The sequence below is a fragment of the Dendrobates tinctorius genome, unplaced genomic scaffold, assembly GCF_039654945.1.
Source record: "Dendrobates tinctorius isolate UK_male_01 unplaced genomic scaffold, ASM3965494v1 ptg000004l, whole genome shotgun sequence".
NCBI classification, from domain to species: Eukaryota; Metazoa; Chordata; class Amphibia; order Anura; family Dendrobatidae; genus Dendrobates; species Dendrobates tinctorius.
Window position 1 is genome coordinate 43,795,329 of NW_027361672.1, and position 72,089 is coordinate 43,867,417.

At 42.9% G+C, this 72,089-nt stretch overlaps 2 protein-coding genes across 2 annotated transcripts; one reads left to right on the plus strand and one right to left on the minus strand.

The window, feature by feature from the left end:
• Positions 1–4,440: 4,440 nt before the first annotated feature.
• On the plus strand, positions 4,441–23,252 carry LOC141081000 (mas-related G-protein coupled receptor member H-like). The gene is made up of 2 exons (XM_073566080.1): positions 4,441–4,551; positions 21,921–23,252. Exon 2 carries the CDS (start codon positions 21,959–21,961, stop codon positions 22,946–22,948), a length of 990 nt encoding a protein of 329 aa, XP_073422181.1. The 5' UTR covers positions 4,441–4,551; positions 21,921–21,958; the 3' UTR covers positions 22,949–23,252.
• A 40,491-nt stretch (positions 23,253–63,743) lies between these two features.
• LOC141081016 (mas-related G-protein coupled receptor member A6-like) lies at positions 63,744–65,992 on the minus strand. The gene has a single exon (XM_073566082.1). It carries the CDS (start codon positions 65,939–65,941, stop codon positions 64,988–64,990), a length of 954 nt encoding a protein of 317 aa, XP_073422183.1. The 5' UTR covers positions 65,942–65,992; the 3' UTR covers positions 63,744–64,987.
• Positions 65,993–72,089: the final 6,097 nt, after the last annotated feature.

Here is a 72,089-nt window from a genome sequence, read left to right on the forward strand (position 1 = left end):
ATATGGGACTGATATAGAAGAGTTAATGGTTTGCTTTTATACCCCTTTAAATGCCTTTAAGACTTCAAATGCCTTCTGCCTAATATTGCTAGAATTATTCTTATGTAGACTACTAGTCTCTGTCTTCAAGGAAACTATACTTGTTATCATATTTGTTCTCAACAACATGTTCTGGGTATATTGTAAACAAGGTACGACCCTGAGGTGATGGTGGGGGCCAAATGAGCTAATAGAGTCACATATTGTTGTAAATGGTATAAAACACCCCTTGCATTTCATTAGGTCAGATAAAGTGATTTGACCACGGCTTGTGTGTTGAAGTCTCTTTGTCTCCAAGCGCTTGCAACAGAAAGGGCGAAAAACCTCACAATTCGGACTCACTGGTGATCTGGACAGCTGACGCTTGGTCAGAACAGAAGCAGCTACGACAGTTTTGGCGCCCAACGTGGGCCACAAAGTAGTGGGAAAGTGGAAAGACTAAATGGGACACTTGAACTGAAAATTCAAAAGGCCATGACAGACACAGGAAAGCTGGGTAGAGTGCTTTCCTCTTGCACTCTTTTCAGTCAGACACACTCCAAATAGAAAGACAGGCTTGTCTCCCTTTGAAGTCCTGTTTGGTAGTGCACCAAAGACTGGTCTGTACTTCCCACAGGTGCTACAAATGCAACACGGTTGTATGTCCAGGCCTTGCACGAAAGACTTAATATGGTGCATAAACATGTGTTCTCATGCATTCCAGATCCTAATGCCAGTGCAGATGTGCATCAGCTGAATCCAGGTGATTGGGTGGTTATACACAGACACGTGAGAAGGATCCGGGACCCACGATTTGACGGCCCCTTCCAAGTCCAGCTGACCACATCCACCTCAGTAAAACTTGAGAGAAAACCCACCTGGATCCACGCCAGTCACTGCAAGAAAGTCCTTTCACCAGCAGAATGACGGTACTCCTCATCACCTTGCTGGCAGTGACAGGGTTACTGCGCACTGCAGAAACACAGGACAAACCCTTAAATGCTGACTGGGACAACAAACTTATTCGGCATCATGCTCTTCTTATAAAGGACATGGAAGGACAGAAACCGAAGGACTGTTGGATCTGTACACACAGCCCAGTATCTGCGAGGACCATGCCATACTTGGCCTTACCTCTGGAGCCATGGGAGGTATTAACCCCACACTGCATACACAATGAGACTTGGACTCAATCTAGGTTTGGGGGAAAAGATGAGCCCCGTGATATATCTGCCTCATTGGCTATAATCGGATGGGCCGCTAATCCCTGGTTTCAGTTTAATATAACGCGGTCTAAAGGTACAAATGTGGTGGCGGGAATATAACTCAGATGTCGGAAATATGGTCGCCAGGAGGAGGACTGAAATCCCTCACTCAGACCCTATTCCCAATGATGGACTGTGGTTCAGTCTTCAACACACTGGAGCAGACACCTGTGGTGAGGACAATAATTGCTTCCGCATATACACTCGCGATCAAACACAGGTTAATAAGACGGTGTACCAGGATGGTATTGAAGGCTGTAGAGCATCTATGGGTAAAATAATAAGGAAAGAAAGGGGTAAATGTACATCTGGTATAAGTGGAAAACAAATGAATAATACTTGGTGTGCCCATAAGCCTACAGTAGGTCAGGACTTTTGAGTTTATACCAATGTATACAGACCCCTGGTCACGTTTGTGTTCTCCCTGACGGAGTATTCTTGGTTTGCGGGCATCGTGCCTACAGGTGGGTGAGCCCGGACATAAGAGGGGTTTGCACTCTTGCTAAACTGACACCAGCCACTTTCATAGTTCCTCATAGTAAAATAGACACAGCAGCAGTCCCAATTCATACTTTGTATAGAAGGGCTGCAGACAATAAGCCCCAGCCAAATGGTAGGCCGCATCTAGTAGAAATGGGGATAACAAACAAAATATTCAGTAGTATGCTAGTATACCCCTTCATAACCCAAATGTGGGATAAATTAGTGGAAGCTACCGACTACCTGGACGATCAGATTTTCCAGATTCTTGAAGTTCTTAATGAAACTAATACAATACAGAGACAATTAATCGTAGTTACTAACCAACATACTATAGTACTAGATTACCTGACCGCAAAAGAAGGAGGAATGTGTCAAATAATTGGTCCCACCTGTTGTAATTATATCGACCCTGCTGGCAATCTCCAGATCACGGCCAGTATAGACCAAATAGGTGAACTTAGAGACCAATGGTTAAAACAACACAGTGCACACAGATACTCCTGGTGGGGTAACACATTCTCTTTTCTAAATCCAGCAAATTGGTTTAATGGCCTTGCAGGATGGATTTTTTTTTTGACATTATATAGACTTGTATGCAAAGTTTGTTGTTTTGCTTATTTTATGTAGCCGTAAAAGCGCTAATATATGTATTACTTAAGCTACTGAATAATGTATGCAGAAAAAAAGAATCTAAGGCTGAACCTTCTGTAGTGTATCATAGACCCCAGGTGGCCATTGCTGATGGGGAAAGTGAGTGTCCACACTGAGGGTGGATGGGCAAAGCAGGTAGGAAGCCCCCTTATGGGTACTAGACCCATGAGACAGTAGCTCCTTTGTGGACATCAGCTGACCCTGTGGCAAAGGTTATACCATTTACAAAAGGGGGAAATTGATATAGAAGAGTTAATGGTTTGCTTTTATATCCCTTTAAATGCCTTTAAGACTTCAATTGCCTTTTGCCTTATTATTGCTAGAATTATTCTTATGTAGACTAGTAGTCTCTGTCTTCAAGGAAACTATACTTGTTATCATATTTGTTCTCAACAACATGTTCTGGGTATATTGTAAACAAGGTACAACCCTGAGGTGATGGTGGGGGCCAAATGAGCTAATAGAGTCACATATTGTTGTAAATGGTATAAAACACCCCTTGCATTTCATTACGTCAGATAAAGTGATTTGACCACGGCTTGTGTGTTGAAGTCTCTTTGTCTCCAAGCGCTTGCAACAGAAAGGGCAAAAAACCTCACAATTCGGCTCACTGGTGATCTGGACAGTTGACGCTTAGTCAGAACAAAAGCAGCTACGACAGGACCAATGATTCTGTATGGAGAAATATATGGGCCTCATTACTCTGTATAGCGCACTATGTGGTGGCCATAATACCGTATGGAGTAATATACTGTCCATTTTTGGAGCTATTGGAGAATTTAAAATGGATATCAGTCATGAGATGTAAAAAGTGAAGTATTTTTCATTGTACTATACCGCTATTTCTCTGCCGTATAGGAGCATCATGAGTTGTGCTATGTGTTAAAGGGGCGCTCTTTGGCCCAGGGCACATGAAAACCTGGAGCCAGCCCTACCCCCCCCACAAATTTAGCCAAATAACCCCCATTTTTCAGTGCGTAACTAGTATTATAAAGTAAATTAAGGTTGAAATGCTTCAGTAATAAGAATTGATGTTTTTGGCATTCAATAGGGCACTGTAGGTGTGTTTCCTGTCCTCCACTCCCTGCCGACTTTGCTTCCCCATTGACTTGCATTGGATTTCGTGTTTCAGTCGGCCTTCGACTTTCCACAATAATCGGCCGATTTCGTTCGACCCGACTTTTGCGAAAGTCGGGTTTCATGAAACCCGACTCGACCCGAGAAAAGGCAAAGTCGCTCATGTCTACTGTTAACCCTTGCTCTGCCTTGCTTACAGAGTCCCAGAGAATGTAAAGTACAAATAAAAGTGCATATACTAACCAGTTTTTTTCCATTCATTGCCTTTGTAAATATTGGATGCAGTATAAAATCAGCATCATACAGAGCCAATAAAGCCATGGCACAGTCAAAATCAATGACCTATTTAATTTTCCTATGCACAATATATTTAGGGTGAGATAGACAGACTTGGTAAGGCGATAATATATATTTCTACTCAAGACAAACTTAATAAAAGGAGAACGATGTTTAGGATTTGGCATGGAAGCAAGGGAAATGAAGTTGTAGCCTATACGTTGCTAGCATATGGTGGCAGGTTACCGAGTACTGTATGCGATTTCAGGAGATTGAACGTATTAAGACTGGCTTGTGCACCAAATGCAGTCTGACATTAGGGAGCATGAAAGCAAAAGCAAACAAATTGGGTTTTTCTACAAGTTTTTTGTGAAAGGTCATGTATGCTTTAAAACCACAACCTTTAGTATAGAAGTGTCATATAATTCATATATATTCATACATTCATAAAAATTAGTACATTTCATATTTGTTACAGTCCTACTTAGATAATGTGTCATAGTAGATGTGAAACTATAATGTTTCTCTTTAATTGGATTGTATGATGTAAATAATATGTGAAGATGTATTAATTAATACTTCCATAATGTATGTAATTATAGCATATCCTATGCTGTGCTGGAACTGCTCTTGTAGCTTTAATATGTGATGTAGCTCCACCTATAAAGCCTCAGATCATTAGAGCTGTCAGGAAGGCAGGGACAGCCATTCTCACCTCTGAATTATAAAATGACATTATTGGAATATCCAGCATTCATCCAAGACGAGAGAAACATTACAGGTTGGTGCAATCTCCCTTCCAGCAGTGACTGTCTGATATATTATTGCATACTGGTTACTAATTTCTCCTTTGCTATGCCTCATTTCATTGTGTGCTATGATTCTGCAATCAGATGTAGAATTTATTTGGATAATGTAAGAAATCATCGCCTGCATGCTGCTGTCTCTTATGTTGTATACACCGATGTTTCATGACATTTTGAAGTGAGAATGGTGTTAGAAAAAAAATCATTTTGATGATACGTGACTATTTACAAGGACTTTTCAGTCTTATGACTTCTTAGGACACGTTCAATATTTGCTCAATCTCCATATATAAATAACTATTGTGTACCACGGATCTCTCGCTCATGTGTTAGTATACGCTTTTTAAGTTACTAGACGTTGTTTTTGTAAAGCTATGCTTCTGTCTCATAATATAAAAACATTCATTAAAAATCAAGAATGCAACTTCTTCATGCCAGGTTATGCAAGTTGGAATGCAGCTCTATCAATCACACTGCCTCAACTACAATGCCACATTGTGTATGACAGTATTGGTCAAATCTACCTCTTACAGGGAACCTTTCATGTTGCCCAAAGCAAGAATCAGATCCTGGCTACATGATTGCAGTCAGGTATATTTTAATCTGAACTCTGCAGGATTTCAGAAAAAAACTCACGTGAAGATGCTACTTCCTGCACCACTCCAGGTGACTGACATATGTACGTAGGTAGAGACCGATCAATCAATGGAGTGGTGTGGGAAGAAGCCGGCCTTTGTTGGCACCAGGCTAGTCAGGGATCTCTATAATCTCCCTTGTTTTTTTCAGAAACGCCTGAGAGTTACAAACTAAGGCTGGGTTCACATAGCATTAGGGGGGTGCATTTAACTCATCTGTTACATAGCAGCATTAACGCACCCATAGACTTCTATAGACAAACGCATCGCTAACGCATGTCATACTCGGCATGTGATAGCGATGTGCTGTCATTCTGTGACAGACCCTCGGACGCGGTCTGCAGCGTCCGAGGGTCCATCACTGCTAGCGCACATGCTTCTCTGCGCTAGCGTGATCGCATAACGCGATCCAAAAAAGGCAGTTGCGCCAGCGCAGTCCGTTTAACGCATATGTTGAACAGACTGCCCTAACGTAATCTGAACCTGGCTTTAGTCCTTGTTCCGACGTCCTGACGAATCTGTCACCATGAAAATGCAGTCTATTTTGCAGACTTTATGTTATAGAGCAGGGAGAGCAAAGCAGAATGATAGGTAGTTTTGGGGGAATTGATTCAGTATAAGGCCGGAGTCACACTAGCGAAAAAATCGGACCGATTTTTTTTATCGTTGAGTGTGACACCGGCCTAACCTGTGATTTCATCATTTAATCCTCTGCTCTTTCTTGGCTTTTCAGTCCAGTCAGCGGTCCTATCAGTGACTGACAGTTTCCTTTGTATAAGTGTGTACAGAGGTAGCTGTTATTGATGAGTGAAAATGCTCAGACCAGGTGTTATCCAAGCATACTCGGGTGCTAACTGAGTGTCTTCGGCGCTCTCGAATAATATGTTCGAGTCCGGTTGCATGTCTCACCGCTGTTCGGCCGTCGCAACACATGGAGAGATTGCCTGTTTGTTAGACATGCAGGCACAAGGACTCGAACATATTATTTGAACATGCTGAAGTCACTCGATTAGCACCCGATCATGCTCACATAACGCCTTATCCCGGAACATTTGCTCATCACTAGTAGCTGTCAGTCTCCTCAGCTCCTCCTGATCTATAACGCGATATCAGCAGATTGGACGGCATTTTCATGGTAAAAATTCTCTTTAAGGCTAAGTTCCCACGATGAGTATTTGGTGAGCTCTTCATGTTGTAGATTTTCTGCTGCCCTTCTGCCACCACTTCTCTAAATTAGGTTACATGAATTTTTCATAGCATTTTTAAGTAATATTTTAAAATGTGGTTTTTTTTTCTTCTAAGGTTTTTGTTTTTTTTTTTATATGTCATATTTCAAACCTGGGGATTTTTCTAATTTCTCATTGAATTCTATGGGGAAAATCCACATATTTTTTTTACCATGAGAGAATCTCATATGCTGCAGATTTAAAAAATACACCAGGTCAGTTTATGCAGCTTAAAAAAACATAGTGGGCATGAGATTTCTTTAAATCTCCTTCACTTTTCAGGGCCTCTAAAATGCTGTGTTATTTTGCGTAGAATACATGTGCAGAGTCATCATCGTGGAAACTAAGCCTTAAAGCTTTTACAGACATGACGATAGTAAAAATGTGCACATGTTTAATTTTTTTTTATCTATATTATGTTGATCAGCAGTGTTTGGCATAAGACACTTAATTCATTACGTAAGACAAGGACAGCATCTCAGCATTCATTTACCAAACTATCCAGTTTATGATTAACCAGATTATATACATACAGGGTCGGTCTGTCTTGGCAAGGTACCGGGGATATCCTCGATGGGCCCTTGGCTGTGGGAAGGAGAGGAGGAGAAGAAAAAAGAAAAGTCTGCAGTTTTTAGGGGTACGGGCCCTTTAAAAGCGCAGACCACGTATGTGCAGGGGCACGTGCACACAACGTTGATTGCCTGAACCGCTGCGGCGCACGTCCCGATCGATACTGGAAAGTGCGCGCCCGTCGTCACTGGCGTATGACATCAGCGTCATTCGCCGCATGTGACGGGTGCACACATTTATCGCCGGCCTCTGCTATGTCGGCGGCCATTATACTATGAGCGCGCCGGACCTGCAGAGGAGGAGGACGCCGCCGGGAGCGCAGGCAGGTAAGAGCAAGGTTTTTTTTTTCCTTCTCTCTCTCTCTCTCTTACACTGGGTGAAGGGGGCCAGGATGGATACACTAAGGAGGGGAAGGGGCCAGAATGGATACACATGCAGGAGGAAGGGGGCCAGGATGGATACACATACAGGGAGAAGGGGGCCAGGATGCATACACATATGAGGGGGAAGGGGACCAGAATGCATACATATACAGGGGTAGGGGGCCAGGATGGATACACTAACGGGGGAAGGGAGCCAGGATGGATACACATATGGGGGGAGGGGGCCAGGATGCATACACATATGGGGGGAAGGAGGCCAGGATGGATAAATATACAGGGGGAAGGGGTCAAGGATGGATATATATACAGGGGGGAGGGGTCCAGATACACATACAGGGGGAAGGGGACCATGATGCATACACATGCAGGGGGAAGGGGGCCAGGATGAATACACATACGGGGAGAAAGGGGCCAGGATGGATACACATGGGCGAAGGGGGACAGGATAGATACATTGATGGGGGAAGGGGGTCAGGATGGATACACATACGGGGGAAGGGGGCCAGGATGGATACACATATGGGGGTGGCCAGGATGGATACACATACGGGGATGGCTAGGATGGATACACATATGGGGGTGGCCAGGAAGGATATACATATGGGGGAAGGAGGCCAACATATGAGGGGAAGGTGTCCAGGATGGATACACATACGGGAGGCAGGATGGATACACATACGGGGAGGCCAGGATGGTTACACATATGGGGATGGCCAAGATGGATACACATGCGGGGGTGGTCAGGATGGATACACATACTGGGGTGGCCAGGATGGATACACATAAGGGGGGCAAGGAGCAGGAGAAGAGGCCCAGATGGATACACATGGGGGGTCAGGGGCAGGACAAGAGACCTGGATGGATACACATGGGGAGCCAGGATGGATACACATGGGGGGCCAGGATCAATACATATGGGGGACAGGATAAGGGGCCAGATGGATACATATGGGGCCAGGATGGAGATATGGGGGTAGGACAAGGGGTTGTATGGATACATATGGGGGGCTGGATTGAGTTTCGGGGGCCAGGATGGATATATGGGAATATGGGGGGGCAGGACAAGGGAACAGGATGGATACATATGGGGGGCCAGGATGGATATATGGGGTGCCAGGATGGATATATGGGGGGCAGGACAATGGACCAGGATGGCTATATGGGGTGCTAAGATAAATATATGGAGGAGTCAGGATGCATATATATGGGGGGCCAGGATGGGTTTATGGATGGCAGGACAAGGGACTAGGATGCATATATATGGGGGGGCAGTATGCATATATATGGTGGGCCAGGATGGATATATGTGGGGCCAGGATGGATGTATGGGAGGGGGCAGGATGGATATATGGGGGGTAGGAAGGGTATATGGAGGGGGGCAGGATTGATATACAGAGGGTGCTAGAATGCATATATGCGGGCCAGGATGGATATATGGGGAGGGGCAGGACAAGGGACCAGGATGGATTTATGGGGAGCCAGGATGCATATATATGGGGGCCAAGATGGATTTATGGGGAGGAGGGCAGGATAAGGAACCAGGATGTGCATATATATGGGGGGCAGGATGGATATATGGGGAGGGGCCAGGATGGATATATATGGGGGGCAGGTTGCATATATGTGGGGCCAGGATGGATATATATGGGGTCCAGGTTGCATATATGTGGGGCCAGGATGGATATATGGGGGGCAGAACAAGAGACCAGGAAGCATATATATGGGGGGGCAGGATGAATATATATGGGGAGCCAGGACAAGGGACCAGGAGGTATATATGGGGGTCCAGGAGAGATATATTGTGGGGTAGGACAAGGGACATATATGGGCCAGTATGTATAGCTGGGGAAGTGGGATGGATATCTGGGGGCCAGGCTGGGGCATATTTTAAAATAAAGGGGGCCAGGCTGGGGCATATTATAAAATATAGGGGGCCAGGCTGGGCAAGATTAAGTAAAGGGGGCCAGGATGAGGGACTTACCGTATATACTCGAGTATAAGCCGACCCGAGTATAAGCCGACCCCCCCTAATTTTGCCACAAAAAACTGGGAAAACTTATTGACTCGAGTATAAGCCTAGCGTGGAAAATGCAGCAGCTACTGGTAAATTTTAAAAATAAAAATGGATACCAATAAAAGTAAAATTGAGACATCAGTAGGTTAAATGTTTTTGAATATTCATATAGAATCAGGAGCCCCACATAATGCTCCATACAGTTCATGATAGCCTCATAAAATGCTACATAGAATAATATGCCCCATATGCTGCTCCATAAAGGTTATGGCCCCATAAGATGTTCCATAGATTATGCTCCATATGCTGCCCCATAAAATGTTCCATAAAATAGGCCCCATAAGATGCTCCATAGAATAGGCCCCATATGCTGCCCCCATAAGATGCTCCACAGATTATGCCCCCATATGCTGCCCCATAAGATGCTCCATAGATTATGCCCCCATATGCTGCCCCAATAAGATGCTCCATAGATTATGCCCCCATATGCTGCCCCTATAAGATGCTCCATAGATTATGCCCCAATATGCTGCCCCCATAAGATGCTCCATAGATTATGCCTCCCATATGCTGCCCCCATAAGATCCTCCATAGATTATTCCCCCATATGCTGCCCCTATAAGATGCTCCATATATTATTCCTCTATATGCTGCCCCTATAAGATGCTCCATAGATTATTCCTCCATATGCTGCCCATATAAGATGCTCCATAGATTATACCACTATATGCTGCCCCCATAAGATGCTCCATAGATTATGTCCCTATATGCTGCTCCCATAAGATGCTCCATAGATTATGCCCCCATATGCTGCCCTATAAGATGCTCCATAGATTATGCCCCCATATGCTGCCCCATAAGATGCTCCATAGATTATGCCCCCATATGCTGCCCCATAAGATGCTCCATAGATTATGCCCCTATATGCTGCTCCCATAAGATGCTCCATAGATTATGCCCCCATATGCTGCCCTATAAGATGCTCCATAGATTATGCCCCCATATGCTGCCCCATAAGATGCTCCATAGATTATGCCCCCATATGCTGCCCCATAAGATGCTCCATAGATTATGCCCCCATATGCTGCCCCTATAAGATGCTCCATAGATTATGCCCCCATATGCTGCCCCTATAAGATGCTCCATAGATTATGTCCCTATATGCTGCTCCCGTAAGATGCTCCATAGATTATGCCCCCATATGCTGCCCTATAAGATGCTCCATAGATTATGCCCCCATATGCTGCCCCATAAGATGCTCCATAGATTATGCCCCCATATGCTGCCCCTATAAGATGCTCCATAGATTATGCCCCAATATGCTGCCCCCATAAGATGCTCCATAGATTATGCCTCCCATATGCTGCCCCCATAAGATCCTCCATAGATTATTCCCCCATATGCTGCCCCTATAAGATGCTCCATATATTATTCCTCTATATGCTGCCCCTATAAGATGCTCCATAGATTATTCCTCCATATGCTGCCCATATAAGATGCTCCATAGATTATACCCCTATATGCTGCCCCCATAAGATGCTCCATAGATTATGTCCCTATATGCTGCTCCCATAAGATGCTCCATAGATTATGCCCCTATATGCTGCCCTATAAGATGCTCCATAGATTATGCCCCCATATGCTGCCCCATAAGATGCTCCATAGATTATGCCCCCATATGCTGCCCCATAAGATGCTCCATAGATTATGCCCCCATATGCTGCCCCATAAGATGCTCCATAGATTATGCCCCCATATGCTGCCCCTATAAGATGCTCCATAGATTATGCCCCCATATGCTGCCCCATAAGATGCTCCATAGATTATGCCCCCATATGCTGCCCCTATAAGATGCTCCATAGATTATGCCCCAATATGCTGCCCCCATAAGATGCTCCATAGATTATGCCTCCCATATGCTGCCCCCATAAGATCCTCCATAGATTATACCCCTATATGCTGCCCCCATAAGATGCTCCATAGATTATGTCCCTATATGCTGCTCCCATAAGATGCTCCATAGATTATGCCCCTATATGCTGCTCCCATAAGATGCTCCTTAGATTATGCCCCCATATGCTGCCCTATAAGATGCTCCATAGATTATGCCCCCATATGCTGCCCCAATAAGATGCTCCATAGATTATGCCCCAATATGCTGCCCCATAAGATGCTCCATAGATTATGCCCCCATATGCTGCCCCATAAGATGCTCCATAGATTATGCCCCCATATGCTGCCCCATAAGATGCTCCATAGATTATGCCCCCATATGCTGCCCCTATAAGATGCTCCATAGATTATGCCCCCATATGCTGCCCCTATAAGATGCTCCATAGATTATGCCCCCATATGCTGCCCCATAAGATGCTCCATAGATTATGCCCCCATATGCTGCCCCTATAAGATGCTCCATAGATTATGCCCCCATATGCTGCCCCTATAAGATGCTCCATAGATTATGTCCCTATATGCTGCTCCCGTAAGATGCTCCATAGATTATGCCCCCATATGCTGCCCTATAAGATGCTCCATAGATTATGCCCCCATATGCTGCCCCATAAGATGCTCCATAGATTATGCCCCCATATGCTGCCCCTATAAGATGCTCCATAGATTATGCCCCAATATGCTGCCCCCATAAGATGCTCCATAGATTATGCCTCCCATATGCTGCCCCCATAAGATCCTCCATAGATTATTCCCCCATATGCTGCCCCTATAAGATGCTCCATATATTATTCCTCTATATGCTGCCCCCATAAGATGCTCCATAGATTATGTCCCTATATGCTGCTCCCATAAGATGCTCCATAGATTATGCCCCTATATGCTGCTCCCATAAGATGCTCCATAGATTATGCCCCCATATGTTGCCCTATAAGATGCTCAATAGATTATGCCCCTATATGCTGCCCTATAAGATGCTCCATAGATTATGCCCCCATATGCTGCCCCATAAGATGCTCCATAGATTATGCCCCCATATGCTGCCCCATAAGATGCTCCATAGATTATGCCCCCATATGCTGCCCCATAAGATGCTCCATAGATTATGCCCCCATATGCTGCCCCTATAAGATGCTCCATAGATTATGCCCCCATATGCTGCCCCTATAAGATGCTCCATAGATTATGTCCCTATATGCTGCTCCCATAAGATGCTCCATAGATTATGCCCCCATATGCTGCCCTATAAGATGCTCCATAGATTATGCCCCCATATGCTGCCCCATAAGATGCTCCATAGATTATGCCCCCATATGCTGCCCCTATAAGATGCTCCATAGATTATGCCCCAATATGCTGCCCCCATAAGATGCTCCATAGATTATGCCTCCCATATGCTGCCCCCATAAGATCCTCCATAGATTATACCCCTATATGCTGCCCCCATAAGATGCTCCATAGATTATGTCCCTATATGCTGCTCCCATAAGATGCTCCATAGATTATGCCCCTATATGCTGCTCCCATAAGATGCTCCATAGATTATGCCCCCATATGCTGCCCTATAAGATGCTCCATAGATTATGCCCCCATATGCTGCCCCAATAAGATGCTCCATAGATTATGCCCCAATATGCTGCCCCCATAAAATGCTCCATAGATTATGCCCCCATATGCTGCCCCTATAAGATGTTGCATAGATTATTCCCACATATGCTGCCCGCATAAGATGCTCCATAGATTATGCCCCCATATGCTGCCCCCATAAGATGCTCCATAGATTATTCCCCCATATGCTTCCCCCATAAGATGCTCCATAGGTTATGCCCCAATATGCTGCCCCCATAAGATGCTCCATAGATTATGCCCCCATATGCTGCCCCCATAAGATCTTCCATAGATTATTCCCTCATATGCTGCCCCTATAAGATGCTCCATAGATTATTCCCCCATATGCTGCCCCTATAAGGTGCGCCATAGATTATACCCCTATATGCTGCCCCCATAAGATGCTCCATAGATTATGCCCCTATATGCTGCCCCTATAAGATGCTCCATAGATTATACCCCTATATGCTGCCCCCATAAGATGCTCCATAGATTATGCCCCTATATGCTGCCCCTATAAGATGCTCCATAGATTATACCCCTATATGCTGCCCCATAAGGTGCTCCATAGATTATGCCCCCATGTGCTGCCGCTGCTGCATTTAAAAATAAAAAAAAGACATACTCACCTTTCTGTCACTGGGGCCAGGTGCCGGTGTCACTGCTGGCACCTGAGATATTCACCTGTCTCCCGGTCCATCGCTGCTTGCTGCTGTCTGGCACGTCATCTGTCAGTGATGTTCAGACTGCAGGGGGCACGACGCGCACTAACCACGTCACCTTGCCCTCTGCTGTCTGAACGTCACTGACAGATGACGTGCCAGACAGCAGCAAGCAGCGATGGACCAGGGGACAGGTGAGTATCGCTATACTTACTCGTCCTGGCACGGTCTCCGCAGCCCCCAGCTTCTCCGCAATCTTCCTGCTTTCAGCGGTCACGTGGTACCGCTCATTACACTCATGAATATGCGCATATTCATGAGTGTAATGAGTGGTACCATGTGACCGCTGAAGGAAGGGAGATCGCGGAGAAGCTGGGGGCTGCAGAGACCGTGCCAGGACGGGTAAGTATGACCTGATATCCCCACCCCCCCCTCCGACCCCCTGGTGTATATGACTCGAATATAAGCTGAGAGGGGGACTTTCAGCCCCAAAAAATAGGCTGAAAATCTCGGCTTATATTCGAGTATATACGGTAATTACTGTTCGAGGACCAGAATGAGGAACATGCTATATTAGTTTACGGTGACAAGTGGGGAACATAATTTCTTTAGAGTCTAAGGCTACTTTCACACATCAGTTTTTTGCCGTCAGGCATGATCCGGCTTTTTTTTAGAAAAAACGGATCCGGCATAAATTTTGGAGAACTGTAGAAACGGATCCGTTTTTTTGCTGGATCCGTCTCTGTTCCTGGAGGCTGGCCAATTGGATCTGAGCATGCGCAGACTTAAAAAAACTGCATCCGGTTGCTGGATCCGTCTTTTTCTGGATCCGGCGCATTCCGGCGCCCATAGACTTTCATTGTAGCAAAAAGCTGGAAGCGCCGGATCCGGCGCTTCCGGCTTTTTCGCCGGAGACAAAAAACGTTACAGTAGACGTTTTTTCAAGACGCCGGAATGAGACAAGTTGCCGTATCCGGCAAAAAACGGATGAAACGCAATGCCATCCGGCACGATCCGGCGCTAATGCAAGTCAATGGGGAAAAACCGGATCCGGCATTGCATTTTGCCGGATCCGTTTTTTCCAAAAAAAGCCGGATCGCGCCTGAAGGCAAAAAACTGATGTGTGAAAGAGGCCTAATTAGGGACATTATTACTATTGTAATATAATTTACATTTTACGAAACGGTTTTCCATGGAGGGAACAAAAGGGAGGTCCTGTTACTGTGCAGGGTAGTACTATGTCACGTTTCCTCTTCATCTGATGTAGTGTAGAAGTCAAGGAAAAAAGAGGAGAAAGTGCTCTGGAAGTGATCAGCTATTGATGACTTTGCGTTATTTTTTGCAGAGACAAGTCCTGGTTGAAAGAAGTGATGGCTGTTGTGAGTTCATTCTCTGGTTCTCCTTCCAGACTCCCTCTGGTGGTAACAGGAGGTAGTGAGGCTGATTTGATCGGTGGAGATCTGCCACCTGAGAATAAGGATGACGATTGGATCTCAGGAGTCTCAGATTGGATTTAAGACAGCCGACGCCCTATTCAGTTGCTGGTGATTCCTTCTGCTTGTCAGGTCTTGGTTCTCAGCTCTGTTCCAGTCAGCTCAAGCTAAATTTCTCTGTTAATGTTCACACTTGATTTTGTTGTTCTATTCAGTTTTTTGTGTGGTCAGCCAGCCCCATCTTGGGCTGTGCAGAATTTCCACTCTTATTTATCTGTGTTTGCCAATTTGCTTTTTGTCCCTTATTAGATTGGCCTCTTTTTGTTCTGTCTCAGAATATTTCAGAGTGATGATATAGTGGGAGCAGTCTAGTGACTTCAGGGTTAATTTTGTTATCAGAAGTGTTGGACATTATTTTGTAGGGTTTTGGGCAGATTGCAGACAGTGTCTGTCCTTTCCTCTCCTTTCTAGTTAGTTTGGGCCCCATCGTTTGCTCAGCCTATTTTCCTACCTGTGTTTGTGTTTTCATCTTGTTTCACCGTCAATACATGTGTGGGGGCTGTCTATTCCTTTGGGGTCTGCTCTGGGGCAGTTAGTTTTCCCTTTTCTTGCTTTAGGCTTATTTAGTTCTCCGGCTGTGACGAGGCGTCTAGGTTAATCGTAGGCACGCTCCACGGTTCCTGCTAGTTGTGTGGTAGGATCAGGGATCTTCAATCTGCATAGTTACCAACTTCTCTGGTTTTTCTGGGCTTAGCATGTTTAGGTTTTTTCCTCCTCGGTGACCCATTCATAACAGATGGCAGTCTGTGCTGGTTGAAGTATAAAAGCGAAGATGAAGGACTTCAACTACAGATGTCACTGGTGAGTCATTGCATTACATGTACATGCACACTATATACTGTGTACAGAGCTCCCATGTATAATGTCACTGGTGATCAATGTATTACCTGTACACTGACACTATATACAGAGCTCCTGTGTATATCACTGGTAATCACTGTTTTATCTGTACACTGACACTATATACAGAGCTCCTGTGTATAATGTCACTAGTGATCACTGTATTATCTGTACACTGACACTATATACAAAGCTCCTGTGTATAATGTCACTGGTGATCACTGTATTACCTGTACACTGATACTATATACAGAGCTCCTGCGTATAATGTCACTGATGGTAATAACAATGTTGTTAGCATTGTGATTTGTATTCATAATCAGTATTGTAGTACTTGCTCACTATGTGGTGGTAATTTGTGGTCTGGTCACGGTGTGGCAGTATTTCTCCTTGTATGTGGTATTATTTGGTCCCTATATGCTGGTAATATGTCATATTATTTGGTCACTATGTAATGGTACTATGTGGTCTGGTCATAGTGTGGCAGTATTTGTCCCTTGTATGTAGTATTATTTGGTCATTATGTGGTCTGATCATGCTGTTTTAGTATTTCTTCCTGTATGTGGTGGTATTGGTCTTGGTATAGGGGATTGTGTTGTGTATGGTGGTCATTTGTTCTCTCTGATATTAATTAGGAGAAGATTCTTTATTTCCATTAGGGATTAAATACTTTGTACACAGTGGCAGAGATGCACTTACAGGGGTTTCCTGTGGAAAAAAGTAATCACCTCTCCACTGGATAAGTAATAACGTATTGATTGATGAGGGTCTGATTGCTTCACCCATCCAGCAAAATGTGCAACTTTTCATGCCATTTAGACTGGAGTGGCATATCCGATTTGACCACTTATCTATTCATTCCCTTAGTGACTGCACTTGTCTTTTTCTAGAAGCCCCAAAGAGAATGAATGAAGCTGCGGTCAAACATCCCACCTGCCACTCCATTTTAAAATGGTGATAAGTGGCCTATCAAGGATAAATCTTCCTCATTCCTCCTATTGGTACAGTTTCTAATGGTCGGAACAAAGTGATCGCCTATCCTGTGGAACCTTTTCATCAGTGATAACTTGTTATAACTAAAGAACCCCATTAATGTAAACTACTGTAATTATACATCCCAGTTATTGGGGCGCACAGTAGTTGTGCAGGTGCCGCCTGTGTTTTACAGCCGATGCACCACTATAATGGGTATAACGACTGACAGATATTTGCATATAGCTGTAGGGTGGGCCCCTAGAGTCCATTCCCCTGGTGGGACCAAGACACCCCAGTCCGACCCTGTATAGATATATTTGTCAATGAGGGTAATGTAATATTTGCATGTAAAAGAGAAACTGGGTAAGAGCTGAAAACGTAAATTAATGCAAAATGTAAATGCATATAAACACATGACCTTTACACAGAGAAAACCAAAAACAAATATCCTGAAATAAAAAAGTTAAAAATAAATTGCAAAAATTGCAAGAAGATAGTAATATTAATAAGGGTATTTAGTAAACATAATTATGATCAAAATAATGTACAAGCCATCCCGCCACGTCACGGCAACCCTTGTGGGACAGTCCTAACTCTTGTATTTAAAACCTTTCCACTTGTCAAGTGACGTAAATGTGAACAAGGACCGAGGGACTGAACCACTAGTAAAAGTATAGGCCAGACAGGATGGATTTCCCAACTCATAAACAAGGCGTCTTTAAGTGTGTGACAGCTGCCAAACATAAAAACCCATTATAAAAAACAGCTATCACCCCCTTAGTTAGGGAAAAATAATAAAATAAGAAAAAATTATTTATTTCCTTTTTCCCATTAGGGTTAGGGTTAGAGCTAAAGTTAGGGTTAGGGTTGGGATTAGGGTTAGGGTTTGGATTAGGGTTAGGGTTGGAATTATTGTTAGAGTTGGAATTAGGGGTAGGAGTGTGTTAGTGTTAGGTTTGTGGTTAGGGTTAGGGTTGGGGGTGTGTTGGGGTTAGGGTTAGAGCTGGATTTGGGGGGTGTCCACTGTTTAGCCATATCAGGGTGTCTCCAAACACGACATGGCGTCTGATCTCAATTTCAGCCAATTTTGCATTGAAAAGTCAAACCGTTCTCCTTCCCTTCCAAGCTCTGCCATGCGTCCAAACAGTGGTTCCTCCAACACATAGAGGGTATCAGCATACTCAGGACAAATTGCACAACAACTTTTGGGGTCCAATTTCCCCTGTTATCCTTGTGAAAATAAAAATTTGGGGGCAAAAATATCTTTTTTGTGGATAAAATATGATTTTTTATTTTCACGGCTCTATGTTATAAACTTCTGCGAAGCACTTGGGGGTTCAAAGTGCTCACCGCATATCTAGATAAGCTCATTGGGGGGTCTAATTTTCAAAAGGGGCTTTGCAAACGCGACATGGAGTCTGCTCTCGATTCCACCCAATTTTACGTTCAAAACCTCCAACAGTGCTCCTTCTCTTCTGAGCCCTGCCGTGCACCGAAAGAGTGGTCTTCCTCCAGACATGGGGTATCGGTGTACTCGGAAGAAATTTCATAACAAATATTGTGGTTCATTTTCTCCTGATACTCTTGACAAAATAAAAAAAATTGTATCCGAAGTAACATTTTTGAGAAAAAAATTTAATGTTCATTTTTTCCTTCCATATTGCTTCAATTCTTGTGAAGCACCTGAAAGGTTAATAAAATTTTTGAATGTGGTTTTGAGCACCTTGAGGGGTGCAGTTTTTAGAATGGTGTCACTTTTGTTTTTTTTTGTCATATTGACTTCTCAAAGTGAATTCAAATGTGAGGTGGTCACTAAAAATATAGTTTTGTAAATTTTGTTGAAAAAATGAGAAATTGCTGGTCAAATTTTAGCCCTTATAACTTCCTAACAAAAAAAATATTGTTTCCAAAACTGTGCTGATGTAAAGTAGTCATATGGGAAATGTTATTTATTAAGTATTTTGTGTGACATATCTCTCTGATTTAGCGGCATAAAGGTTAAAAGTTTGAAAATTGCAAAATATTATAAATTTTCACCATATTTCCATTTTTTTCATAAATAAACACAAGTTATATCGAAGAAATTTTGCCACTATCATGAAGTACAATATGTCACGAAAAAACGATCTAAGAATCAGTGGGATCCGTTGAAGCGTTCCAGAATTATAACAACATAAGGTGACAGTGGTCAGATTTCAAAATTAAGGCATGATCATTAACCTAGAAAGTGGCTTGGTCGTTAAGGGGTTAAGCTGTAAACTGTTGAAGTATAAGAGGCTTAAGGGGGTTTTACACATAGCGATATCGCTATGTGTGATACTTACCTCCGACCGGCTCCTCCGCTGTCCATCGCTGATCGCGCGAGATCGGCCGGCTCCATTTCTCGTCGGGCGCTTCCTGCTGGGCTTCCTGTGGCGCCGACGAGCGACGTGTGGAAGCGGGTGGGAGGACGTCAGGATCGCCGCGTCTGAAAGGTAAGTATCGTCCGATGTATCACTGCTGCATCGCTGTGACATCTGCCTGTGTGGAAGCTCATTAGCAGCGATCATGACCATGTTATATCATGGTCGGGATCGCTGGTGCATCGCTAAATGTAAAAGGGCCTTAAAAGAAGTGCCTCCTTCACTTCTCAGTGAGCACATACCAGTGTTGCCAATTTCATCTTGAAGACATGTCTTAAAAATATGTCTATGACACCAAACCCCATTCTTGCTCTGTCTACTGCCAATATCAGGTGCACCACTATATTTGGGAAGTGGTGCTAATTACAGGGGGGAAATTCTGACCAGCACCTCAGGGCACCATGGTCTGTGAGTGGAGCTGAGTGGTGCGCAAACATTGTACGTCTTCCTTCTGGTCAGCATGATCACCTCCCAGTTATTTGAATAATGTTTAATATATGCAAATAAGGGTTTGCTGACCAGCCTGTGAAAAGGAACGGTTGGCAAACAATTTCGGTGTCCAATCTGACCAATTTCACCTGTTCACTTAAAGCCCTGCCAATTAGGTTTTCATACTAACTCTTGTGGGCTATATCTGTTTCCTGATCCTGATATCTGACACATCTAGATTTCACACCCCATCTGTCACCCCTTGCTAACTGGACTTATTTCACCCTTTACTTGACTGGTGATTCTTCCCCCGATTCAATCCTCTTAGTTTTGAGTCTGGCTATCCTCATGACTAAGTCCCTAGCTATCCTTCTTACTAAGTCCCTATCAGCTAATTTTGTTGCTGACCTATTTTCTATGATTCTAATATGACTATAAAACTATTCTAATACCAACTTGCTCCAACAGCCAGCAGCTACTCCTCGACACAATCCAGTGGCCTACATGGAGGATATCTCCCTGTACAGGGGTGAAAGAGTGGAAACCAAAGTGTTTCCTTGGACCTGTTTAAACAATCCATAGAGTTATGAGATTTCCATGTACTGCCAATAAAAGTATTAGAAAGTGAACTGTATTCAAAATGTAATTTTATTTAAAGGGAATCTGTCACCTTTTTTTTTTTACTATCAGCTGCCGGCATTGACATCAGGGGCTTATCTACAGCATTCTGTAATGCTGTAGATAAGCCCCCGATGTAACCTGAAAGATAAGAAAAACACATTTGATTATACTCACCAGAGGGGGCGATCCTGTCCGATGGGTGTCGCGGTCCGATCCGGCACCTGCCATCTTCATACGATGCCGTCCTCTTCTTCCCTTCCTGTAGTGGCTCCGACACACTGCTCTGCCCTATTGAGGGCAGAGCAGAGTCCTGAAGTGCGCAGGCGTCAGGAGAGGTCTGGCGCCTGCGCACTGCAGTATTCTGCTCTGCCCTCAACAGTGTAAAAACAGATATATAAGACCAGTGTCATGGATAGCCAGATACAAAAAGAGAACCCAGAGCGACACAATCAATAATTGCAAAAGGTAGATAAATGCAGACAGGGTATGTCACAAAAATAATATTACCAAAAGGCATATAAGTGCTATAAAGACTCTCTAGTATTCATTGAAATAGGTTTGCAGGAGATACAACACTCCACAAGTAATGAGATGAATAGAGAAGAGAAATAATCTAATCAAATATTGCACAATTGCCCGGTTAGAATATCATAAAGGGTTATAACATACCCATCATGTTAACGGGAGAAGGTGCCGCTCAGGGAAACCCCAATGCGCATTTCGCGGTAAAACCGCTTCCTCAGGCGGTTTGTTATGGGTAACATGATGGGTATGTTAGAACCCTTTATGATATTCTTACCGGGCAATTGTGCAATATTTGACTAGATTATTTCTCTTCTCTATTCATCTCATTACTTGTGGAGTGTTGTATCTCCTGCAAACCTATTTCAATGAATACTAGAGAGTCTTTATAGCACTTATATGCCTTTTGGTAATATTATTTTTGTGACATACCCTGTCTGCATTTATCTACCTTTTGCAATTATTGATTGTGTCGCTCTGGGTTCTCTTTTTGTATCCGGCTAACCATGACACTGGTCTTATATATCTGTTTGTACACCTGTGTATCTTGTTCTGCTCCTTTGTGTGTCTTTGCACATAATAAATCATTTTGCATGTAGTTGGACTCCATTCCTCCTTCTCTTAAAGTTCTTTCTGAGTCGTTCCTACTCCTTATATTGGGCATTTATGTGCACATGCACAGCATGACTTTTATATGCATTATGAGGGTTTTTGTTGTTTTTGCTCAGCATTACAGAATGCTGTAGATATGTCAATGATGTCAATGCCGGCAGCTGATAGGCAAAAAAAAAGGGTGACAGATTCCCTTTAAGTACTGCTTCCCATGAATTATTTAAACCTCACTATACAACAGACAATGTAGGTTAGATTAAAAAAGTCTTGCTATAGAATATAGGTTGCACATATTGTAATTTAAGAAAGATAAAAGGAATCTAAAATAGTAAAGAGAAATTATGAATGTATTCTGCTTTTATTTGAGAATTACTAATAAAGAATATATTTTTTCCTTAACAGGTTAAAAAGAAGATTTTTTTGCTACCACGCCTTAAAACATGAATAATACAACTTCAAATACAATCAACCAAAATAGGACAGAAGTTGGCTATACTAATGTTCAGTTCACCTTAACATTTTCCATTTGCATACTTCTCTGTCTCATTGGCTTGATAGGAAATATTACTGTATTTTGGTATCTTTGCTTCAAGATAAAGAAGAACAAGTTTACTATTTACATCATCAATCTATCGATGGCTGACTTCCTATTTTTGATATTTAGTTCATTAATACAAATGATATACATTAATACACTAGTGAGTCTGAATCCAAATTTTCAAGGGAAAAAACCGCTTTTAACATTTTTGGAAATCTTCTATGATACTGCACAATATTCAGGAATGCTTATCCTCACAGCTGTCAGTTTAGAAAGGTGCCTCTCCGTTGTATTTCCCTTCTGGTACCAATGTCATCGTCCTGAGAAGTTGTCCACTATCATCTGTGGCTCAGCTTGGCTGCTTGGATGTGCAGAGTCTCTCACAGAGAACTTGGTATGCACAAACGGCGCTTTTTCCATCCATACTACGGAGTGTACAGCGGTTCAGATCATGACTTTTGGTTTATCTATTGTTATCTGCTTACCAATTATGGTTGTTTCAAGTATTATCTTGCTCATTACAGTAAGGAGGACTTTTAACCATCAGTATCCAACGAAGTTCTACATCATCATTATCGTTGCAGTTGTTATATTTATCTCATCTGTCATCCCATTCAATTTTGCATGGTTTTTAATGTATTTCAGATTGCTACCATCAAATACAGTTCAATTTTCTCTACACATTGCTAGTTCCTATAGTACCGCGCTTAATTGTACACTTGACCCATATATCTATTTTCTTATTGGGAAAAAGTGGAAGCAGAAGAAAAATCAATCCATTCAAGATGCCCTCGAAAGAGCCTTCAGAATAGAAAATGGTGAAAGTAACGACTCAAAAAGTAACCAGACAGCTAACACTTCTAGCCAAATTCACCTTCCAAGTGCTTTCTAAATTAGTTTGCATAGAAAATAAATATTAACCAGCTGTACACAAATGTCACTTTTTTATGTGATGTTTTCAATCGTATTGCGAGAATAAACGTATCCCAAAATATGTCAGTATCTGTTAGAAAATGGGTCCAGCAGAGATGTCATGCCTCCATTATAAATAGAAACAATGATGCTAATGTGAGCACATTACGTGCAACGTGTTTTTTTATATTTTAAGGTAAAATTGTGAAAATTACTAAAACTTTGCTATTAATGTGCTTTTATCACTTTTAAAATGCAGATAAGCAATAAAAACTTTTATATTATATTTGTCACATAATTACCACAATGAACATTTATGTACTCTACCTTTTCATTGTCTAGATAGTACACTATGGCACTTGTGGTGCTCCTAATGTTAGAGCTTTGTGTTTCTGCTTAGGCAGAGGTGTGTACTAGTGTCTCATGAACTACGCAATGTTCGGGGTCTGTTTAGTGCTTGGTTAAGGTCTCCTGACCCATGCCCCTTTTGTGCAGGAAATTACAGCCCATGCCGAATATGAAAAAATGTCCTGAAAGTTTATTTACTCCTAATTATTCCTTTAGTTGTGAATTACTAAAAGTAATCTGCAGGTCAGAAAGGAAAATAATATTTTTTTCAGACTAAATTTATTCAGTTCCTTGACATTTTTTTTAAAATGTGACAATTTTAGAGAGCCTGTCAGGAACATAACTAGAAAATGCTTGAATACAAACTTTCCTTCCAAGAACAGAGATAAAATTCCAGAAAAATAGTGTCACCTTTTGTGGGGCACACCACACAGTAATAGTGCCCCCTCTGTGTCCCACAAACAGTAATAGTACCAACACACTGACTATGCCCCTTTGATGACCTGTTACAGTAATAATGTCCACCTAATGCCCCATTACAGTTTAATGCCTTCCTGTGCTCCCATTCAGTATGATGGCCTCTTTGAACACTCTACAAAGTGTAATGCCTTCTTAGTACCCCCACACAGACAGATTTCATCAACCAAGGTATAATTTTAATCAATATAACAGTGCCAACCTGACAATGCCTGTGGTATACATACCAAAATTCTGCTGAAATGTTCACTTTAACTCAGAGAGTTATATCACACAAAATAGTTAATAAATAACATTTCCCACATGTCTACTTTACATCAGTACAATTTTGGAAACATATTTTTTTATTAGTAAGTTATAAGGGTTAAAATTGATGCGCAATTTCTTATTTTTACAGCAAAATTTACAAAACCATTTTTTTAGGGACCACATCACATTTGAAGTGACTTTGAGGGGCCTATATGATGGAAAATGACCAAAAGTGAATCCAAGAAAGGAGCACCATTTGACTTTTTGACTGTCAAATTGGCTGGAATAATTAATGGATGGCATGTTGCGTTTGGAGAGCTTCTGATGTGCCTAAACCGTAGAAATCCCCCACAAGTGACCCCATTTTGGAAACTAGACACCTCAGTAAACTTATCTAGATGTATGTTGAATACCTTGAACCCCCAGGTGCTTCATTAAAGTTTATAACATTGAGCAGTGAAAATTTAAAACAAATCAAATTTTTCTCACAAAAATATTATTTTAGCCCCAATTCTTGCATTTTCACAAGGGTAACAGTAGAAAATGGAACCTACAATTTGTTGTGCAATTTGTCCTGAGTACGCTGATACCCCATATATGTGGGGGTAATCCACTGTTTGGGCGCAAAGCAGGGCTCAGAAAAGAAAAAGCGACATTTTGGAATGCAGGCTTTGATGGAATGGTCTGCAGGTGCTGTGTCACATTTGGATAGCCCCTGATGTGCCAATACAATAGAAAACCCCCACAAGTGTCTAAATTTTGCAATCTAGATCCCTCAAAGAATTTATCTAGATGTGTGGTGAGCACCTTGAACCCACAGGTGCTTCACAAAATTTTACCACATTGATATGTGAAAATGAAAAAAAAATTTTTTTTACCACAAAAGTGTTGCTTTAGTACCCAGTTGTTTCATTTTTACAAGGATAGCAGGAGAAAATGGACCCCAAAATTTGATATGCAATTTGTCCTGAGTTTGCAGATATTCCATATGTGGTTGAAAACTACTTTTGAGGCATAGTGCAAAGCTCAGAAGGGAAGAAGCGCCATGTTGGAGTTCAGATTTTGCTGGAATGATTTTAGGGTGTCATGTCATAATGGAAGAACCCATGAGATGCAAGAACAGCAGAGCCCCCGATAAGTGACCCCATTTACAAACTACACCTCTCAATGAATTCATCTAGGGGTGCAATGATCATATTGACACCAAAGGTGTGCCACAGAATTCTTATGCCATTGGGCAGTGAAGAAGAAAAACACTACATTTTTACCACCAAACTTTTGTTTTAGCCCCAGATCTTACATTTTCACACTGGGAAATGAGTAAAATTGGCACCAAAGTTACTGTGATGCCTGGAGGACTAAATATACCAGTCTAAGAAGTGCTGCAGGCAGAGCGAAGCAGAGGCGGTATTAAAGTGCAGTGATAAGTGCATAGTTAAACACAAAATCATAGTTTAACATAAGAGCTTAGTTTGGTGCTTTCCATTGTGTTTCTTCTTTTATCTTTACTGTTTATCCCCATTTAACATGTGCTCCATGGACATGCTACCAGGTGTATGTCTTGTGAGATGTATGCATGCCTTGAACAGCCATTTGAGGGTGAATATATCTGCCCTCAATGTTAGCATGTTACATGTTTGGAAGCCCAGGTAATGGATATAAATGTGCAGCTTGCAACACTCAGGAGCATTGCAAACCTGAAAAGGAGTTTAGAGCTCACTGAGCATGTGCTGACTGGGGTCACTGATATGGAGGAAGGCAGAGGTGGGGAAGATCAGGACCCAGAAGTAGGTAGCGGGATAACAGTTAGAAGAAGGTAGGGGAAAAAGTGCCAGGAAGCCCAGTACTGATCTGGCACGACCTAGTAAACATGCCCGTTTGGCTGATATTATGAAAGCAGGCCCAGGACTGGAATCATTACAGCAGGATGTTGCTCCTAGCAACCAAGAAAATGACCGCTGTAGGAAGGAGGGAAATAGGAGTGCAGCAAAAGCCAGATCGATGTTGGTGGTAGGGGACTCTATAATTAGGCAGACAGACAGGGTCCTCTGCTGCCAAGACCGTGAATGCCGAACAGTGTGTTGTTTGCCGGGTGCTCGGGTTCGACATATTGTGGATCGGATAGACAGACCGCTGGGAGGGGCTTGGAAAAGCCCAGAGGTCAAGGTGCACATCATTACCAATGACAAAGTTAGAGGGAGGTGGAAGGTCCTTAAAAATTATTACAGTGAACTAGAAGAGAAGCTGAAGACTAGGACTACAAAGGTGGTGTTTTCAGAAACACTGCTGGTGCCATGAGCATCACTAGAAAGACAGTGGGAGCTTAGGTAGATAACTAAGTGGCTTAGAAATTGGTGTGGGAAGGAAGAGTTTGGGTTCATGAAGAACTGGGCCGAATTCTCTGTTGGCTACAGACCCTAATGTAGGGACAGGTTGCACCTCAATAGAGGGTGCATCTGTGCTTGGGAAAAAAACTGTCTGACTGATGGAGGAGCTTTTAAACTAGGATCTGGAGAGCGGGTAGTTGTGCTTATAAGGGGATAGATAGACAATGGGAGTTAATGAGGATTTAGGGGGGCTGGGATATGCAAGGAAAGTAGGGAGCTGAGTAGGCGTAACAAAGAACCAATGGTATTAAATGTCTGCTGGAAAATGCAAGAAGCCTCGCAAACAAAATAAATGAACTGGAGACTTATGTCGTGCACAGTATATGATGTGGTGGGTAGAGTTGAGCGACTTTTGGTTTTTTAGGGTCGAGTTTCGTTTCGTGAAACCCGACTTTTCCAAAAGTCGGGTCGAGCAAGATAGGCCGATTATAGGGAAAAGTCGGGTCGTCCCGAAACACGAAACCCAATGTAAGTCAATGGGGAATAAAAGTCGGCAGTGAGAGGAGGACAGGAAACACACCTACAGTGCCCATTTGAATGCCAAAAGCATCAATTCTTCTTACTTAAGCTTGTCAACCTTAATTAACTTCATAATACAAGTTACGCACTGAAAAATGGGGGTTATTTGGCTAAAGTTGTGGGGGGGTAGGGCTGGCTCCAGGTTTTCATGTGCCCTGGGTGAAAGAGCGCCCCTTTAACACATACCACAACTCATCATGCTCCGATACGGCAGAGAAATAGCGGTATAGTACAATGAAAAATACTTCACGTTTTACATCTCATGACGAGGCCCATCTATTTCTCCATACAGAATCATTGGTCCCATATAATGTTTGAAACAGTATATGATGAGCTCCACATAATGCTACAGTATATGTTAGTCCCCATGGATGAAGCTCCACTGTCTTATGGGCCCAAATAATGCTCCAAACATAATAGGCCCCATTTCTAATGCTCTAGTGTATAATGGGCCCTGTAAATGCTGCTCCAGTGTCTGATGTCCACCTTTGGAATGTTCCAGTGTATGGTGGGCCCCATCTATCATTCTCCAGAGTATAGTGCTCCCCAAAAATTGCTGTCCCAACATTGAAAACAATCAAATAAGTCTCCTCGCTAGGGAATCCCTGTACTAGTCTGGACTCCTCGTCGTCCCCATCTTCCATCTCACTGCACAGTATTTCAACCTTGCAAGTGCTGTGATCCTGAGCAAGCAGGGGGGGCCCACTCATTGGCGACGGCACTGGCACAGGGCCCCTGATAGTACGGTGGTGTGTCTGATGGCGGGTGGGCCGAACCTGCACTTTCATCTGCAGCTTCCTCTTTGTCACCGTGTAAGATGGAACTGTATATGGGAAGGGTAACCTGAGTTTCATCAGGGTCAGATTCAGGCCGTGTAGCGTGCGAGGGGAATGTAGTGGTCTGGGTCAATGTACCAGCAGATTCATCGAGCAGTGGCTGGGCATCAGTGCACTTGTGTCGCCCCCAGGATTACGGTCGCCACAGTGGCATTACCTTCCTCCTAGGGAGTGTGATGTCATGCTTGGGAGCAACGAAGGATCTCTCTAGCAGGTTAACTGATTGGGCGGCGTTATTCCCACGAGTCATGACCCTCCAAACAGCGTTCATGAAGGCAAAGTGTTTGTTTTACGTGGGCAGTATGGTTGCAAAGCTGAACCTTAAAGGAATGTCCAGAAGGGCATCACCAGGAGTGGAGCCTACGGTTAAATTCGACTCCACCTGGGAAACCTCAACCATGCCAGCTACAGAACAGATGCACACATTGCAAGCTTAATTCCGTTAACGAACGAGACTCCGTCATGCCCCGCGGTCCGAGTCCGGCTTACTAGAGGGACACGTGAGGCTCTGGCACATGAGATTGGCCAATAACTGGTGTGTCATGCCCTTACATGTCCGTGGCTGCATGTGCGCTACACTGAAAAGGCCAGCGTTTGTCGCTTACAGGTGCAGATAACCCACTGAACAACGTTAGTGATGGGGATCACTGATTACAATTATTACCCGTGAACGATGATTTCCCAGTAAGTGCAGGTCAACCGCAGTTCCGGAATTAGGCCTAACCGTCATTCCTGAAAAAATGAAAAACTTACGTGTGCAAACCACAGGTGCTGTAGCTTGCTTAACAGCTCGCCAGCCGTTCTCATGCCCAGTATGGATTACATGTGATTGCACAAAGGTGAGAAAGGGTACCGTATCCCAGGATAACATGTATGGATAGCGTACACATTCAAAATATATGTCTATACATCAGGAGGCAGGCTCAGACGGTGTTAGGCCCAGTATGGCTTGCACGTGATTGCACAAAGGTGAGAAAGGGTACCGTATCCCAGGATAACATGTAGGGATAGCGTACACATTCAAAATATATGTCTATACATCAGGAGGCAGGCTCAGACGGTGTTAGGCCCAGTATGGCTTGCACGTGATTGCACAAAGGTGAGAAAGGGTACCGTATCCAGGATAACATGTATGGATAGCGTACACATTCAAAATATATGTCTATACATCAGGAGGCAGGCTCAGACAGTGTTAGGCCCAGTATGGCTTGCACGTGATTGCACAAAGGTGAGAAAGGGTACCGTATCCCCGGATAACATGTATGGATAGCGTACACATTCAAAATATATGTCTATACATCAGGAGGCAGGCTCAGGCGGTGTTAGGCCCAGTATGGCTTGCATGTGATTGCACAAAGGTGAGAAAGGGTACCGTATCCCCGGATAACATGTATGGATAGCGTACACATTCAAAATATATGTCTATACATCAGGAGGCAGGCTCAGATGGTGTTAGGCCCAGTATGGCTTGCACGTGATTGCACAAAGGTGAGAAAGGGTACCGTATCCCCGGATAACATGTATGGATAGCGTACACATTCAAAATATATGTCTATACATCAGGAGGCAGGCTCAGACGGTGTCAGGCACAGTATGGATTTGACGGCCCAGACTACACAGCGGAGGAGCAGGGAGAGGTAAAGATTGCAAATGTTGGGGCCCTGCCCAATCAAGGGGGGCCCACTCGTGGGCGTCGGTACTGGCACTGGGCCCCTCATAGTACGGCGGTGTGTCTGACGGCGGGTGTGCACCACCACCGTCAGAGACACTTGATTGCACTATGAGGGACCCTGTGCCAGTGCCCGCGCCCAAGAGTCGGCCTACCCACCTGTCCAGGGCAACGGCACTCGCACGGTGTTGTGCGCTAGGTGGTGACCCCGGCCATGGGGGGGGGGAGGCAGCACAGTTAGGGAGTTTTAGAAAGTGGCATATGTTGATGTTGGACATTCAGCTGATGCAAAAGGCGAAATAGGTCAAGTCCCAGGAAGAGGTGGACCAAAGCAAGCCATTTTTCTGTCACCCTATGTGTCATCAGGGGAAGGTGGGACAAAATCCTTGGAAACCCATGCATGGTTCATTTTAATGAAGGTTAGATCATCCACATTTTGGGTTGACAGACGGGTCCTTTTTTCTGTCAGGATTGATCCAGCTGCACTGAAGACTCTTTCCGATAGCACACTTGCAGCTGGGCAAGCGAGCTCCTGTAAGGCATATTGTGCCAATTCAGGCCAGGTGTCCAGTTTAGCGGCCCAATAGTCAAAGGGGAATGACCTGTGTGGGAGAACATCGATATGGGAGGAAAAGTAGTTTGTAACCATAGTTGACAACTGCTGTCTCCTGTCACTTTCCATCGATGCAGTATTACCAGTTGTGTGAGCGGTCCGTGAAAAATCAGTCCACAACATTGTCATGAAACCCCTGTCTCCAACGCCACTTCTGCTGTGTGCACCATGAACACCTCTGCCAAGCTGCCCCCGGCCCGTACGGCTCGTGTGAGAACCATCACCGCTGCTGTGTGCTGGGAATGCCTCAAGCAACCGATTTACCAGAGTTGCTTGTTTATTAGCCAATATTAGGTCAAGGTTCTCCTGTGGCATGATGTTTTGTAATTTGCCTTTATAGCGTGGATCCAGGATGCTGGCCAACCAGTAGTCGTCATCGTTCATCATTTTGGCAATGCGGGGGTCCCTTTTTAGGATCTGCAAGGCATAATCTGACATGTGGGCCAATGTTCCCGGTGTCAATGATGCACTGCGAGTGCTGGGTGGAGGAGCACTTTCTGGCAAATCCACATCCCTCCTGTCACGCACAAACCCTGTACCAGACCTTGCCACGCCAACATTTTCACTTGCCCCACGAGATGCATCCTCCTCCCCTAAGTAATCATCCCCATCATCCTCCTCCTCCTCCTCTTCTTCCTCCACCTCGTCCAGGAGAGGTCCCTGAGCAGACAATGGCTGAATGTCATCAAGGATTCCCTCCTCCTCTTCCTCCTCATCAACATTGGCTGCAGACGCCTGCTCCTTAAGGTGCGTCAAAGTTTGCATGAGCAGACGCATAAGTGGGATGCTCATGCTTAGGATGGCGTCGTCTGCGCTTACCAGCCGTGTGCATTCCTCAAAACACTGAAGGACTTTACAGAGGTCTTTCAGCTTCGACCACTGCACACCTGTCAACTCCATGTCTGCTCTCAAAGTGCCTGGCCGTGTATCCTCCCACAAATGCATTATGACCTGCCTCTGCTCGCACAGCCGCTCCACCATGTGCAGGGTGGAGTTCCACCTTGTTGGAATGTCGATAATGAGGCGGTGGTTGGGAAGGTGGAGCAATCGCTGCAGCTTCTGCATACGAACGGAGTGTACAGGCGACCGGCGGATGTGCGCGCACAGTCTTCGCACCTTCTGGAGCAGGGCTGTTAACTCCGGATAATATTTGAGGAAGCACTGCACCACCAGGTTCAAGGTGTGAGTCAAGCAAGGTATGTGGCTGAGTTTTGAAAGGGCAATGGCTGCCACAAAATTACGGCCGTTATCACTAACTACCTTGCCTGCCTCAAGATGTACACTGCCCAGCCATGACTCAGTTTGTCGCTTCAAGTACTCGGCCAGCACCTCGGCGGTGTGTCTGTCGCCCAAACACATCATCTGCAACACAGCCTGCTGACGCTTTCCACTAGCTGCTCGATAGGGGGACACCTCGTGTGCAACAGTGGCAGCTGCAGATGGAGTGCTCGTACGACTGCGCTCTGTGGACGAGCTTTCGCTTCTGGAGGAGCAGGAGGGTCGAACGCCTACAACAAACTGTTTCCTATACCGTGGGCTAGGCAGCACTGTCCCACCACCGCTGTCCCCTGTGGACCCTGCATCCACCACATTAACCCAGTGTGCAGTGATGGACACGTAACGGCCCTGGCCATGCCGACTGGACCATGCATCAGTTGTGAGGTGCACCTTTCCACTCACTGACTGCTTGAGTGCATGGACAATGCGGTCTTTTACATGATGGTGGAGGGCTGGGATGGCTTTGCGAGAGAAGAAGTGGCGACTGGGTAGGTCATAGCGTGGTACTGCATAGGCTATGAGTTCGCGGAAAGCTGCGCTTTCCACCAACCGATAGGGCATCATCTCAAACGAGATTAGTTTGGCAATGTGGGCGTTCAAACCCATTGTACGCGGATGAGAGACTGAGTACTTTCTTGACCTACTCATAGTGTCTGGGAGGGTGAGCTGGACTTGAGAGCTGCATATGGTGGAAGTAGCGGTGGACAGGGCGGACTGAGAGAGGGTTGATGATGGTGATGGAGTTGGTGTTCTTTCTGATGGCCTAGATTCAGTATTTCGTTGATATAACAGTGGGATTCCCTGACTGCTGTGGCCTTGCAACGACACCTCAACATTTGCTGCTGTGCTAACCGGTGGGCTTACAGTGGGGGAAACAATGTAGCGTTGTTGACTACCTTCTTTGTGATCAGTTGCACATGTGGCACTTGAGGTTTGGTGTTGTGTCCACGCTTGCAAGTGCATGCTGGTTAAATGTCTAAGCATGCAACTGGTATTCAAATTTTTCAGATTTTTCCCTCGGCTAAAGGTCTTTGCGCACTTCTTACAGATAACCTTGGCCTGATCATGAGGATTTTGTTCAAAAAAGTGCCACACTGCACACTTCCTACTTTGGCAGACATTTTGCGGCCTAGCACGCTGTGATCTTTTGACCGTCTGGACAAGCTGTCCAGCAACTCTTTTGATTTTTGGAACCTGTCTTTGGAGTGCTCCGGGCCTGCCAGATAACAGCTGTTGCAATGTCGATGTCTGCTGTGGATGCTCCTCCTCATCTGAGCTATTGGAAGCAGCACCCTCTTCCCCCAATGGATGTCAATCTGGGTCAACAACTGGGTCATCCATCACCTCCTCTTCAATGTCATGTGCACCTTCGTCTGTGTCACCGTGTATGGTGGTATAGTGTGCGGGAAGGGGCACCTGAGTCTCATCAGGGTCAGAATCTGGCTCTGTACACTGCGAGGACAATGTAGTGCTCTGAGTGAATGTACCAGCAGAATCATCTATCAGCGGCTGTGCATCAGTGCACTCCATGTCAGATTCATCTTGGCCTGGGTAATTCACCATTTCACTTGATAATCCAGGCATGGTATGTGAAAACAGCTCCATGGAGTAATCAGTAGTATGGCCTGCGTCATCCTTCAATCTTGGTTGGGGTGAAGGACACAAGGAAAGGTGTGGTTCATGAACATGAGCCTCCAATGACGACTCAGTGCTTTTATTTTTTACAACTTCAGAAGAGGAGGCGATAGAGCTGGAGGCTGAGTCAGCAATGTAAGACAAAACTTTTTCCTGAAGCTCTGGCTTTAAAAGCGGTTTGCCAACTCCTAGAAAACTAAGCCTTCGAGGCCTTGTGGAGCCAGACGATGACGCAGGCTCAACACCTCCTGCATTCGGTCCTATTTTGCTTTTGCCACTACCATCAGATCCAACACCAACACCATCATTACCAGCTGCCAACCCCCGCCCAATTCCACGGCCTCTTCCACCAGCCTTCCTCATTTTTGGTAGAAATGTAGACAAAATCCAACAAACTATATAGTAATGTAAAACAAGGTACAAGGTGTCTATAGGACAGGGGAGATTTTGAATTTCTGCAGACACTTGTGGACACTGGACACTTTTGGATTGTGTGAGGCCCACTGAATATCATAGCGCTATGTCACAGGCTCGATGGCACAGGTGTGAAAAAAGTGACTACAGGATAAGGGAGATTTTGAATTTCTGCAGACACTAGTGGACACTGGACACTTTTGGATTGTGTGAGGCCCACTGAATATCAGAGCGCTATGTCACAGGCTCGATGGCACAGGTGTGAAAAAAGTGACTACAGGATAAGGGAGATTTTGAATTTCTGCAGACACTAGTGGACACTGGACACTTTTGGATTGTGTGAGGCCCACTGAATATCAGAGCGCTATGTCACAGGCTCGATGGCACAGGTGTGAAAAAAGTGACTACAGGATAAGGGAGATTTTGAATTTCTGCAGACACTAGTGGACACTGGACACTTTTGGATTGTGTGAGGCCCACTGAATATCAGAGCGCTATGTCACAGGCTCGATGGCACAGGTGTGAAAAAAGTGACTACAGGATAAGGGAGATTTTGAATTTCTGCAGACACTAGTGGACACTGGACACTTTTGGATTGTGTGAGGCCCACTGAATATCAGAGCGCTATGTCACAGGCTCGATGGCACAGGTGTGAAAAAAGTGACTACAGGATAAGGGAGATTTTGAATTTCTGCAGACACTAGTGGACACTGGACACTTTTGGATTGTGTGAGGCCCACTGAATATCAGAGCGCTATGTCACAGGCTCGATGGCACAGGTGTGAAAAAAGTGACTACAGGATAAGGGAGATTTTGAATTTCTGCAGACACTAGTGGACACTGGACACTTTTGGATTGTGTGAGGACCACTGAATATCACAGCGCTATGTCACAGGCTCGATGGCACAGGTGTGAAAAAAGTGACTACAGGATAAGGGAGATTTTGAATTTCTGCAGACACTAGTGGACACTGGACACTTTTGGATTGTGTGAGGCCCACTGAATATCAGAGCGCTATGTCACAGGCTCGATGGCACAGGTGTGAAAAAAGTGACTACAGGATAAGGGAGATTTTGAATTTCTGCAGACACTAGTGGACACTGGACACTTTTGGATTGTGTGAGGACCACTGAATATCACAGCGCTATGTCACAGGCTCGATGGCACAGGTGTGAAAAAAGTGACTACAGGATAAGGGAGATTTTGAATTTCTGCAGACACTAGTGGACACTGGACACTTTTGGATTGTGTGAGGCCCACTGAATATCAGAGCGCTATGTCACAGGCTCGATGGCACAGGTGTGAAAAAAGTGACTACAGGATAAGGGAGATTTTGAATTTCTGCAGACACTAGTGGACACTGGACACTTTTGGATTGTGTGAGGCCCACTGACGCTGTATGGTGTGAAAAAATGCACGCTCAGTACCTCAGCAGGACAAAAAAAAAAATTGGGATTGCTTTTAAAAAAGCAGTTTGCAGAGCAGTGGGTAAACAGCAATGCAGCTGTCAGGAAGCCTTAGAAGGCAGCCTAACAACCAACACCGCTGATCCACCACAATATAGCCTCCCCTTGCACTGCACACACAGTGACTGGTGTGTTGTACAGGCAAAATCGCTAGCAGCAGAAGCAGTTTTTTTTTCTTCTTCCCTGCCTAACGCTCTCCCTACAGAATCAGCAACCTCTCCCTATGCTAAGATCGGCAGAAGTAAGATGGCGGTCGGCGTGCACGCCCTTTTATAACCCCTGTGACGCCCACCAAAGCAAGCCAATCACTTGCATGCCCTTCTGAAAGCTGGTGGTGACCCCTGTCTATGTCATCACGTTGCCCACAGTGTCCGTGGATCCTGATTGGCTGAAAAAGAGCGCAAAACAAACTTTTGAAACGCGACTTTGGCGCGTAAGTCGCCGACCTCGTGGCCGACCTCATCCTAGGGTCGGGTTTCGTTTCATGAAACCCGACTTTGCCAAAAGTCGGCGACTTTTGAAATTTTTCGACCTGTTTCGCTCAACTCTAGTGGTGGGCATTACAGAAACGTGGCCGGATGAAAGCCATGACTGGGTGACAAGCGTAGAGGGTTACAATACATTTAGAAAGGACAGGACAGATAAAAAAAGGTGGAGGGGTGTGTATTTTTGTAACATCTTACTTAAAACCTGTGCTCAATGATGACATTGGGGGATCTGCAACAATGTAGAATCAGCATGGGTAAATGTACATGGTGATAGCAATAATGAAAAACTGCTAATTGGAGTTTGCTATAAGACTCTTAATATAGCAGAACAGGTGGAGGGTGAAATGCAGCTACAAATTAAAAAGGCAGCAAATAATAATAGGTTCCTTATTATGGGGGATTTAACTATCCAAACATTCAATTGGACATAGAATCTTCTGGTTATGCTAACAGCTGCAAGTTCTTATACACAGTTTAGGACAATTACCTATGTCAGCTGGTAGATGAACCAACCAGGGGAGGTAATCTGCTGGATTTGGTCCTGTCAAATAGGCCACATACAATTTCAGATCTAAAGGTCAAGGAGCATTTGGAAAGCAGTGACCATGGTGCGTTTCAATGTAATTATCAATGAAACACTTAAAAGGGGAAATGCAAAAACCTGGAATTTTGGAAAGCTGATTTCAACAAACTAAGGAAAGCGCTTAATTGAGTAGACTGAGACCATGTCATGGTAACTAAGGATACTAAACATAAATGGGGCATGTTTAAGGAAATACTACTAGAATCCTGTAGAAAACTTATACTGTCTGGTAATAAAATGTCAAGGAATAAAAACAAACCATTATCGATAAATAAGACAGTAAGAAGTTTAATAAGACAAAAACAAAGGGCACTCAAAGTCCTGAAATCTGAGAAAACAGAAGTACCATTTTAGAAGGATAAAGATCTAAATAAGAAATCTCAAGAAGAAATCAAGCCAGTAAAGTTGCCTAAAGAGAAACAAATAGCCAGCAACATTAACCCCTTTACCCCCAAGGGTGGTTTGCATGTTAGGCTATGTGCACACGTAATTTTTTGAGCTGCGGATTTTTCCGCTCAGATTTGGAAAAATCTGCAGCTCAAAAAGACCTGCGGCTTAGGCTGTGATTTAGCCCTGCAGTTTCACACCTCTACAATGGAGAAGGTGAGAAACCGCTGTGAATTCCGCACAAAGAATTGACATGCTGCGGATTATAACCCGCGGAAAAATCTGCAGCATATGCACAGCGTTATTCAGTTTACCATTGAAAACAATGGTACTGTACAACGCTCCTAAATCTGCTGCGGACCCGCAGGGCCAGAAACGCTGCGGATCCGCAGCAGAATCCGCACCATGTGCACATAGCCTTAATGACCAGGCCAATTTTTACAATTCTGACCACTGTCTCTTTATGAGGTAATAACTCTAGAATGCTTCCATGTATCCCGGTCATTCTGGCATTGTTTTCTTGTGACATATTGTACTTCATGATAGTGGTAAAATTTCTTTGATATGACTTGCGTTTATTTGTGAAAAAAATGAAAATTTGGCAAAAATTTTGAAAATTTCGCAATTTTCCGACTTTGAATATTCATGCCCTTAAAACAGAGCATTATGTCACAAAAATAGTAAATAAATAACATTTCCCACATGTCTAATTTACATCAGCACCATTTTGGAACCAAATTTTTTTTGTTAGGAAGTTATAAGGGTTAAAAATTGACCAGCGATTTCTCATTTTTACAACACCATTTTTTTTTATGGACCACATCACATTTGAAGTCACTTTGAGGGCTCTATATGATGGAAAACACCCAAAAGTGACACCATTCTAAAAACTGCACCCCTGAAGATGCTCAAAACCACATTCAAGAAGTTTATTAACCCTTCAGGTGCTTCACAGGAATTTTTGGAATGATTAAAAAAATGAACATTTAACTTTTTTCACAAAAAATTTACTTCAGATCCAATTTGTTTTATTTTACCAAGGGTAACAGAAGAAATTGGGCCCCAAAAGTTGTTGTAAAATGTGTCCTGAGTACACAGATACCCCATATATGCAGGTAAACCACTGTTTGGGCGCATGGCAGAGCTCGGAAGGGAAGGAGCGGCGTTTGACTTTTCAATGCAAAATTGGCTGGAAGGACATGTGTACGCATGCGTTCGATACGCATGTATTATTCAAAATACATGTAGAAATCCCATGAGACACGCCCATTTTTGTCTGATGTCATATCAAACGTATGCACATAAACAACGCAAACGCATGCAAAAATCCATACAAATGCGTAAGATGATGCGCATAAAAAACGCTGTGTAAACATGCATTTTGCATGCATTTTTGCATGCATATGCGGATGATACGCTGCGGACTCAAATGCCAATGTGAACCTAGTCTAACACAAGAAGTATGCTTGCGTCTCAGCAATTAAACAATATCAAATCCCCTGGCTCAGAGGCCATTCATCCACAGATACTGAGGAAATTGAGCTCAGTAATTGCTAGACCGCTGTATCCCATATTTTTAGACTCTCTTGTAACTGGGGTGGTGCCACAGGATTGAAGGATAGCTGATGTGGTACTGATATTCAAGAACTATATAAAGGAAAATCCAGGTAACTAACATCTAGCAAGCCTGACATCAGTAGTGTACAAAGTTTTTGAGGGCATCATAAGAGATGATCTGCAGAGATATATCGCAGAGAATAATATAATAAATGACAATCAGCACAGATTTATGAAAGATAGGTTGTGTGAGAATTGACTTATCAAGATCGCCTGCACAGTGGATGGGGTGTGTTTCTTTCTTGAAGATGTCGGTTTGAACTCTGTCATCGCTGGACACAACAATCTGGATGTCTAGAAATTCGATCTATTTCTTGTGGAACTTATATGTAAGTTTGATATTGTAATTGTTTTGATTTAATTGGGTCATCATGACATCATGTAAGTCATCCACATTGCCCTGCCAGATGACCAACAGATCATCAATATAACAGTACCAACAATGTACCTGGGAAGCGGCATGTGCGTCATCCCCAAAAACATCCCTCTCTCAATACTCAAGAAACAGGATTGCATATGTATATAATTATTTGACATCTGCTGTGACCAGCATCATGTCCCGCTCCAGCGTGAGACCTTCCAATCACCCAAGGATGTCAGTAGTGTCTCTGATGTAGGAGGACAGCATCTCCACCAGAGGGTGTACGTTCAAGTTGTCATGTATCCTACTCGTAGGGATTGTTTTTAGCTCTTCCATGACCAACTTGCAGAATATTTCTACTTGGGGGGGGGGAGAGAGAGAGGGGGGAACGCGGTGCATCTGGGAAGGATAGATGTAGGAAAATTACCTGTGGAGGTCCCAGAACTCTCCCTCTTTAGTTCCTCAAGAATTTGGATGGCCTCTTATTCTGCCCTGCTGTTCAGGTCCAAGTCAGAATGGGTTTTGGAGTGTAGCTTTTTCAAGATGAATTTCCTTGAAAAAACATACAGGTCCTTTACTGTGGTGAAAAAAAATCAAAGTTATTGTTAGGAATAAATGTTAAACCCAATTGTAAAACTTCCCGTTGGAGATGTGATAGAGTATATGTAGATAAATATGTAGATAAATTAATTAACTCTAAATTGGTGGTTTTACTCTTCTTTTCATTAGATTAGGGTGGAGTTAATTTGCATTTATTGAATGACTTTCCCTTATACAGTTGTGGCCAAAAGTATTGACACCCCTGCAATTTTGTCAGATAATAATCAGTTTCTTCCTGAAAATGATTGCAATCACAAATTTTTTGGTATTATTATCTTCATTTAATTTGTCTTAAATGAAAAAACACAAAAGAGAATGAAGCAAAAAGCAAAACATTGATCATTTCACACAAAACTCCAAAAATGGGCCAAACAAAAGTATTGGCACCCTCAGCCTAATACTTGGTTGCACAACTTTTGGCCAAAATAACTGCGACCAACCGCTTCTGGTAACCATCAATGAGTTTCTTACAATGCTCTCCTGGAATTTTAGACCATTCTTCTTTGGCAAACTGCTCCAGGTCCCTGATATTAGGAGGGTGCCTTCTCCAAACTGCCATTTTTAGATCTCTCCACAGGTGTTCTATGAGATTCAGGTCTGGACTCATTGCTGGCCACCGTAGAAGTTTCCAGTGCATTCTTTCAAACCATTTTCTAGTGCTTTTTGAAGTGTGTTTTGGGTCATTGTCCTGCTGGAAGACCCATGACCTTTGAGGGAGACCCAGCTTTCTCACACTGGGCCCTACATTGTGCTGCAAAATTTGTTGGTAGTCTTCAGACTTCATAATGCCATGTACACGGTCAAGCAGTTCAGTGCCAGAGGCAGCAAAGCAACCCCAAAACATCATGGAACCTCCGCCATGTTTGACTGTAGGGACCGTGTTTTTTTCTTTGAATGCCTCTTTTTTTCTCCTGTAAACTCTATGTTGATGCCTTTGCCCAAAAAGCTCTACTTTTGTCTCATCTGACCAGAGAACATTCTTCCAAAACATTTTAGGCTTTTCAGGTAAGTTTTGGCAAACTCAAGCCTGGCTTTTTTATGTCTCGGGGTAAGAAGTGGGGTCTTCCTGGGTCCCCTACCATACAGTCCCTTTTCATTCAGATGCCAACGGATAGTACGGGTTGACACTGTTGTACCCTCGGACTGCAGGGCAGCTTGAACTTGTTTGGATGTTAGTCGAGGTTCTTTATCCAACATCCGCACAATCTTGCGTTGAAATCTCTTGTCAATTTTTCTTTTCCGTCCACATCTAGGGAGGTTAGCCACAGTGCCATGGGCTTTAAACTTCTTGATGACACTGCGCACGGTAGACACAGGAACATTCAGGTCTTTGGAGATGGACTTGTAGCCTTGAGATTGCTCATGCTTCCTCACAATTTGGTTTCTCAAGTTCTCAGACAGTTCTTTGGTCTTCTTTCTTTTCTCCATGCTCAATGTGGTACACACAAGGACACAGGACAGAGGTTGAGTCAACTTTAATCCATGTCAACTGGCTGCAAGTGTGATTTAGTTATTGCCAACACCTGTTAGGTACCACAGGTAAGTTACAGGTGCTGTTAATTACACAAATTAGAGAAGCATCACTTGATTTTTCGAGCAGTGCCAATACTTTTGTCCACCCTCTTTTTTATGTTTGGTGTGGAATTATATCCAATTTGGCTTTAGGACAATTCTTTTTGTGTTTTTTCATTTAAGGCAAATTAAATGAAGATAATAACAAAGAATTTGTGTTTGCAATAATTTTCAGGAAGAAACTGAGTATTATCTGACAAAATTGCAGGGGTGTCAATACTTTTGGCCACAACTGTACGTGCTGATGGATCTATTGGAACCAAATCTCTCATTCAAATTAATACTGGCACTAGACCCAGCAGGGGTTCAACGTCCATGGATGAGGTAGAAGCGATGGAATTAGATCTGGTTTGTGGGGGGGGGGGGTCTCATGATTTCTTGTACCCATGTTCCATCATCTATACACTTTTTGGGCTTTATGGTCATTAAAGTCCCTCTGATATTTCTTGCTTTTAGCTTGGACAAAGCTCTTTCTCCCATTTATGGAAGTCGGAGTCTAGCTCCTCATTAAGTTTGTACAGGTTCTCAGGTGATAGTTGTTTAGTCAAGGATTCTTGAATATTACTAATCTCGACTTCATTTTCTTTGGTTGATGACTCATTAGATTATATGAGTAAATTCATGACACCTTTAGAGCAGGTGGAGACAATTTCTTCTCATTGTTGTTTAAACACATCATCCTCAACAATAAAAGAAGGAGTTCATATTTATAAGAATTTAGCTGGAAAATAAACCTTCTCCTGGAATCTTCATACATGCCTCCTACATTCAAGTTAAAACTATCTGAGGACATCTCTACATGTGAGTACGGCTTAAAAGAGACAGTGTTTCACTGTGCTCTATGCTTGAAACTGAGTCATGTAGTCAGAATAAGCCTAATCAGAAGATGGTTCCCATTGTCTACATTGAGGGCAGCTAGCTTGATCCCCCCCAGACGTACCAGTGAAAGTTGCTAGGAAGGGGAAAGAGGTGGAGTGTCTCGTGTAGCTTAGCTATTCGATAGGTATAGGTCCTTATCATATTAACAAGGAAACCCTTCTGCTTTTTACTTGCATGATAAGATATGGGCCTTCCCAAGAAGCCTGTAGTTTATTTTGGGTCATGGGAACTTACACCCATACTTTCTGACCAACTTCATAAACTTGTTCTCTGGCATTGCAGTCATACCACTGCTTCTGGCAGGCTTGGCCCTGTACCATGTTCTGCTGCACCAACCATAAAAGTGTTGGCATCTTTTCTCTGAATCTTATGTCATAATCTATCACAGATTACTCTAGAGTGTTTTGGGAAGAAATTAAAAGAACAGTCTCACTGGCCTCCTTTTCCTCCTTAGTGATTGGAATTGAGTGTTCAGAAAGCAGACTGTTCTGAGGATTATGGACACTGACTATGGTCCATGGCTGTTATGTAATCTGGCCCTTGGTTTTATAGGTTAGGTGGATCTTCTGGTGCTGCAAGCTTACAAGTTTAACATCATCCTGGCATGTCTGTAGATCATTACGTTTTGTTAAAAAGCGTAATGACTACTTTACTTAAGCAGTGTCTTCCTATATTAACAGGTTACAAATAGTTAGATATCAAAATAATATAATCAGACATTTCTACAGTAGTGTAGGATTTGGCGCAGTTAAGAAGGGAACAAATTACACTATCAAAATTATGCATTTCAACAACATACTGGTAAAGAAATAGATCAGTACCTAATAAGACATTGGTGGGAACATTCTCAGACACCCCTCAGACACCCCTCTCATAGTTTAATTATCTCTTGCACCCCAGTCAAGGTAATCCTGTACCATTAGCAGGACAGGTTTGACTCCCCAAATTCCAGTGACAGTCAGAGTTTTTCCTGAGTTATATCCTTAGAATAACCAAGTTCTGGATGATTCAAGATCGTCTCATCGCTGGTATCCCTTAGCATCAAAGCAGTGATATTGCCAACAGTAATGCCCCCGTTACACATAGCGATATCGCTAGCAATATCGCTGTAACGTCACCGATTTTGCTAGCGATATCGCTATGTCTGATATTTACCTCCGACCAGCTCCCCCGCTGTTCATCGCTGGTCGCGCGAGAACGTCCTAGATCATTTCTCGTCGGGCGCTTCCTGCTGGGCTTCCTGTGGCGCCGACGAGCGACGCGTGGATGTGGACGGGAGGATGTCAGGATCGCCGCGTCTGACAGGTAAGTAACGACCCCCGACCCCAGCTATGTCGCTGGTGAGATCTGCCTGTGTGGCAGCTCACTAGCGACCACTTAGCGATGCAGCAGCGATCCATATCGTTGTCGGGATCGCTGGTGCATCGCTAAGTGTAACGGTACCCTAACTTAGTGTAAATTATCACTGGGTTACCTCTCTATCCCAAACACAAACAAAACTGCTAGAGAGGAAACAGGTGGCTTGGGTGTGGAGGCATACTGATGAGCGATAGCGAGTGATAGCAGGAAGACATGTGGATGTCTGAACTAGCTCTGTAGTGCACTAAGTACATTGTTAGACTATGGCTCTAGGTGAGAAGACAAGTGAGTGTGAGAAGTGAAGTATCCCTTTTGCAATGACTTTCAAGCAGGGGTGGACACTGACAGCTTGGGGGCCCTGTAAAAGAAATGTGTCTGTGTTCCCTCCTTTTTACGGCAGCAAAGCTATATATATATATATATATATATATATATATGTGTATATATATATATATATAGCCACCTACACACATACATGTATATATATATTACATAATCTCAGGAGAGGAGCTGATGGACTGGTTGTCTGGTCACCGACTACTCCATCAGCAGTCATTTTATATCTAGCAAGAAAGTGGACTATGTAATAAAAGAGGGCGCTGTGAATGACAAAATAACAATAATACACTATGTAAGAGACATCACTGTACATAACAGCAGAGGAAGCACCATATATAACTAGAGAGGATAGTATGTAATAAGGGATGGTGTTATACATGATAAAAGAGGAAACTATGTAACTATGGATGGTGTTATATATATATTAAGTGAGTACACTATATACTAAGGGACTGTGCTATACATCAAAAGTGACTACACTATATACTGAGGGATGGAGCTGTACATAATAAGCAAGTAAACTATATACTAAGGGACTGTGCTATACATAATAATTGAGTACACTATATACTAAGGGGCTGTGCTATGCATAATAAGTGAGTACACTTTATACTAAGGGACTGTATTAAAGGGAACCTGTCAGCAGTTTTGGCAGCTATAAGATGCGACAATTGCCTTTCAGGGCTTATCTACAGCATTCTATAATGCTGTAGATAAGCCCCCGATCCGACCTGAAAGATAAGAAAAATAAGTTTTATTATACTCACCTGAAGGGCGGTCCGGTCCGATGGGTGTTGCAGGTCCGGGTCCGGCGCCTCCCATCTTCTTGCGATGCTGCCCTCCTGCTTGCTTCATGGCTCTCTGGCATTGCGCTTCTGCGCAGGCATACTTATCTGCCCTATTGAAAAAAGTTCAAAACCAACATAATTGTCATAACTGGCCAGGAACAAATTGAACAACAATAGTAGATCCCCCACCAATAGTAAGGACTAACCAGTAATAGTGAAGTACTCCCAACAACATGCAATTTTAGAAAAAAATGGAGTAGCCATCAACCACAAAACAAAGGTATGGAAAGGATAAAAACAAGTCTTTATTGTCTCACATTAAAAGAGTATCAAACGTATATATGAGGTGAAATAGGAAAAAAGCATTCCAGTTACAGAGCAAAAGATCCCCCCTACAAATAATAGAGATGACAATAGGCCAAGAAGCTGCATACATAAATAGAATCAATGTGCACAAGTCACCCAGGTGTACTGAATTAATGTACCAGAACTATATCTCTATATGAAACACAAAGGTGCTGCATGCAACATAGTACCAGGAATAACAGCAGAATGCGGCTCCAAAGATTTTATCAGTTTATACCGGGATCATACCCAGTATCCATAATGCCAATGTCACTTACCCATCTTGAAATTGCATGAGAGGGGAGACACCTCGCTCAACCCCGATGCGCGTTTCGCCACGGCTTTCTGAAGGGGAAGTGTCTGTCTGGCATCATCTACCCATATATAACTGCGGCGTCCAGGGTGTCGGTAATCAAGGCGGCGCATGCCCAGTGAGGCCGATCGGTACTCTCGCGATGACCCACCGCCATCAATGAGTCACACACATATGTGGTGAAAACACCATTCAGACGTCATCAGAATGCGCGCGACCCATAGAGTGATGGCCGAAGCATCGCGCACCATATCGGACACACCGCGCATGCGCACAAGATCAGCACCATTTTTAAGAAGACTCACTGCGGGCAGCCATAGTGATGGTGTCTAGCAAATCCTAGTGCCACCCTCGATCGTAATAGAATATGCAATAAAAAGGGGGCGTGGCCTGTGCTCGGACGATGATGGACGTCTGAGCGGTGAGCTCCTGTATATACCGCCACAAAAGCGACTTCAGCACAATTAAAAAGAAGACATTTATTATTAATTTCCAATAAGAACATTTAAGAGTGTTCCTGGACTTTCTCCATATCCTTTTCTGACGAATAGGAGCCTCTGCGTCCACGCCTGCTTAGCCCGGGAGAAGCGGTGACTGCAACTGTAAAAATGGCGGGAGCGGCTGGTTTGAACACGGCAAGAGTCCGGGAGTCCCTTCACTGAGCTGTGACGTCATCAGCATTGAGCGGGAACCGAACTGATTTGAAGCCGGTGTATTAAAATGAAGAACCGCTGCCGACCGTGGCCGGAGAGAGCCGAAAGCCTGCGGTGCCTGCTATGCTGAGGTAAAGTGGAGCATCAGCGCTGTGGTAAAAAAAAGCGCCGTTAGCGGCTGAGGCGGCGCCATTACAGAGCGGTGCAGATCAGGACGCCAGTCTGAGGTGAAGAGGCGGGACGCAGCAGCTGACGAGGCATCTGGTGGGACGGCTCAGGAAGAAGGCGTAGAAAGAGGCGGGAAGAGCGACTAGGACGTGACAGATTAAGGCAAGCGCGGTGTGACAGGTAAACCGCTGAAGACGATGGGGAGTCCATTACTCCTGAAAAGGAGGCGGTGCAAGGGAAGAGACGGCAGGAAGATTTGAAGATCCGGTGATGCCGCAGGAGCAGCAAATAACAGCGGTGAAGAAGCAAGATCTCACAGAAGAGAAGGATCGGCAAAAGAAGTTATTTTAACCTACAATCAATAGCCCTGCTGGGGCTGTGGGACGCAAGAAAGCCTGAAACCTCCACACTGTAGGAAATAAGTATTATTACTTGGGGCTACATTGCTGGGTGACTGTCTGTCAGTATAAGTAGGTCTTGGGGAGCCTGCTCAATCACTTATATATAACTGAGGTCATAAGTGGGGAATCTTATCTCAGGGAGAAAAGGTATTTCCTAAAGTGAGCAAACATATTACAACTGCCCTAGATATATAACCCCAAGAGGGGCTGACTGTGCACGCTTATTTTAATTATCTTGGCTATATAATCTCAAGAGGCACTAAGAGTGTACAGGCTTCTACATCTGGGAGCCATTCTACTCTTTGAGACACCACACCAATACAGAACAACCTTACAGGAGCCCAGTGTGTGGAGGTTCTTCCATTAAGAAAATAGATACTTCTTCCAAGCTACACAAATTACTACAGATATTTTGTCTCTACGAATTTGTACCATCTTACATGATTTTTGAGAATTGAGGACTCACCTAGTGTCCACTTGCTCTACTATGAAATAGCATACATAGCTTGTAAGTGGCCAGGACTTCGTCTCATATATTTAGAGAACGTATATTAATTCAGCTATACTTTCTATTAAGCATACTAAGTTCCCACAAAAATAGTGGGACTGGTTTAGTGGGGAAGACTGTGGCATAGTCTCTTTACATAGAAAGCTTTGCCGGTCATTTCTACGAATCAGTTCCCTGCAAAGTCAAATATTACTTTATATCACTTTGCTAAAACTTTTAGGTGATTATTACCAGCTACTTAAAAAGGGTATTGGTATATTAATATTGTAATTTTGCTTGACAAACAGATTGGACACATAATCTGCCATCTACAACCCCATAGAGTTCTCATTATCCAATTTGTTCAACCCTTTATCATAGCTAACACCCATTGGTATATTAGACCTTAGTTGGAAAATATGGCATCTGGGAACTTGAAATCCAAAGGGCAACAAAACAAAGCCCAAACAACGTGGGGTACCACTAAAACAAGGCAAAACAACAAACCCTCTGAACCAGTTTGTCCACATAAGTCCAGGTCTCCAACAGAGAGGTCTGAAGCAAGATATAAATCCTCACTAAAAGAGACTAATGCCTGCCATGGCAAATTAACACAGGAAATGAAGTTACAAAGGGACCTACTCCCTGAACTTCACAATACAGTGAAGCCTAATGTGATTACTGACAAAGATGACCAGTATGTTGAACCTAATATTACACTTGAAGACACCATGGATCTTTCTCGGTCTCACAAACGGAAAAATCTAGGAAAGGGAGACAGGGGTGGCGCTGCTTCTGTTCTAGATTCAGATAGCACTTCAGAAGAGTTCTCTCTTAATGGGAGCCCTAGTAAACACCTACAAAAAAGGGGACGCCCGGTTGTCTCACTTTCTGAGGGACCCACAATAGACGCATTTAATTATGAAACCTTTTTTGCCTCAAAGAGACAGGTATCTGAAGAGGTCCTCGCTAACTTCTGCAAAGCATTAAAAAACTCTATCACACCGGGTTTTGAGGCACAGAGAAACCTCATACAAGAGGTTAGTGATAGATTTACACATAGGTTTGAGGTCAACGAGACTAAAATTACTAAGTTGGGAAACAAAATTGAGACATTAGTCCAGCAAAACTTGGATTTGGGAGAGGAAGTTAAATTTCTCTAATCCAAAACGACGGATCTGGAAGACAGATCCGGTCGAAAAAATATCAAACTTAGGGGCATTCCAGAGGCTATACTACAGGACGATCTTTCTGACTATGCCAAAAACTTATTTAAAAAGGCACTCCCCACACTATCAGACATTCACTTGACAATTGATAGAATTCACAGGTTACCAATACCAAAAGGTATACCCTTAGACAAACCCAGAGATACCATTCTGAGGTTATTGCTTTTTGAAACCAAAGAAAAAATCTTAAAATTCTTAAGAGACAAACATACCTTCCCAGCCCCATAGGAGAACATAAAAGTCTTCTCAGACTTTTCAAAGAACACCATGGATGCCAGAAAAGCATTTAGGGAGACTACTACCAAACTGAGAGATTTAGGACTCACATATAGATGGGGGTTTCCCACCAGGGTCATAGTTTGGTATAAGGGTAGGAATATCTCCCTGATTAATCCAGATGAAGGTCGGGATTTTCTAACATATCTCCAAAAAGACCTTAAGGATAAAGGTTGAATCGCTACATCAGAAGAAATTTTTAAGGTCTTTACATTGGAAATATTATCATATTTAGGCTAAAGATGTTCCTATTATTATCGTATGTATAGTGGTTGGTTATGCGGGAACCTAGTCACCTTTTTTTCCCCGCTTTCAGGAGATAGCCACAATAGGTGGCTCCCTCCAGGAGTTCTCCGTTGAGTTGTGTTTCAATTTTTCTAACTTTTGGTGCTTAAACCTTTTGTTATTTTTCTTTTTTATTTTGCCTTGTTCTAAGATACCAGACTCCAAGGGGTTCCATCCCAAATAGATATTAAATTCTTATCTTATAACGTGAGAGGACTTAACAGTCCATTTAAAAGACATGTGACATGGAAAGAAATCAAAAATTACCAGGCAGACGTAATATGCTTACAAGAAGTAAGACTAGCCAGAGATAACCATCCGTTCTTTCAAAACAAAAACTACCCTAATATATTCAAGGCCCTGAAATTAAACAAGAAGGCAGGAGTAATAACTATTATTAGCAATAAATTATCCATTAAATTGCATTCAGAAGAAGTAGATCCAGAGGAAAGATTTCACATCCTGGTATGCGATCTCAACGGCAGCACGTTTACTATAGGTAATATCTATGCCCCAAACAGTAAACAACTGCCCTTCTTTAATAAACTATCCAAAAAAATTGAAAAGGTCAGGAGGGGGCAGCTGATGTTGGTGGGAGACTTTAATTTGGTGCCCAATAATGACCTGGACGCATCTTCCCAGGCACGTAGATCATGCCCATCTTTAGGCAATTGGCTATCCAGCAATGAATTATACAATGTTTTTCGTTGCCTTAATACATCCTCCAGAGAGTATACGTATTTCTCTGAAGCTCACCAATCTTCTTCGAGAATAGATCTTTTTCTTACCAGCGTCTTCTCCCTCTCTGAATTCAAGAAAATTGAAATCCTTAATAAAACTTTTTCAGATCACTCACCAATAAGGGCAGAATTTGTCATAGGCCCTCCAACAACCAATACCTTCTTGTGGAGGACCAATCTATCCTTACTTAAAACACACAAATATAGGGAAATTATAGATAAGACACTTAATAACTATTTTACAGATAATGCAACAGAACAGATTGACCCGTTCATTTTATGGCAAGCCCACAAAGCTGTAATTAGAGGGTGCATTATGCAACTATCGGCCAGAAACAGGAGGGAGAAGAGGGAAAAAATTTCACAACTACAATCCCAAATTAAATTAAAAGAAGACCAGCAAAATAGTCTAACAAGTCCATCACATACTATTCATATGGAAAAATTAGATTTAAGGCAGCAATTGAAAGCACAACTTACCTCAGAATATGATGCAGCAATAAGGCTAGTTTCACACTAGCATTTTTGAGCGCAGCGACGGCCTGCGCACGGCCGCCGCTAAGCCCCGCCCCCTGCTGCGGCTCCGCCGGTAGCTCCGCCTACCGGCGCATGACGCTGCATGCGCCTTGCGTCCCCTATCTTTATCACTGGGGGCGCAGGCCGTGCGCAGTATGCGTTTGGCGGCGCATGCGCCTTTTTGATGGTGCGCCGGCGCAACCAAACTGCAGCAGGTTGCGTTTGGCACAGGTCGGCGCACCGTCAAAAGGACGCATGCGCCGCCAAACGCATACTGCGCACGGCCTGGAGCTACCGGCGGAGGCGCGGCAGGGGCGGGGCTTAGCGGCGGCCGTCGCTGCGCTCAAAAACGCTAGTGTGAAACTAGCCTTAGAGCGACAAAGGCCACTTATTATAATTCCACAAATAAGCCCACCCGTTACATGATGAGAAAAGTGCAAAGGGATAGGGTCGCCAGAAGGATCAACAAGATCCGAAACACAGCAGGACAATTACAGACACATCCACAAGATATTGCAGATGTTTTCGCAAATTTTTTTCAAAAGTTATATAATTTGGATCAAAACCCTGGGAACCATTCACCTGATCAAACTGCTATAAATTCATTACTGGCTGGTCTAAATCTTCCTCGAATAGATAAATCGGACCTAGATACATTGAACAAACCCATTAACACATAAGATTATCCTAAAACTCAAACCCTTAAAATCACCTGGCCCAGACGGGTTCGCCAATGAATACTACCAACTATTTTCCAAAACCCTTATTCCCTATTTAAAAGTTCTTTACGATCAAGTATCCATTACAGGTTCCTTTCCAAAAGCATGTTGGAAGCCACAATAATTCTAATACCAAAAGAGAAAGGGGAATTAGTGAATGTAAAAGACTTTAGGCCAATCTCCTTAATTAACGGTGATATAAAAATATTCTCCAAAAATTCTAGCAGAACGGCTAAAGAACGTTTTACCCAAGTTAATTAAAGAGGATCAGATGGGTTTTAATGTGGGTAGACAAGCAGCAGATGGCACGAGAAGTGTTATTAATTTACTCTCTTTGATTAAGAAATTTAGCGTCCCATCCCTATTTTTAGCCTTAGACGCCGAAAAGGCACCTTCAAAATGTCCTATCTAAATTTGGTTTTGATGACTACTTTGTTTCTATAATATTCTCCCTATATTCTAACCCAAATGCCAAAATTTATGTAAATAACTATTTATCTAAATCCTTTAATATAGCAAACGGGATAAGACAAGGGTGCCCTCTCTCCCCTTTATTATTTGCAATGGCAATAGAGCCGTTAGCATAAGCAATTAGAACAAATCCCTCAATATTTGGATATGATACCAAAAGCCAAACCCACAAATTAAGCCTATTTGCGGATTTGCGGATGACTTATTTTTATCTCTAACTAACCCAGCTAAATCAGTCAAAACCTTAATGGAAATATTAGAGCAATTTTCCAGAGTATCTTGCTTCAAAATTAATAAGGGGATATCTAAAGTAATGTAATTCAATGTCCCGCAAGAAGAAATGAAAGAAGTGCTAGATATGACTAACTTTCAGTTGGAAACTCAAACCTTGACATACTTAGGTATTAATGTCACAAAAAATTTTGCACAAATTATGCCTAGCAACATTGAAGATCTAATAAATACCCTCTCCAAAGACTTTAAACATTTTGAACATTTGAATCTTACTCTTATGGGACGTATACTGGTAGTAAAATCTATTGTACTACCTAAGATTCTTTATATTTTTCACTCTATCCCTCTTAAAGTTAACTTAAAACTCATAAATAAACTACAAGACTTAATTAAACTATTTGTTTGGGGCAATAAAAAACCAAGGGTAGCACATCCCATCCTATTCAGAAGAAACACGGAGGTTTGGCGCTACCTAATATTGGGGCCTATTATCAGGCGACCTTGGTTAAGAACAGTCAGCAGTGGTTCAAGTCAGGAGAGCAGCCAGCCTGGATGAATCTTGAATTAGCAAGTAGTAATTATAAACTTTTACAACGTATTTTCTCTAGCCATATTTTAGAGCCTATAACTAGACGCCATTCTAACCTGATTTTACACGCCATATTGGATGCTTGGTCAAAGTTTTCTAACCTAAAAAAGAAAGAGGATAGAATTAGCTCTCAAAAAATGCCCTCTCAAACTCTTGGATGTAATGTTTCAGTCGTCTATACCTAGGGTCTGGTTTGATTTAGGGGTCAAGAAAGTTGGAGATATTTCGGACGGTAGTAGGGTATCTTCCTTTTCTGAGATTAAGGAGAAATATCATATGCCATCTGTGGAGCTTGAAAGAAAATCTTCTACATCTGGTACGTAGAAAATCTCTGAACCTAGAGATTGTGGCCTCACTAGTCAACCATAGTAATTCTAAATTGAATTGGACTCTCAAAAATATATACAATCGTCTCAATGGAGACTTCACCTTCACGAAACATGTATATATGGTGTAATGGGGTCTACCAAGCTGGGGTACCTCTTTCAGTACCACCCCATGTTTTCGGAGGTCCGCTCTGCGTTGGCTGGAGTCTGAATGAATGACGCTGGCTGGAATTCCTTGGTTACATGGGCGCATATAAAAGATCACTGCTTCTCCACGTATTTCCAGTCTGACAACACTTTACTCACAGGACACAGAATATATCACACAGATACAGAGGGCAGGCCAATAGAAAAGCGGCAGGCCAGACATACATTACAAAGGCCGCAGGTGGCCAGAGCTTGCCGATGTTTACTGTGGGAATTACAAAGGTGGGGGGAGGGCGGACAAAAGGAGAATATCGTGTCCCCTCTGCCCAGGGGCGCAGCCTGTGGGCTGATGCATTAGGGACATGCATCTCACATAGAACCTATTATACATACATATAACTGCACAACATATTCTGGGTGCTGAGTGGTTCTGTAACACGTAACATATGGAAAGAAGGGAAATTTGCCATAGAACACACCTGCAGGGCCATGGTTTCTATGTCTTTGCAGGAATCCTACCATAAGGTACTAGTCCGATGGTATTACACACCAACTAGACTAGCCCATATAGGTGATGGGGTATCTTCCCTATGTTGGAGAGGATGTACTTTTCCAGGGAATCGATTTAATCTCTTTTGGAGCTGTCCCAAATTTCAAAATTTATGGATAGAAACTAAAAACCACGTTAAATTACTGTCACCCAACTCTATTGAGATTTCTCCCCAGATGGTAATCTTATCCTTGGATATGGAGGGGGTGGATACATCCATCAGATATGTAATGATACACATATTTACTGTAATTAAAAATCAAATCGCTATGTGGTGGAAAAAGACAGAAGTACCCTCATTCCCAATTATTCTTGACACTCTGCGTTCACATAGCCTGATAGAAGAACGATTTGCATTCAATAACAATGTCTTACATAAGTACCATCTAAAATGGGCGGTGTAGAACTCTATTTACATGTAAAGTTATTAGATTGTTGTGCTATATACATAGAGTCTGGTTTGAAAGTTGTGTACTCTAATCTCAATGTGGTGTTCTCTATTTTTTATTTCTTCCCTTGTTCCCCTTTTTCTGTTACCCCTATCTCCCCTATAATTTATAAAAAATTCAATAAATGTATTTGAAAAAGAATATGCACTAAATAGAGGAGACCTGTTACAGACCACCATAATGGCAATGTTAATGAGCTCATAATGTCATACTAAATTATATTAACCCCTCTAAAAAATAGATTTCGGATCGTCAGGGCACATATATAATAAAACATACCATTCATGATAATACAATATAAAAGTACATGATCATAGATATAGGTGGCACAGATAATACATATTATTATCAAAAGACTAAGACCTCCATAGATACAGAAATAAACAACACTATAAATGAATCAACCATCACACAGATTATATAAGATATTATTATGGCTGACATTAATTCAATTAGTGAGTACATCATTGGTACATTAACCCCAAAGAAACCAACAAAATAATATCAAACACACCCCCACCCACTCCAACTGCATCTCTTCAATGAATACAAGGTGACTGGGAAGATTTTGGAGATGTTCCATCCTTCTGATTCTTTAAATATCCAGGTCATCCTTGCTCCATCAGAGTACTTCCAATGTGTTGGAAACCGGGCACTGTACCATGACCAATAGAATATAACCACCACAACGGACTACTGATCCAAACAGCTGTGGGACACACCGAAGAACCGACCCATATACAGATATGGGTATCAGGAAAAATACAAATGTATGATTAACTAAAAGAACAAACACAAAAACAAATTAAAATCCCAGCATGGACACAGACACACATGTCACATAAATAACAGTGGAACAGGAGTAATTAAAACCCAGACTGAATATTGACGGCATAAATAAGAAACCCCCGGGGAACAAACCAACTAGCCAAAACCCAGAATATGTCACACTAATTTAAGCCCTTGTTCATAAAAAGGGTACAAAACTATTAGTTTCGTTCAACCCAGCAGGTGCCAAGGTGTCTAATGTCACAATCCATCTGCACTCACGCTGTGCAAGGATTTTTTTGACATTACCACCACGAACACCACAGTCAATTCTATCAATCCCACGAACCATCAGGCCCTTGGGATTGGCTTTATGAAATAATTTTAAAATGTTTTGGAAGCGTTTTTTGGACAGAGACATCCTGAGTGTCTTTGGATGCCATTATATCCCTAACATGTTCCCATACCCGGACTTTAAGCTCACGAGATGTAAGTGCGACGTAAACTTTGTTACACGGACAGGTAGCATAGTATACCACATTAGATGTCTTACATGTGATATAACTCCTTATACAACAAGTTCTTTTCCCATCAGATGTGGTGAAGGGTGCAGTTTTACAGATATTAGGGCATGCAACACATCTGCCACAGTTAAAGCATCCTTGTGTGCGAGTTGAACTCCGGACAGATGATGTTATAGGTACGTAATGACTTTTGACCAAATGATCTTTTAGATTCATACTATGTCTGGGGATTATTCTGGGCTGTCGTGGTAAACATGACATAAAAGTAGTGTCAGTGTGTAAAATAGGTCAACATTTAGCGAAAATATCTCGAATACGATCCCACTGACAATTCGATGTGGACACAAAACAGATAGTGTCTTTATTCTTGTCCTACCGGGTGTTAGTAGAATTGGCCAATAAGTCATTATGTGAGGTCCGTTTAGCCCTCTGATACCCTTGCTTAATACATCTGTTGCTTTATCCTCTGGCCCTAAACCGCTGCCCCAGCTCCCTAGCCTGTTGTTCAAACATTTTCTCTGTGGAACAGATGCGCCGGGTTCTTAAAAACTGGCCCGTGGGAATGGCGCGAATAACCGGTGGAACATGCGCAGAAGACGCGTGTAACAAGGAGTTCACCGCTGTTTCTTTATGAAACAAATCCGTCTGGATCGAGCCATCTGGGTCGACCCTAATTAGAACATCCAGGAATTCAATGTTCAACCTATGCCACTTATAGGTGAACTTCAGATTAAAAGTATTAGAATTTAGGTGACACATAAACTCCTGGAGTTCAGATGTTGACCCCTGCCAAATGACAAAGACATCATCAATATAACGGTGCCAGCACTGCACATGGTCAATGGCATGCACCCCGTCCTCATGAAAAACCTGCCTCTCCCAAAAGCCAAGAAACAGGTTAGCATAGGACGGGGCGCAAGCCGCACCCATGGCAGTGCCGCGTTTCTGCAAAAAAACCCTGTCTTTGAAAACTAAATAGTTATGGTATAAAACAAATTCCAAAAGTTCCACAAGAAATTCGCACCAATGGCCATCCCGACTAGTCATCTCCATATAGAAACGTACTGCCGCCAGTCCATCCACATGGTTAATGGACGTATACAAAGATTCTATATCAATGGCCACAAGGATCATGTCATCCTCCAGGGTAATCCCATTGATCTTATTTAACAAATCAGTAGTGTCCCTGACATAGGAGGGCAGCGTCTCGACAATGGGTTTCAGATAATAATCAATAAATTTACATGTCATATCACACAGCCCCCCTATGCCAGCAACAATGGGACGACCCGGGGGGATTGACCGGGTCCTTGTGGACCTTGGGCAGTAAGTAGAAAGTTGGCATCCTTGGGTTCCTAGTCAAGAGTCCGTCAAGAATTTTTTTGGGGATCAGGCCCGCCTCAAATGCATTATATAAGATTTTTTCTAAGGACTGTGTAAATGTTATAGTAGGATTGTTTGCTAACTGCTGATTTGTTTCCTTATTTTTCAACTGCCTAAAGGCTTCCTTTTCATATTTATCGATAGGCCAGATCACAACATTTCCGCCCTTATCTGCTGCCTTGATTACCACATCATTAATTTGTTGTAACTCCTTCAATGCTTTTCTCTGCTTAGATGACAAATTATCCCTATGAATGTTTGTAGGGATCTTTTTAAATTCCTCACTCACCATTTTGCAAAATATCTCAACCTGTGGGCATACAGATAGGGCAGGAAATGTCGTAGATCTGGGCATCACAGTCTCAGGAAACATACCTGTAGGCTCAGCCTGTTGCTCTCTCAACAGGTCCTCAAGGGCCATAAGTGCTTGGTGCTCAGTACCATCATCCAAACTCGTGTGCAATCGACGTGCCTTGTGCAACTTTGGTAAGTATTAATTTCCGACAAAAAAGGTGTATATCTTTCACGGCTGTAAAGAAATTAAAGCCGTTACTTGGCGCAAAAGACAAGCCCAAACTCAGGAGGTCACGTTGATCATCAGAAATAACATGATTCGAAAGATTAATTACCTCCATGGTTTTGGGCTTGGATTTGACCCCATGGGAGGGTGATGAATTCACCTTCCTCCTCCCTGCATACCGGCTTCTGGTGTTGCGTGTACTTCTACTATAGGTGTTTTTTTCCTTGGTATTTACTTCAAATTTCGATGTCTGCCTTGATTTCTCAACTGAGGTAAATGAAGACATGGATTCGGACCTGGCGACAAATGGTGACCGGTCACGTTTAGGCGTCACCTTCCACCTATATACTCTGCTATCCTGAAAATCAAGAACATCTCTCTGGAATTTCTTGGATTTATTCGTACAGATGTCTTGTTCCCAATTAGCAAAATCTCCATCTAATTCCTCCTGGAGTTTAGTTAGAGCTTCAGAGGATAGGTTCTTTTTCAATTCAGATTGAAGAGCTTCAATCTCAGTCTCAAGTGTGCTCAATTTAACACTATTGAGGTTGATTAGTAGCTCCATATATTCCCTAGAGGATCTTGTTGAGATCCTTTCCCAATTTTCTCTAAAGGAAACATCGTCTACAGGGAAAGCGGGGAATAGCTGAATACGCAATCCCCTAGGTATCAGCCCTTTGCTGAGGTATTTTTCCAAAAACGCTCTGCTCCACCATAACTTTGCTCTTTTCAATTAAGACTTTTAAAACGCATAGTCTGTTCCTTAGTGTCCTTAAGCTGTGAATCTAAAACCACCGGAGATTTTTCCTTAAACACCTCATTAAGCCGCGTCAGCCAAGATTGGTCGCGGGCACGAAAGTCCATCTGTTTTGAATCACCAGCTGTGAATAACACAGTAAATAACAATATTGAAAAAAAGTTCAAAACCAACATAATTGTCATAAGTGGCCAGGAACAAATTGAACAACAATAGTAGTTCCCCCACCAATAGTATTCTATTACGATCGAGGGTGGCACTAGGATTTGCTAGACACCATCACTATGGTTGCCCGCAGTGAGTCTTCTTAAAAATGGCGCTGATCTTGTGCGCATGCGCGGTGTGTCCGATTTTGGTGCGCGATGCTTCGGCCATCACTCTATGGGTCGCGCGCATTCTGATGACGTCTGAGTGGTGTTTTCACCACATATGCGTGTGACTCATTGATGGCGGCGGGTCATCGCGAGAGTACCGACCGGCCTCACTGGGCATGCGCCACCTTGATTACCGACACCGGGGATGCCGCAGTTATATATGGGTAGATGATGCCAGACAGACACTTCCCCTTGAGAAAGCCGTGGCGAAACGTGCGTCGGGGTTGAGCGAGGTGTCTCCCCTCTCCTGCAATTTCACTATGGGTAAGTGACATTGGCATTATGGATACTGGATATGATCCCGGTATAAATTGATAAAATCTTTGGAGCCACATTCTGCTGTTATTCCTGGTACTATGTTGCATGCAGCACCTTTGTGTTTACTCGTGCGCATTGATTCTATTTATGTATGCGATTTCTTGGCCTATTGTCATGTCTATTATTTGTAGGGGGGAGCTTTTGCTCTGTAACTGGAATGCTTTTTTCCTATTTCACCTCATATATACACCTATAAATGTTTGAAACTCTTTTAATATGAGACAATAAAGACTTGTTTTATCCTTTCCATACCTTTGTTTTGTGGTTGATGGCTACTCCATTTTTTTCTAAAATTGCATACTTATCTGCCCTGTTGAGAGCAGAGCAAAGTACTTCAGTATGCAGATGCCTGGAAAGGTCAGAGAGGCCCAGTGCCAGCGCACTGCAGTACTTTGCTCTGCCCTCAACAGGGCAGATAAGTAGGCTTGCGCAGGAGCGAGATGCTGTGGAGCCACGAACCAAGCAGGATGGCGGCATCACAAGGCATTATTTGCCACTGCGACACCCATCTGACTGGACTGCACCAGACCGCCCCCGGGTGAGTATAATAAAACTTATTTTTCTTCACTTGCAGGTCAGATCGGGGGCTTATCTACAGCATTATAGATTGCGGTAGATAAGTCCTGAAAGGCAGTGGCTGCATCTTATAGCGGCCAAAACAGGTGACAAGTTCCCTTTAAACATACTAAGTGATAATAATGTCTTCCTCCACCTCCCCCTGTTCCTAAATCCATTATAAATCCCCCTTCCTCCCTTCCCAATCCCCCACACCCCTCATTGGCCTCCTCCCCCCGCAGCCCATTATTGTCCTCTCATCATTGCCTTCTCCCTCAGCACCCCCATCATTACCCTTTCCACCACATTTATCATTGCTTTCTCCCGCACCACCCCATCATTGTCCATTCCACCAGCTCCATCATTGCCTTCTCCCCCACCACCCCATCATTGCCCATTCCACCTCCGCTATCATTTTCTCCTCCCCTATCACCCCCATCATTGCCTTTTCCACCATCATTGTCCTTTCCACTACCACCATCATTGCCTTTCCCCATCATTGCCCATTCCACTATCTCCATCATTTTCTCCTCCCCCACCACCCCCATAATTGCCCTTTCGACCACCTGCATCATTGTTTTCTCCCTCACCACCACCATCATTGCCTTCTCCGCAATCACCCCCATCTGTTATGATTAGGTCACCAAGAAGGATAGCTGGGGAATAAGCTAGGCAACCAGAAAACCAGAAAGGTTGGTAACTAAGTGGATTGCAGACCCCTAAAACTAACATCATTACTAGAATTAGCCGTGGGACGTACCTACGATGCCCTAGGCACCTCTGCACAGCCAAAGAGTTAACTAAGCCTAAAGCAAGAAAGGGAAAAGCTAAACTACCCCGGAGTAGAACCCCAAAGGAATAGATAGCCCCCAAACATATATTGCCGGTGAGACAAGATGAGGCAAAAACACAGGCAGAAAATAGAGTAAGCAAATGATGGGGCCCAAACTGTCTAGATAAAATAGGACAGGAAAGACACTGTCTGCAATCACAAAAAAACCCTAAGAAAAATCCAACACGTCTGATATGCAAAAATACTGAGGCCACACGACCTCTCCCCCACTAGATCAGCATTCTCGTGTGAACTGGAAGCAAAGCAAAAGATACTGATATAACAGGGGACTAGCAATACTGAACAGACTGACATAAGGTGTGGCATATGGAATGGGGACCAGCACTGGTCTCAGCAGGGAACAATGCTGAACCCACACAGCAAAGCAGAAAGCAGAGAAAGGCAAAAACTGGATCAAATGCAATACGATTCCAGTGAACAAATAACTTATCTGAGCGATGCAGGACCAAGCAGGGGGCAAGCGGACTTCAAAATGCACAGGAAGAAAACCAAATCACCAGCAACAACTGAGAGAAGCTTGCTGACTTAAATCTTCCCAGTCTGTAACACCTGACCTCCAGTCATTGTCTTCAGGTGATTGACTTCTGTCAACCCAACCAGCTCCATTACCTGCAGCAACCACCAGAGGGAGCCCAAACTCAGAAGTCAGGTCAAGAGTGTTCACAACACCCATCATTCCTCTCTCCCACACACACACTCGCACACACACACAGACTCACACAAACACACACAGCACCTCTCCGCATGCTCTCACGCAGCATCACCTTTGCTGGCAGCTTCCTCTCTCTGGCACAGCCATCAGCCATGGTGCTGAATGATGACATCATCCATCCACGCCATTTTCTCTTGTAGGCAGCGGAGCTGCAGGGTTCTCTCCCGGCCCGCCTCACATGAGGGCAATATGGCCAGGGGCCTCCCAGAGCCTCGGGGCCAGGTAAACAGGCCAGATTGCCTTCATTATTTGCCGCCCTGCCGGGGCCCCTGGAGCCTCTGGGCCGCGATGCAGCTGCACCGGCTGCACATGCAGTGTGTCCGCCCATGCGTTCAAGACAGATGTACAGCATGAGGGTGGTGGAATTATTTTTTTTATTTCAGTTGTAAATGTCAGGATTATTTGATTAGCCCTTGCACTTAAAGGTGTTGTCCACTGCTCAAACAACCATTTCTGAATGACCATGTTTCCCCCCCAAATAAAATAAAAACAACTATACATACTTCAGGAGCCAGTGCTGTTCCACTCGTGTCGGCACTGGCTCTCTGGGGGATCATGTGATATTGCTATGTCACGCGATCCCTGCATACAATCACTATTGGCCTCACTTTCCTCTCCTATGGATGTAATTGACTGCGAGACATTGCGAGAGCTGGGGCTGCTCTTTCACTTACTAAAGATATCTTGATTGGTGAGAAGGAGGGGAGAGAAAAGACAGTGCTGATTGGCTGCAGGGATTGTGTGACATGATGGCACGGGATCACCAGGAGAACCAGCAATGACACCACTGGAACAGCAGCAGCATGGAGGTGAGTATAAATGTTATTATATTACGGGGGAAGGGGGTGACATAGGGATTCAGAAGGAGGTAACAGGGTAGTGGACAACTCCTTTAAGGACTTCTTGCAATGAGTACTCCAGTCAAAGACAAACTCAGAGCTTAATTTTGTTTATTAAGACATACACACAAGGCAAAACAGTCAAAAAAGTATAAAATAAAGAAAGCTCTTACTGATTGGATGGGGGAGTAATGATTCTTTGTAGAGGAGACACCGGCGAAATTCACACAGATCTACAATCATCCTTGTTTCTTCTCGGTCTGACATGGATTGTCCATGGGTTCTATCCAGACCTATCACCCCTACTCCTGGTCATGTGAGTGGATAGCTAATTACAGAATTTTTCAAATTATAAGAAGCACTTTTTTCCCACAAAATTTTTGGGGAAAATGGGGGTGCGTCTTATAATGTGGAGAAACCTTACCGGCCACAGTGGAGCAAGGTCCCAGGGTCGCTGCTGAAGGAGGTGAGAGTGGCGCATAGCTGCAGGCCGCGGGCTAGGATGAGGGGATATTCCGATGTGCGCCGCTGCGGGTGAAAATGGCTGCGGTGCTCTGTGGTGCAGAGGGGCTCCGCCAGCATATTGTGAAAGACCAGAGCACCCCGCATATCCATTACTGCGATGCGGTGGCCTCTGGGAAAGTGGCTGCCGTGCTCAGATTGAGATCTCGGCAACAAGATCTCATCCCAAGATCTCGGCACCCAAGATCTCATTGCCGAGATCTCAATATCAACATGCACCACCCACAGCAGCCATTTTCTGGGAGGCCACCGCATCGCAGTAATGGATGTGTAGCAGGATCCGGGGTTTTTTTACAAAATTGAGTCCGAGGTCAAGAGCCAGGAGGTTACGTCACATGCAGTAGGAAGAGACAATGGTGTAGTCACAGCCTGGAGTCAGAATTCCACAGTTAGAAAGCATCAAGGGAAAAGGGGTAATACAAACCCGTATTCAAAAGGCAAATCCAAGATTGGGTAACAAAAGATCAGAATGTCTGAATAAAGAGCTCAGAGAACATATACCACCTAGCTGAACGCTACAGCTGGCAGAGATCTGGGACTGACAGCTTAGCAAAATAGTTGGATAATCACTAAGAACAGGGAACATGCAAAGGAAGCTCATCACCACCCAGTCTCAGATTGGAGGGTTGAGCTGTTTATCAAAATATCGACAGCTCAGAATGCCCATGCACTAGTTTGGACGAAGGCACTGTCAATCAAAATATGGCCAGTCCAGCACGCCCAGCACTAGTTTGGATGACTGAGTTATCATTCACCAAACTGACAGCTAAGACACACTGAGTGGATAAATCCATAATTAGGGTTGCTATTATATATCTTTATTTTCCTAAGGCCAAAAATTCTGGGGATTGAAATCAGAAGGAATTATATTTCCCCCATCATAGATGCTGTATATCTGTGGATTGTTAAGAAATTGGATTATTACATAAATGACATTAAATAATTGCATTTCCATTGTGCCTCTCTGCTGTCTTTGGTCTGGATAGGAGACAAGGAGACAAACAATCCACATTAGGGCAATTATGTTCACGTGTTGGTTATAATCACTCATTTATTGACAGTTAGTTGTCAGTTGTCAAAACCATGGATATCTAAGCTACTGTAATGCTCTGCACATGGGGTATGCAACATAGATTATTAGAGGAACTATATTACATTTCTAATTGGAAGTATTTGCTATTATTATTACTATTATTACACCTACTACTGGGATAGGATATCGAAGATGGGAATACCCCTTAAAGATTTAGGCCTGCAATAACTAGCATAAGGATTCTTACTAGGCTTGGCAACTGCATACTGCAAGGAATAAACATATCGTCTGTCTCTTCTTTCTGTGACCTTGTTCTACACGTTCTAAGGTTTCGTTTCTGCAAAGCTATATTACCAATATCGCCTACACACTATGAAAAATGAGCATACAATATTATGCTTAACTCTTTTACTGTAACAGTTTACAAGGATCACATTATAGTGTATATATATTTGTATATGTTACCTTGCGGTGGGTGTGGACTATGGCCACTGATCGGGCTTACCCTGGAGGGGTGTGACTACCTGGTTTTCACTAGAACTTGTCATGGTGGGGATAGATGTGGCCGTTAAGGTAGTCACCAAGTGGCACAACACGAAACACAGAAGGCAAAGGCCGAGATGTGGTCAGACAGCACAGCATTAGAATACGAAGCCGGAGTCAGGAGTGGAGACGTCAAACAGAACAAGTACACAGTAATGGAAGAGACAAATATGAATGCACTTTTAGAGGGTACTGGGAAGGAACTGCAGCTAGGAACCAAAGTTCAGGCAAGGAGTAAAGAGAGGAGCTGCCTAATATATCCCCTGCTGGCAGAGGATAGGCCAGGGAATCTAAACTCTGCAAGACACCGCAAGGTTCCAGCCACAGTGGACTGCAGCAGAGTCGGGAGTGCTGCTTAGGAATTTCAGTGAAATTGCCTAACACTGGATGGAGCAGAGCGGTAAACACATTAAGTATGATGCCATTGAGAAGGTGTGCGAGTTACCACCATGACAAAGTATATATCTATTTATATGTATATTTTACAACTTTAGCAAATAAGAGTATGGGCAAACTCAGTCATGGAAAACAGATGGAGGACAAACAAGTTCTGCCATCTCAATCTGGTTGGTTACCTAAGCAAGGAGAACACGACACAAGCACACTCATTGCTTTATAGACTGATAAAATAGCTTCAGTCCCTCTGTGTTTTTGTTATGCAGCAGAGGCAAAGCTTCCTTTCCTAGCAGTCTCAAAAAGAGCACAGTTTAGAGCAGCGAAGTGACCATGCTGCTAGTATTAACTGTCAATATTCACCCTCCAGCAACCAGGAACCAGAGACCAGGAGTGATGCGCTCCTGAACATTGAACTTCAGACAACCCTTTTAAACACTGTACTATTTAGGAGGGGCAAGCCAAACCTGCAATTATGGAGCCTCTGTGTATTTCTTATATTTCTTATATATTCCTTACTAATTGTGAGTCTTGTTCTAAATACAGTGCTGTGCAAATTAATTGGGACAAAGCATTTTTTTAAGTAAAAACGTAAGATGGTTACCAGTCAGTGATTCAAACCAGTTTTAACTACTTTGCACAGGCACTCACACCTGTTCAAAGCAGTTAAAACTGGTTTGAATCACTGACTGGTAACCAACTTACAATTTTACTTAAAAAAATGCTTTGTCCCAATTAATTTGCACAGCACTGTATATTTCTTTTTTATTAAAATTACCTGTGAAGACTGAATATTTATAAGGAGCTTAAATATACATATGACATCTTTATACATTTAACAAGTATTTTCATATACATCATGGGCAACATCATGATTTATATAATTTTATATTGTATAAAATCTTTTGTATCACGTTAGAGATGATGATTTACATAGTTCTAGTTATTAACAATTTTAATAAAGACAGGACACATATAAAATAAATATCCAAAAGCTTAAAAACATAAATACATCATGCAAACTTATTAAAGAACCCCTGCTTCTTCTCATCTTATGTAGTTCTTTGTTCTTTGTGACATGGTTTTTATTATTCATATTCATAGTTGCTTTAAGTTGCCCTTGTAAACATAGCATGGGTTGTCCAAAATGTGACTCTGTAGCTTAGCCTTAAAGAGAACCTGTCACCAAAAAAATGTTATTAAACTGCAGATATGGGGTTAATCTGCAGGTTAACAGTGTTACTAATCTGCCCAGAGCCAACACTTAACAGAACACTGCGGTGAAAAAATAATCCTCTTCCCCCTGGGCAGCATTCCGGTTTCAGTCATGGGGCAATAGTTCAGTCACCACTATGATCTGCTGTAACCGCACCCCTTGCACTGACAGATAGCCTGCCTCAATGCAAAGCCAGTGTCAGTCAGTCAGGTCCGGGGGCATTTTTTCCAGGTGGCAGGTTCCTCTTGAAGAGATTTTCCTGTCTTGAAATACAAGTCTGCAGTCACACTCTGCGACTGCAGACTTGTGAATCCTCAGATGGTTTGCACTGCACATTATGAGGATTCTCCAGGGCTGGCCGTGAGTGGTTATGTGACTGCAAGTATGCAATTGCATGCTTCCATCCACACTCCAACTAGACTCTATCTGGTTAATAAACTTGCATTGAGAGAGGTTGAACAGAGTCTAGTCGGCATGTGACCGAATGTATACAAATCAAATACTTTTGGTCACACCTCATCCTTTCCCAGCATCGACAATGGAGATTCCGCATAGCACTCTGTCAGCGTCCAGACTTGTGAATCCGCACAAACTTGTAGTTTAAAATTGGACAACCCCTTTAATGATGTTTTCTAAAATCTGAGAATATGTTCTAGAAGCTCCACACATTGAACACATACACTTTACAATATCCTGAACTTCAAATTCTGTAACATTTCTATACTTAAAGTCACTGGGAACCTCACCATTTCTTGACTAATTCTGGTCAGTTATGATTGTATGTGCAATAACATGCTGGATACTACTTTATCGTGTAGTAAAAGAACTGAACAGACATTCAGAGAAGGAACAAAAGGGAGCACCATAAGAAATATGTAACAACAATATCTTTACCCATGTTCAGTTTTTTAAAATGACTTCTAAAGCCAGAGCTTATAGAGTACCCTTTAAGCCTGTTCAGTTACTTCATATACTGTTTTACCCGTGTTTATATCTGTGTTGCAGTCTTTTTCTGGTCTGTAGGATTTTGCTTTCCTATTTAGTTCAGCCAGGATATAAATGTATGGGATAATTGTGCAGTGAAGCACTGTGCCATAGATACTGGCAAAGTATAAAGCAACTTTTTGGACATCTGTTGGTATTAAATGAAAGTACATTAGAAACCATAAAAAGTTGAAAGGGATTACGGAAATGATAAAAACAGTTACAGCTGAGATTATGAAAGCATAGAGTTCAGCAGAGGCCTGTTGGTCGAATCTTCTTTTTATATGGAAGAGCAGAATTAGGCAAGAAGTGACCATGACCGGTAGGCAGACTATGACAGCTGAAGCAAACGTTATCAGCTGAATTGCTGTGCATCCTGAAGTCTGAGCCACGAAAGAATCCGCTTTACACAGCAAATTTTCCAGAAGACTTTCCATGCAGCCAATTGACCAGAGAATAACACATATGACCACAGTTAAAGCCTTAGGACGTTGACACTTGTGCCACACTGGCAATTTAACAGACATACATAATTCCAAGCTGATCACCGTAAGGATGAACATTCCTGAGTAGAGAGTGCCATCATAAAATATTTCTAGAAATAAGTACAAAGAATCCTTGCCTTGGAAATTTGGATAAGTGTTATTCAGTGTATTGATATTAAGAACAAGTATACACACACTGAAGAGCAAGAAGATAAAGTAAGCCACTGCCAAGTTGATACTGTATATAGTAAATTTGTTCTTCTGGATCTTGAAGCACAAGTAACATAGTACGATAATATTTCCCAACAAGCCAATAAGGGAGAGAACTAAAGCAATGACAGCTGCAATTGTAAAATGTATGTAGGCAAATTTTGAGTAACCATCATTAACTTCAGGATTAGGGTCATATGTTGCTGTGATGTTAAGAGACATTTTCTTCGGTACTAGTTGTGGTCCTCAATTGTCTTCAAATATCTTCTTGTCTTAATCACCTTGTAAGAAAAATAAAATATATTAAGAATAAGGAAGTAATTTCTGTAGGCCACCCAATAAGTGTGCTATAAAGCCAGCAATAATCAATGAAGATGTCTTTATTTCACTTAGACTTTTTGATAATTGCTTTTTGTAAGCAGGCAAGTAAGTGATCCTTTGGACAAATCCCAAAATATTCACTTAGTTGAGTGTCACTTTAAAGCTTTGAAATACCTAACAGACTTTATACGATCTGTAGACTAGCTCGGTATGAGCATTATTTAACTCCTTCACGACTTTGAGAGTTTCCTTTTTTGCTTCCCTTCTTCCCAGAGCCATAACTTTTTTTTAATTTTTCTGTCGATATGGTCATGTGAGGGCTTGTTGTACTTTTGAACAACACCATTGGTTTTACCATATCTTGTACTGGAAAAAAATCAAACTGCGGTGAAATTGCAAAAAATGTGCAATTCCACAATTATTTTTTTACCATGTTCACTGTTATTGCATTTAACCCCTTTACCCCCAAGGGTGGTTTGCACGTTCATGACCAGGCCAATTTTTACAATTCTGACCACTGTCCCTTTATGAAGTAATAACTCTGAAACGCTTCCGTGGATCCTGGTGCTTCTGACATTGTTTTCTTGTGACATATTGTACTTCATGTTAGTGGTAAAATTTCATTCATATAACTTGCGTTTATTTGTGAAAAAAACGGATATTTGGCAAAAATTTAGAAAATTTCGCAACTTTGAATTTTTATGCCCTTAAATCACAGAGATATGGCACACAAAAAACTTAATAATGTTTACATAATGTTTACATAATGTTTACTTTACATCAGCACAATTTTGGAACCAAAATTTTTTTTTGTTAGGAAGTTATAAGGGTTAAAAGTTAACCAGCGATTTCTCATTTTTGCAACACCATTTTATTTTTACGGACCACATCACATTTGAAGTCACTTTGAGGGGTCTATATGATAGAAAATCCCCAAAAGTGACACCATTCTAAAAACTGCACTCCTCAAGGTGCTCAAAACCACATTCAAGAAGTTTATTAACCTTTCAGGTGCTTCACAAGAATTTTTTGAATGTTTAAAAAAAATGAACATTTAACTTTTTTTCACAAAAAAAATTAATTCAGGTCCAATTTTTTTATTTTACCAAGGGTAACAGGAGAAATTAGACTGCAAAAGTTATTGTGCAATTTGTCCTGAGTACGCTGATACCTGATATGTGGGGGGGGAACCACTGTTTCGGCACATGGCAGAGCTCAGAATGGAAGGAGCGCCGTTTGACTTTTTCAATGCAAAATTGGCTGGAATTCATATCGGACGCCATGTCACGTTTGGAAAGCCCCTGATGTATCTAAACAGTGGAAACCCCCCACAATTGACCCCATTTTGGAAACTAGACCCCCCAAGGAACTTATCTAGATATGTGGTGAGAACTTTGAACTCCACAAGGGCTTCACAGAGGTTTATAACGTACAGCCGTACAATTAAAAAATTATATTTTTTCCACAAAAGTGATCTTTTCACCCCCAATTTTTATTTTCCCAAGGGTAATAGGACCCTAAAAGTTGTTGTGCAATTTGTCCTGAGTACACTGATACCCCATATGTGGGTGTAAACGACTATTTGGGCGCATGGCAGAGCTCGGAAGGGAAGCAGCGCCATTTGACTTTTTTGGCTGGAATTGGGATTGGACGCCATGCCGCGTTTCGAAAGCCCCTGATGTGCCTAAACAGCAGAAACCCCCCATAAGTGACACCATTTTGGAAACTAGACCCCCTAAGGAACTGGTGAGGTGAGCACTTTGAACCCCCCCAGTGCTTCATAGAAGCTTATAACGCCCAGGCATGAAAATAAAAAAATCATATTTTTTCCACAAACATGATCATTTAGTCCCCAATTTTTTTATTTTCCCAAGGGTAACAGGAGAAATTGGACCCCAAAAGTTGTTGTCCAATTTGTCCTGAGTACCCTGATACCCCATATGTGGGAGAAAACTACTGTATGGGCACATGTCGGGGCTCGGAAGGGAAATAGTGACGTTATGGAATGCAGACTTTGATGGAATGGTCTGCTGGTATCATGTTGCCTTTGGAGAGCCCCTGATGTCCCTAAACAGTGGAAACCCCCCACAAGTGACCCTATTTTAGAAACTAGACCACATAAGGAACTTATCTAGATGTGTGGTGAGCACTTGAACCCCCCCAGTGCTTCACAGAAGTTTATAACACCCGGGCGTGAAAATAAAAAAATCACATTTTTTACACAAACATGATCTTTTAGTCCTCAATTTTTTATTTTCCCAAGGGTAACAGGAGAAATTGGACCCCAAAAGTTGTTGTTCAATTTTTCCTGAGTCCGCTGATACCCCATTTGTGGGAGAAAACTACTGTATGGGCACACGTCGGGGCTCGGAAGGGAAGTAGTGACGTTTTGGAATGCAGACTTTGATGGAATGGTTTGCGGGTGTCATGTCGCATTTGGAGAGCCTCTAATGTGCCTAAACTGTTGAAACTCCCCACATGTGACACCATTTTGGAAACTAGACCCCCCACGGAACTTATCCAGAAGTGTGTTGAGCACTTTGAACCCCCCAGTGCTTCACAGAAGTTTATAACGCCCGGGCGTGAAAATAAAAAAATCATATTTTTTCCACAAACATGATCTTTTAGTCCCCAATTTTTTTTATTTTCCCAAGGGTAACAGGAGAAATTGGACCCCAAAAGTTGTCCAATTTGTCCTGAGTACGCTGATACCCCATATGTGGGAGAAAACTACTTATGGGCACACGTCAGGGCTCGGAAGGGAAGTAGTGACGTTTTGGAATGCAGACTTTGATGGAATGGTTTGCGGGTGTCATGTTGCGTTTGGAGAGCCTCTGATGTGCCTAAACTGTGGAAACTCCCCACAAGTGACCCCATTTTGGAAACTAGACCCCCCCACGGAACTTATCTAGGTGTGTGATGAGCACTTTGAACCCCCAAGTGCTTCACAAAAGTTTAGAACGTCCGGGCATGAAAATAAAAAAAAATCATATTTTTTTTCCACAAAAATGATATTTTTGCCCCGAATTTTTTATTTTCCTAAGGGTAACAGGAGAAATTGGACCCCTAAAGTTGTTTTGCAATTTGTCCTGAGTAGGCTGATACCCCATATGTGGGGGTAAACCACTGTTTGGGCGCATGACAGAGGTTGGAAGGGAAGGAGCACCATTTGACTTTTTCAACGCATAATTGGCTGGAATTGAGATGAGACGCAATGTTGCGTTTGGAGAGCACCTGATGTGCCCAAACAGTGGAAACTCCCCAATTCTAACTCCAACCCTAACCCCAACACACCCCTAACCCTAATCTCAGCCCTAACCCTAGCCCTACCCCAAACCCTAGCCCTAATGGGAAAATGGAAATAAATACATTTTTTTTTAATTTTATTATTTTTCCCTAACTAAGGGGGTGATAACAGGGGGTTTGATTTACTATTTATGGCGGGTTTTTATTTTTGGCAGCTATCGCATGCTAAAAGACGCTTTTTATTGCAAAAATAGTTTTTGCATCACCACATTTTGAGACCTATAATTTTTCCGTATTTTGACCCACAGAGTCATGTGAGGTCTTATTTTTTGCGGGACGGGTTGACGTTTTTATTGGTACCATTTTCGGGCACGTGACATTTTTTGATCGCTTTTTATTCCGATTTTTGGGGCGCAGAATGAACAAAAACCAGCATTTCAAGAATTTCTTTTGGGGGGGTGCGTTTACACCGTTCCGCGTGCGGTAAAATTGATAAGACGGTTTTATTCTTCGGGTCAGTACGGTTACAGCGATACCTCATTTATGTCATTTTTTATGTTTTGGCGCTTTTATGCAATGAAAACAATTTTATATAAAAAATAATTATTTTTGCATCGCTTTATTCTGCGAGCTATAACTTTTTAATTTTTTCACTGATGATGCTGTGTGGCAGCTCGTTTTTTGCGGGACAAGATAATGTGTTCTGCGGTACCATGGATATTTATATACGTCTTTTTGATCGCGCGTTATTGCACTTTTTGTTCGGTGGTATGATAATAAATCAATATTTTTTGCTTTGTTTTTTATTTTTATTTTTTAAGGGATTCGCTAAAGGGGTTAACTAATGGGACAATTTTATAGGGCGGGTCATTATGGACGCGGCGATACTAAATATGTGTACTTTTATTATTTTTTTTTTTATTTCCAAAAAATAAATTTATTAGGGAATATTTTTTTTTTTTTTTTAATCTATTTAGCGATTTTTTCAAAATTATTTTTACACTTTTTTTTTATTTTTTTTAACTTTATTAGGTTGTCCCAGGGGGGACATCACTGTCCTGTGACAGATCGCTGGAGGCGCTCATAGCAGAGCGGCAATGACAACACCAGGGGTCTAATGCAGATCCCGGGTTGTCATGCCAATGCATCGGCGCCCCACAATCATGTGACAGGGGCACCGATGGGTGGGATTAGTGATGCGCTTCAGGCGTGGCCATGTTAAATACCGCTGTCAGATGCTGACAGTGGCATTTAACATCTTAAAAGCCACAGGTGGATAATGATTCCACCCGCAGCTGTTAGGGGCACATCAGCTGTCATGTTACAGAAAACAAGCAGGCTCAGTACTGGAGCCTGCATGGAATGCAGGTATGCAGGTATATGATCTATGACATATATACATTATATACGTCATAGGTCGTGAAGGGAATAAACTAGCAAAAAAAAGTTAAGTTATAAAAAAGAGTTGAATGAACTGTCAAGAAAAGTTGTCCAATCAAGTATCCATAATGAAATGCCTCATAAAATAAACCCAGTAAGTTATAATCTGAAGCCTAGTTTAATAGGAACACTATATAAACTAGCAAAAAAATTAAAAGCTAGGAAAAGTGAGTTGAAGTGAGATTAAATTGGAGAAACAAATAAAAAATGGAAGCTCTTATGTTAAAAATAGGCACTGTACAGTACTTCATATTATTGCTCTGAGTTTGCCACGGTAGAGTAAAAAAGACTTTCTCATTAACATTACAATGTGAACTCCTCTCAAAAGGCAATGACCAAATACTTGGAGATCACATGATAAGATGTCAATGCACAGAGGAGTAAAGGTGCCCATACACGCTTTAGAGCCGGCTGTCAGTCAGTGTCGGAGGCGAGGTTACAGCCGCTACTCACTATGCACTGAGCGATGACTGAAACCGAGTCACTCCCCCTCCCGACTGAAAGCCTGAGGCTGCTCAGAGGAATATAATCCATTTCTTCTTGGCAGCAGGTCTCTCAGTGCTGGCACTGAACAGCTTCAGATCACTGTTAACCTGCACTTTGACTCCACATCTGCAGGTTAATAGTTTTTTTTCCCTTTAAAGTCTATTGCGGATTTGCTAAAATTCTGTTCATAATATTGGTAATTCTATTATATTTGACTACAAGAATAGAAAATTATGCTGCACTATTCTTGTGGACAAATTGATTAGCACATCATCTCATTATAAGTTAATAGGGTCTGTAAGGATCCATTAGGATGTACCTCTTTAAGGCTATGTGCCCACGCTAGCGTTTTTATACGCTCAGGAATCGTATCCCCTTTCCCAGAAAACGCACGTCTTTTTCCTCGCGATTCTTGCGCGGTTTTTGCCAAAAAGCCGTGCGTTTTTTATGCGTTTTTTGACACGCGGTTTCTGGGAACATTGGGGGAATGCTAAAAATGCTCAGCTATGCGGAAATTAATGAGCATGCTGCGTTTTTAGCCACTAAGCGATTCCTGAGCTGATAAAAACGCATGCATTGGCATAAAAAGCCAAAAATTCATGCAAATTAATTGGAAGCATCTTGTAAGCGTTTCTGCAGCGTCTGATCCGGCACAAACACTGCGGAAACGCTTACAAAAACGCAACGTGGGCACACAGCCTTACAAGTGCAAATTTTGGCTTGTCAGTGCACCATTAATTAGTGCTAAATGACTATGCCCAATACCCAATTCATTCATCGCTCATTTACCGACCTATTTGCATCTGCTAAAGAAAACTGATGGGGCAGAACAATTGCTAATGCTGGTACTATTGTGCTGTCGCCATTTAGTATTATG

Excerpts from the sequence above, each read along its gene's own strand:
- LOC141081000 (XM_073566080.1), top strand. The coding sequence starts at position 21,959 with ATGAATAATACAACTTCAAATACAATCAACCAAAATAGGACAGAAGTT.
- LOC141081016 (XM_073566082.1), bottom strand. The coding sequence starts at position 65,941 with ATGTCTCTTAACATCACAGCAACATATGACCCTAATCCTGAAGTTAAT.